Source organism: Vigna unguiculata, chromosome 11, assembly GCF_004118075.2.
Source record: "Vigna unguiculata cultivar IT97K-499-35 chromosome 11, ASM411807v1, whole genome shotgun sequence".
Taxonomy (NCBI): Eukaryota; Viridiplantae; Streptophyta; class Magnoliopsida; order Fabales; family Fabaceae; genus Vigna; species Vigna unguiculata.
Window position 1 is genome coordinate 6,299,642 of NC_040289.1, and position 72,089 is coordinate 6,371,730.

At 32.2% G+C, this 72,089-nt stretch overlaps 1 protein-coding gene and 3 non-coding genes across 6 annotated transcripts; all 4 read right to left on the reverse strand.

The window, feature by feature from the left end:
- Nucleotides 1-28,274: 28,274 nt before the first annotated feature.
- TRNAS-AGA lies at nt 28,275-28,356 on the reverse strand. Its single transcript has one exon. It is a non-coding gene; the product is annotated as a tRNA-Ser (tRNA).
- An 870-nt stretch (nt 28,357-29,226) lies between these two features.
- On the reverse strand, nt 29,227-29,308 carry TRNAS-AGA. The gene has a single exon. It is a non-coding gene; the product is annotated as a tRNA-Ser (tRNA).
- An 892-nt stretch (nt 29,309-30,200) lies between these two features.
- Nucleotides 30,201-30,282, reverse strand: TRNAS-AGA. Its single transcript has one exon. It is a non-coding gene; the product is annotated as a tRNA-Ser (tRNA).
- A 17,696-nt stretch (nt 30,283-47,978) lies between these two features.
- Nucleotides 47,979-59,937, reverse strand: LOC114169486 (probable LRR receptor-like serine/threonine-protein kinase At1g56130). Of its 3 annotated transcripts, XM_028054654.1 has the most exons (25): nt 59,605-59,932; nt 57,741-57,924; nt 57,526-57,600; nt 57,010-57,081; nt 56,845-56,916; nt 56,195-56,266; nt 55,761-55,832; nt 55,614-55,685; nt 55,172-55,243; nt 55,006-55,077; nt 54,849-54,920; nt 54,409-54,480; nt 54,247-54,312; nt 53,712-53,777; nt 53,200-53,247; nt 52,833-52,897; nt 52,393-52,506; nt 52,127-52,293; nt 51,801-51,999; nt 51,501-51,662; nt 50,999-51,117; nt 49,970-50,180; nt 49,633-49,861; nt 49,131-49,281; nt 47,979-48,664 (listed from the first exon to the last, which is right to left on the reverse strand). In XM_028054654.1, exons 1-25 carry the CDS (start codon nt 59,723-59,725, stop codon nt 48,281-48,283), a joined length of 3,009 nt encoding a protein of 1,002 aa, XP_027910455.1. In that variant the 5' UTR covers nt 59,726-59,932; the 3' UTR covers nt 47,979-48,280. The 3 variants fall into 3 exon arrangements, with proteins under 3 accessions (XP_027910455.1, XP_027910454.1, XP_027910456.1); XM_028054653.1 differs by having other exon boundaries at nt 52,127-52,506; XM_028054655.1 differs by lacking the exon at nt 47,979-48,664 and having other exon boundaries at nt 49,605-49,861; nt 52,127-52,506; nt 59,605-59,937.
- Nucleotides 59,938-72,089: the final 12,152 nt, after the last annotated feature.

Genomic DNA, 72,089 nt, shown 5'->3' on the forward strand with positions numbered 1-72,089 from the left:
AACACTCTTACCGAGTTTTTGTGAGCAGGTAAGGGTGGTACTCTTGCTGGGTTTCGGTGAACATGCAAGAGTGGTTGCACGTAAGACCTAAGGAAAAGTAGTATTCTTACTGGGTTTTGGTGAACAGGTAAGGGTTGGGGCTCTTGTCGTGTTTTGTTGAGCAGACAAGAGTTGTTGTTTATAAATCTCAGGGAAGCAATGCTCTTATCGGGTTTTGATGAACAGGTTAGGGTGAGACTTTTGTCGGGTTTTGTTGAACAGACAAGAGTTGTGTTTGTGAGACTCATGGGAGACAACACTTTTACCGGGTTTTGGTGAACAAGTAAGTTGTGGGCTCTTGTCGGGTTTTGATGAGCAGGCAAAGGTTGTTGTTTGTGAGTCTCAGGGTAGGCAACGCTCTTACCGGATTCTGGTGAGCAAGTAAGGGTGATACTCTTGTTGGGTTTTGATGAGCAGGAAAGAGTTGTTGCTTACGAGTCTTAGTAGAAGCAGCGCTCTTACCGGGTTTTGGTGAGCATCTAAGAGTGGTACTCTTGCTGGGTTTTGGCAAGTAGGCAATGGTAGTTGCTTACAAGACCTAAGAAAAGTAATGCTCTTATTGGGTTTTGGCGAGCAGGTAAGTGGTATTACTTGTCTTTCCCGATGTGTTGGTGCGCAGGGGGGGAGGTTCTTTCCAAGAAGCGTTGGGGCGCAGGGAAAGGAAATTGTGAACTGGAAGTATTAAGAACAGAAAATATCTTGGTAGAGTGATGAGGGTGCACACTCATGACTATATCTGAGATAGTTTCCTTTCTTAATTCTAAAGGTTTTGGTAAAAGAGAGAAAAGTGATAGGTTGAGTTTTTCTCCTATATCTTTCTTGTTAAGTTTGTTGACATGAGAAGCCAAGGTGGTTTGCTTCTTGAAGATTTGATGAAGATTGAATGAAGCTCTTCTGAACTATCTTGAAGCCATAACCATTGGAATGAAGCCTACATTGATGAAGGAAAGAAGATTTGATGATATCCATGGTGATCAAGGTTGGAATGTGTGCTCTCCATGTAGTTACATCATTAAGAAAGTGTATTTATAGTTTGTAATTCAGGTTGTAGACCTTAAAGCATTAATTAGATGTAGTTTGGTCTTTGTTGTGTTTTTAATATGTTAAATGGTTTTTCAACAGGTTAAAATGTCTCTTTTAATCTGTTGAATGGTTTTTCAACAGGTTAAAAGGTTGGCTGCAGTAGTCTTAAATTACAACAAATTCAATCAATTGATTTAGTTTTTAATCGACTGATTTCACTTAAGTCAAGTGAAATCAACCGATTGATTTGAAAATCAACCTGTTGAATTTCGTAACAGTTTGACTATAAAAGTTGTGATTTTCGAAAGAGAGGTCTGTTGATCATTTTAGAGTACGATTTGATTCTGGAAACTTGTGGAAACTCTCTCCTTCGTGATCATAGGTGTTGCAGCTGTTGAAGATTGATCTTGGATCAATTCTTGAAGCTTTTGGCTTGGTTTGAAGCTTGGAGAAAGTTGTTTGTGGTAGGCAAGGTTGTGCTACCACTGAGGTTTGATCTTTCTCAAGCTTTGTGTGTGTGCTTGGTGGTTTTCCAGGTCTGCAAGAGGGTTCTTGCTGTGCTGGTGTGATTCTTGTGTGATTCAAGAGTCTTTTGTGGTGTTTTTGCATATTTTGGAAGTGTAAGAGTGGATTCTTTGTAAAACTTTTGAAATAGTGCAAAGTCAAGCTCAGGTTGCCTTGACAAACTAGATGTAGCTCAGGTTTGAGTGAACTAGTATAAAAATTCGTGGTGTCCTCTCTTCTCTAACATTTCTCTCTTGCATTTTCATTTTAAAGTTTCAAGAACTTGTGCTTTAATAATCTTTTTCATGTTCTTGCATGTTTTCATAGCATCTGAAGCATTGAGCATGTTTGTATAATCATTTAGAACTGATCTTGACCATTCTTGAGCATTGTTTTTGGTTTAAAATTCAAATTCACATGTTTGCATTTTTCCCAGTATTTCAGTCGACTGTTTTTCTGTTTCAATCGATTGATTATACCTGAACAGAATCTGTTTAGTAAAATCAATCTATTAACTCTGTTTTTGATCGACTGAATATGTACAGTTCAGTACTGTTTGCATCCTAACTTGGTGATCTATTTGATTCAATTAAAGGAGGTGTTTAGCTTGCAAAAATAGCCTAAAGTTTTAACTAGCCAATTCAACCCCCCCTTCTTGGCTTTTGAACCATTTCAAAACTAACAATTGGTATCAGAACAAGGTACATGAAATTTGATCAAGTAAGGTCCTAAATCTGTTTTGAACTACTTGAAATGGCTGAAAACAAGTTACCTTTTGGTGAAAGTGCCCTCATTCATAGACCCTCTATGTTTAGTGGCATTAATTACCAATTTTGGAAAATTAGGATGAAAATCTTTATTGAGTCAATAGATAAAGGGATATGGGATGCAATCATAAATGGACCATATACTCCTAAACATATTGTTGATGATGTGCAGGTTAATAAGCCATGGACTCAATGGAATGAGGAAGAAAGGAGGAGAGCCCAATATGATTGCAATGCAAAGAATATCCTCACTTCATCTCTCAACATGGATGAGTTTTTTCATGTTTCACAATGCAAGAGTGCCAAGGAAATGTGGGAGGTTCTTGAAGTGACTCATGAAGGAACTAATGATGTTAAGAGAGCTAGAAAGCATGCCTTGATTCAAGAATATGAGCTATTCAAGATGAAACAAGGAGAATCCATAGCGGATGTGCAAAAGAGATTCACTCACATAGTCAACCATCTCATAGGCTTGGGTAAGGAATTTGACAAGGAAGAGTTAAACATCAAGGTGCTAAAGTGTCTTGATAGATCTTGGCAACCAAAGGTCACGACTATCTCAAAAACAAGAGATCTATCCACTTTGACTACAGCCGCATTGTTTGGTAAGCTTAGGGAGCATGAGATTGAGATGCAAAGGCTTAATGAGCTTGAGTCAAGTGAGAAAAAGGTCAAGAACATAGCCTTGAAGACTAGCACCAAGAAAAATGAGGAAATTGAGGATGAGGTGGCTGAATCAAGTGAAAGTGAGAACTTGAATCTCCTTGTCAAGAGGTTTGGTAAGTATCTCAAAAGGAAAGGTATCAAAGGTAATCCCAAGAGGTATACTTCCAAACACAATGAATCAAACTCTTCTAATTTTACATGTTATAACTGTGGAAAACAAGGACATATCAAGATTGAATGTCCAAATGCTAACAAAGAAAAGGAGAAGAGTGCTGATAGGAAAAAGGAGAAGAAGCCAAAGGAGAAACGTGCATACATTGCATGGGAGGACAATGATGATTCAACAACAAGTAGCTCCTGACAAGATGAGAGTGAAGAAGCCAACTTGTGTCTCATGGCTGGTTATGAGTCATCTTCCTCAAGCCAAGTAAGTTCTATAGACTTAAATGACTATAATCAATTGTTGCATGATTTTGAAGAGTTGCATAATGAAGCAAACAAGATTTCTGCATTAAACAATCGGTTGAAAGGCTTAAACAATTGGCTGGAAAAAAAAGTTAGTCAAATGGAAAAAGAAACAGCTGATTTAAAAACTGGTTTTGAACATTTGGAAATTATTTACAGTAATTCAACCGACTGTTTTAGAAATCAGTCAGCTGAAAGATCCTGTGAAAACTGCACAGTTTTGAAAAATCAAGTGAAATACCTTATAAAAACCTGTGCAAGGTTCACAAGAGGAGAAGCAAACTTAGAAGTTGTTCTTGGTTCACAAAATTGTGTGTTTGGCAAAGCTGGACTTGGTTTCAATCCCTTTTTTCAAAAGAAAACCAAGAAGTTCTCTAGTTTCTTTTCTAAAAGCATGCTAAGTGACATGCCATTCATTTCATGCAACTATTGTATGCAAAAAGGTCATGTTATTAAGAACTGTCATGCTAGAAAATATGATGTTCCTAAAAGGATTGTGAAATGGATCCCAAAAGGATCTAGAAAGGCATAACCATGATGGACCCAACCTATCAAAGGGTACCAAATAATCCAAATCTATTTTACAGGTCATGAAAGGTGATAAGAAAGATTTGTGGTACCTTGATAGTGGCTGTTCAAGACATATGACAGGAGATAAAACCAAATTTGCAAAGTTAGAGTTGAAGGAGGAATGGTTTGTAACCTATGGAGACAACAACAAAGGAAGAATCCTTGGAAATGAAGTCATAGTCCATGGATCCTCTTTCAACATCAAGAATGTGCTGCTGGTTGAAGGACTCAAACACAATTTGATAAGTATAAGTCAACTATTTGATAAAGGCTTTAAAGTCATGTTTGAACCAAATAGTTGTTTGATATATGATGCACATGGTAGTATTGTTTTGATAGGAAAGAGAGTCAATAATATATATCTACTTGACTTGCATCATGCATCATTTAGCATCCATTGTTTGCTTACAAAGGAGGATGATACTTGGTTATGGCATATAAGACTTTGTCACATACACATGCATCATTTCAATCGGCTAAATAGAAAATAGCTGGTTGAAGGACTACCAAAACTTAAGTTTGAGAAGGATAGAGTGTGTGAAGCATGTCAAAAAGGAAAACAAACTAAGGTGTCTTTTAAATCTAAAAATGTTGTTTCAACTGAAAGACCTTTAGAGATGCTTCACATGGATCTATTTAGTCCATCTCGAACCATGAGCCTTGGTGGCAATCTTTATGCATTAGTCATTGTTGATGATTTCTCTAGGTACACATGGATTTTGTTCTTAGCTGCCAAAAATGACACTTTTCATGCTTTCAAAAGACTTGCCAAGATGTTTGAAAATGAAAAGAGTTCCAAGATAGTGTCTATTCGAAATGATCATGGTGGGGAATTTCAAAATGAAAAGTTTGAACACTTTTGTGAAAAGCATGGTATCAACCATAATTTTTCTGCACCAAGAACACCACAACAAAATGGTGTTGTTGAGAGGAAAAATAGATCACTTGAGGAGCTAGCTAGAACTATGTTGAATGAAAACTCACTACCTAAGTACTTTTGGGCTGATGCGGTCAACACTGCTTGCTATGTCTTAAATAGAGTGTTGATTAGGCCAATTTTGAAAAAAACCCCTTATGAGCTTTTCAAAGGGAGAAGGCCTGTTTTAAGTCACCTAAAAGTATTTGGATATAAGTGCTTCATCTTAAATAATGGCAAAGAAAGTCTTGGCAAATTTGATGCAAAAGCGAATGAAGGTGTTTTTCTAGGCTATGCTACATAAAGTCATGCATATAGAGTCTATAATAAGAGATTGATGACTGTTAAAGAGTCTATGCATATTGTATTTGATGAAACTAACCTAAAATTGTAAGATTAAGTGTCAAAGAATGCAGATGAGGAAGATATACAGTAGGAGCAAATTTCTGTTGCAGAAAAGTCCACTGCTGCAGGAAATCAGTTGGCTGAAAAGGAAAAACAGGCGACTGAAAAAGCTGCAGACAACAAATTGCCCTAGGATTGGATCCAGCCTAGAGGTTTATCAAAGGACAACATCATAGGTGATATCAAACAGGGAGTATCTACTAGACGTAGGATTGTATTTTGTGAACATGTTGCATTTGTATCTCAAATTGAACCTAAAAATGTGAATGATGCTTTGAATGATAGTAATTGGATTGTGGCTATGCAAGATGAACTCAATCAATTCACAAGAAATGATATATGGTTTCTAGTGCCTAAAACTAATGACATGAATATAATTGGAACCAAATAGGTTTTTAGAAACAAAATGGATGAAGATGGTAATATAGTAAGAAACAAAGCTAGACTAGTTGCTAAAGGTTATAATCAAGAAGAAGGCATTGATTTTGATGAAACTTATGCACATGTAGCTAGGCTAGAAGCTGTGAGATTACTCTTAGCATATGCTTGCATGTGTAACTTTAAATTGCATCAAATGGATGTGAAAAGTGCATTCTTGAATGGTTTCCTAAATGAAGAAGTGTATGTATCAGAACCTCATGGATTTGAGGATCATCTCTATCCTAACCATGTTTTCAAATTGAAAAAGGCCTTATATGGTTTGAAACAAGCACCAAGGTAATGGTATGTTTGGCTAAGCAATTTTCTTTTATCAAAAGGTTATGCTAGAGGTGCAATGGATAAAACACTCTTCATTAGAAAACATGATAATGATGTTATACTTGTTCAAGTGTATGTTGATGATATCATCTTTGGTTCAAATAATAACACATTGTGTGAAGAGTTTGTTGCAGCTATGCAGGGAGAATTTGAGATGTCCATTATGGGAGAGCTTGCCTACTTTCTAGGGCTGCAAGTCAAGCAACTCAAGCATGGAACATTTTTAAATCAATCAAAATACTGTTTTGACTTGTTGAAAAAGTTCAAAATGGAGGATTGCAAGGAAGCTGCCACTCCAATTGCAACAAATTGCCTTATGGATGCAAATGAGGCTGGCCAACCAGTAGATTCAACCAAATATAGAGGGTTGATTGGGTCTTTGCTCTATCTTACAGCAAGTAGGCCAGACATTCAGTTTGGAGTATGCTTATGTGCTAAATTTCAAGCAAATCCTAAGGAATCACACTTTAAGGTTGCAAAAAGGATTCTAAAGTACCTTAAAGGAACAACCAATGTTGGTTTATGGTATCCATGTGATTCTAACATATCTCTTAGTGGCTTTTCAGATTCAGACTATGCAGGGTGTAAATTGGATAGGAAAAGCACAAATGGTACTTGCCATTTGCTTGGATCAAGTCTAATCTCATGGAATAGCAAAAAGCAAGCTTGTATGGCACTTTCCACAGCTGAAGCTGAATATATTGCTGCTGGATATGGCTGTGCATAAATCATATGGTTGAAACATCAACTTTTGGACTATGGTGTAAGGCTAAACAAGGTACCTTTGTATTGTGATAATACTAGTGCAATAAACTTAACCAAGAATCCAATACAACATTCTAAAACCAAGCATATAGAGATTAGGCATCATTTCATTCGTGATCATGTTCAAAAGGGAGATTGTGAAATCAAGTTTGTTAAAACTGAAAATCAATTGGCGGATTTGTTTACAAAACCATTGACTAAAGATAGGTTTAACAAGCTAAGAACTGAACTAGGCATTTTAGACATCAACAATATGGTCTGATGTGTTTGTAGCATGTTAATCTTATGTACTAATGCATTGGTTTCATAAAAATCTGTTGTAGTATGCAAAATTTAAAAATTGTCATAGTCAACCTGTTGATTTTGCATTTCAACGTGTTGATTTCACTTAAATCTGCCACTGTTTGCACAATTCATGATCTGTCAACTTGTTATTTCTGTATTTCAACATGTTTATTTCATTTAAACTGCCACTGGATGATGAAAAATTGATCTGCTATGATTTTTAATCTACTGTTTTTATAATTCAGTATGTTGATTTCATTAAAACTGAATCTGGAAAAATGAAGTTCAATTTCACGATTTTCAATCGATTGATTTTCAAAATCAGTCAGCTGATTTCACTTAACCAGATTCTGTTTTTAATCTCTGATGCTCTGATGCTGTTTTAGTCGACTGATTCTATTTTCAACGTGTTGATTTTACTAAAACTGTGCTTTTACTCACGAATTGAATTGTTAAGATGACTCAATCAAAGCAAGCATCTTTTTGTCAGGTACTATCTGCTCTTAACTGCCCATTTCATTAGCCATGTGTTACTTTTACTGAATTATTTGACCAAAAAGCATTCTAGTGTACAATTCCAATGTGCATGCAGCTCACATGATCTGAACTGATTGATTCTCTCATAAAAACACATTGAAAACATCATGAATGCACGAGATACTGTTTTGGACTGCATTTAATTGATTTGGGTAACATAAAATGAATTAATTAGAAAATTTTGTACCATTTAATCAACTGTTTCTGAAAATCAGTTTGTTGAATTATAAATACTGCACTTGTGTTGCTGCATTTGCATCATACATCTCTTAGAAACAGCCATACCAACACTCATCATGCCTCGTCGTTCCCAAAAAGCTACCCAATCTGATGATGAGCACTCCATTCCTCCTACTCCAAGGTCTCCAAATCATGAAAGCCATGGGAGAATTGAAGCATGGTTTGAGGATCATGAGGACAACATTCAAGCATTCCTCATTGAGATGAACAGGAAACAGATCAACATTCCTAAGGTGCTGAGGTTCTCATGGCTAAGGGCTGAAGGCTTTGAGAGCCTATTCCAACAACTAAAGCATCAAAAGTTGAAGTCCTTCCTTGAACTTTCAGGGAAAATATATCCAGACTTGGTGAAGGTGTTTTTCACCAACTTGGAGTTAAAAAATGATGTCCTACTGTCCAGCATCAAGGGTGTTCAAATGGAGATCAACAAGAGAGCTTGGAAAGATGTGGTGGAACTAAAACCAAGGGGTGTGTAAGTGAGAAAAGATGAAACTAGGGCTGTTCTAGAATTCAACAAGATTCAATACTATGGCAATGCTTGAGAAATCCTATTGCTGAAATCAAACACTTCCATGTTGGTGGTCTCAAGGTGGATCAAAGGTTACTTGGTATGATTGTCACAAAAATCCTTGTTCCACGTGGTAGCAACCACTCAACATTGAATGAGGGAGATTTGATACTCATGTACTGCATTCAACACAACATTCAAGTGGATTGGATCTATGTGTTTCGTGATCACATGCTCAAGGCCAAGAGACTCACGGATTTTAGGCTTCCATATGTGGTTTTGGTGTCTAAATTCATTGAATACTTTGGTATTGATGTAGAGGATGAGCTAGAGGAGTCAACTGGACTATTGAACCATACCTCCAACCAAAATCTGCACAAAATGGGCTTTATCAAGGTGGGAAATGGATGGACAGCTGATGGAGCTGTTGTTGGTGGTGCACATGACCATGAAGCCGGTCCAAGTGGTGCAAATCAAGAGGAAGAACCAACTGCTGGACCCATGGACTTGATTCCCTACAATCCTCCAGGGGATAGAGGCCCTGTGTACTCACATTTTGAGAGGATGGTGTTGAACCAGCTGCATGAGCTTAATGTGTCTCAACATGAACATCACAACTATTGCAATGAGAGGTTCAATGCATTGGATGGCCAAAATCCATGATATCCATGATATGCTCCACTCATTCCAGACCCTTAGGATGACTAAGTGTGGTGGTTGTTTAGGATCATGCATTGCATCCTTGTGTTTGTGATTTTTCAGTTTGAGTTCTGTCAGTTTCAGTTGGTTGTATTAGCTTTATGCATCTGTTTTCTGTTTTCTGTTTTCAGTTTCTGTTGGCTGTATTTCCTTCCAGTATTAATCAAATGATATGCAATGCTTGTTATCTTTATGCATTTTTTCTGTTTGATGAATCCAAAGGGGAAGAAAAATTGGATAATTGGAAAATGCATAATTGATCACATTAAACTAAACATTAAAAATTGGAATCAATAATCAAATCTGAATTTGAACCCATATTATTGATAGGGGGAGCATAATCACAGTTGTATACTTGCTAGCTTATGGGTATTGCTGCTGTAAAATGTGTTTCAGGTTTACAAGCTTCAAGCTAAGGTGTTACTTCATCAATTGGTTTCCAACAAATGGAAGAAGCATTTTGCAATGGAAGATAGAAGAAGATAGATGGAATAGAGGTTGGCTTCATTAAATCAGGGGAAGATTGTTGACATGAGAAGCCAAGGTGGTTTGCTTCTTGAAGATTTGATGAAGATTGAATGAAGCTCTTTTGAACTATCTTGAAGCCATAACCATTGGAATGAAGCCTACATTGATGAAGGAAAGAAGATTTGATGATATCCATGGTGATCAAGGCTGGAATGTGTGTTCTCCATGTAGTTACATCATTAAGAAAGTGTACTTGTAGTTTGTAATTCATGTTGTAGACCTTAAAGCATTAATTAGATGTAGTTTGGTCTTTGTTGTGTTTTTAATCTGTTGAATGGTTTTTCAACAGGTTAAAAGGTTAGTTGCAGTAGTCTTAAACTGCAACAAATTCAATCAGTTGATTTAGTTTTTAATCGACTGATTTCACTTAAGTCAAGTGAAATCAACCGATTGATTTGAAAATCAACCTGTTGAATTTCGTAACAGTTTGACTATAAAAGCTGTGATTTTCGAAAGAGAGGTCTGTTGATCATTTTAGAGCACGATTTGATTCTGGAAACTTGTGGAAACTTTCCTTCGTGATCATAGGTGTTGCAGCTATTGAAGATTGATCTTGGATCAATTCTTGAAGCTTTTGGCTTGGTTTGAAGCTTGGAGAAAGTGGTTTGTGATAGGTAAGGCTGTGCTACCACTGAGGTTTGATCTTTCTCAAGCTTTGTGTGTGTGCCTGGTGGTTTTCCAGGTCTGCAAGAGGGTTCTTGGTGTGCTGGTGTGATTCTTGTGTGATTCAAGAGTCTTTTGTGGTGTTTTTGCATATTTTGAAAGTGTAAGAGTGGATTCTTTGTAAAACTTTTGAAATAGTGCAAAGTCAAGCTCAGGTTGCCTTGACAAACTAGATGTAGCTCAGGTTTGAGTGAACTAGTATAAAAATTCGTGGTGTCCTCTCTTCTCTAACATTTCTCTCTTGCATTTTCATTTTAAAGTTTCAAGAACTTGTGCTTTAATAATCTTTTTCATGTTCTTGCATGTTTTCATAGCATCTAAAACATTGAGCATTTTTGTATAATCATTTGGAACTGATCTTGACCATTCTTGAGCATTGTTTCTGGTTTAAAATTCAAATTCACATTTCTACATTTTTCCCAGTATTTCAGTCGATTGTTTTTCTGTTTCAATCGATTGATTATACTAGAACAGAATCTATTTAGTAAAATCAATATGTTAACTCTGTTTTTGATCGACTGAAAGTGTACAGTTCAGTACTGTTTGCATCCTAACTTGGTGATCTATTTGATTCAATTAAAGGAGGTGTTTAGATTGCAAAAATAGCCTAAAGTTTTAACTAGCCAATTCAACTCCCCCCTTCTTGGCTTTTCAACCATTTCAAAACTAACAAAGTTTGCATTGTTTTGTGATATGTGTGTGTTATCTATAGTGGCTGACTACAGAATCAAGGTCAAACTTGATCTATTGTTTTGCAAGGGTTGGGTAGGACCTTTGAGAAAATCTCTTCATCGAGTACACATAAAGATATCTCGGTGGGCAAGGAAAAATAAGTTGGTTTGTTTGAGCCTAAGAAGTGAAGTCGAAACTCAGGATCAACGCGTTTGGCGAAAGGATTTTCAAGGATAAGTTCTTGGGGCTAACACTACAAGTTTGGTAAAAGGAATTGAATTTAAAAGTTAGAACAAGGAGAGGTGTCAGCTCAGGTGTGTGCCGTAGAATGGAAGAGTTAAATTCATACTACAACTTAATATAGGACTAAGGTCGGAAGGAAAAAGTGGGGAAACATATGAAGTGAAGGTTGAAATAAAAAGGTAAGGACCAGGAAGGGAAAATTTCAAGATAAAGGAAGTTGAGGCAGTTCTATCTGCACTTTTGTTGGGTTAGGTCAATTTTTGAGGACGAAAATTTTATAAGGTGGGGGAATGTAAGACCCGTGAAATTTAACTAATTAATTAATAAATGCGATTAGTGGGAGCCTTTATGACATTTAATTTTGACATGTATAATGTGAAAAAGTACTATCTCAAGTGGTTGAGAGTACTTTATTGTGTGAAAGGACTTGGGTTCAAGTCCCATGTATGCTATTTATGTGTTTATAAATTATTATTATTATTATTTTAATAATGTGTTGGGTCATGGGGAGTGATAGCATAATTATAGAATTATGTGAAGTATCACAAAACATGAATTGGTTAAATGGTTGTGCATTGGTTTGGACATTGGCATGGTTATGGGTTCGAATCTTAGTAGTCCCATTAAACTTTCTTTTTGCTAGAATTATGTTGGCATGAATATGAAAAGCCATAAAACCCTAGTCTCCAAGGGAGGGCTGGAAAAACATCATAAAACAAACATTGAATGACCATTAAGCTAAGTTAAATGCCAATTTTCGTTTTAGAACATTAACATATCTTTAAGGCACCATTAAAAGGACATTTTTAGGTGAGAAGAAGGGTTTTGTAGGTTGTCAATGTTGCTTAGGAAGTAGAGCACGAATTCAGAGAGTGTGTGGTGAGAATTGAGTGCTTGTTTGGAGCTAAATTATGGGAGCACTAAGGGAAGCCAATTTGGGTCAAGAAGAACTATCACATATTCAAATTTAAGCAAAGGAAACCAAGTTAGGGGAGCTACCATTTCCTTTTTACCATTTCCTTTTTGAATGATATTATATGCAATTGTGTTATATATTGAGGCATGAAGGTTTTCTCCTAAATCAAATCCTTGTATCGTTTAACTTCTTGATGTTTGTCATATGTGGTTTTAGAGAGAGTATGTGTGTGTTTGCGGTTTCTGTTGTATTGAGTCATTACTATGATTATCATGATTCTTTTTTTTGGCTTTTGTGACCCAATAATTGCTATGATTATCATGATTTTTCTTTTTGGCTTGATGAGATGTTTCGAGTTTTTCTTCTAAATACAACACACTTAATATTATTCTTATTATTATTATTATTATTATTATTTATTTTATTTTATTTTACCATTATTATTATTATTATTATTATTATTATTATCCTTATTATTATTTATTATTATTATTATTATTATTATTTTATTTTACTATTATTATTTTTATTTTACTATTTTATTATAATTATAATTATGATTATAACAATAATTATTATTATTGTTATTATTATTATTATTTTATTATTATTATTACAACTACTATCATTTTTATTTTTTATTTTTATTATTATTTTTATTTGTATTATGTTTATTTTTGTTATTATTTTAATTATTATTATTAATGTAAGGCCCGGTTTTAATTTTCTACCCAAATGTTTAAGGGTTGGCCTTAATCTGGTGGACCTAAAGGGTGGCCCATTGGGTGCAAAGGCCCTAAAGCTGCTAGGGTTTCTTTTCATCCTGACTTTGCGAATCTGAACCTAAACACTGCCCCCTTTGTTTCAGAGCTCTGCTAGGGTTAGTCGTCATCCTCTCAGCGCGAACTTCGACTTTTCCACTCCATGTAAGTTTTCCTGAACTCGTAGTAGCATTCCACTAACTCTACTGTGGCATTCCCGTGAGACTCATTTCGATAACTCATTCTGCTCTATTTCTTGGTTTCCTTCCAGCCACTTATTTCTTCCTTGAGCTGCTGCGCTCTTGCGTTCTATGTCGATGGTGCGTCGAGAATATCTTAATATCTTATTTCCAAGTAAGGGAAGCTAGAACCCTCCTAACTGTTTGAGATGTTTGTGGTTCTTTGGTGTTGGTTTCGTGATTGATTGAGTTTTAAGTGTTATTATGAATGTATGAAATAGTTGGATCATTGTTTGGTATGCCATTATGCCTGCTGCAAGAGAAAACAGTGGCGAGAACTGATAAACTCACGCAAGCGAGCATGTCTCGCCTAGGCGAGATTAACAGGGGCTCGCTTAAGTTATTTTCCACGAATGGTCGTCCAGGCGACCCGCTGCATTTTTGAGCGAGTGAACGTCTCGCTTAGGCGAGGAGAGTCTCGCTTGAGCAAGAATGCGTGCAAGGCCATTGTACTGGAAGTCGAGCTCTCACCTAGGCGAGGGGAGCTCGCCTGAGCGAGGGTCCTCCTCGCCTGGGCGGGACCCTTCTGCCTGAGCGAGAAGCTGGGCGAGAAGGTGGTTGGCCTTGATGTTTTCCTTGATCTCAAATGTTGATAATATGCTTGTATGGGTATTACCTTTAAGATTATGAATTGAATAACCTTTATGAATGGGATGGTGCATGAGTTGTGATTTGTGAGTTTTAACATGATGTGAGTATGATAATTGTATGAGATGATTCATGGAATTGAAATGATGAGTTTGGTATGAGTTCGACATGAGACATGAAAGAGTTGGTATCAATGTGACATGGTAATGATATGAGACGCAGTTCCATATTCAGGGTTCGAGAATAATGAGTTGGTATGGTTTGGCTGGGAATACGAAATAAGTGAATTATGATAAACTGTATGTGATGTATATGTATATATTTGTGTGTATACATGTTGAATCTGTTTGATTGATTAAGAATATTTGATCCGTGTCAGTGCGTAATTCTTTGGGATCTCTAGGTGAGATTCTCAAGGTCGTGCTTCAGTGGTCGGGACGTAATCTCATGGCCCCTGTTAGTGGGTGTCCATGGTGGTGCCCCATTTGTATAACTAGGTAAGGATTCAAGGTAAGGTTACATCCTGACACTCTAAGGAGTCAATTAGTCTCACCTAGAGCGGACTGACTCTTGTGGTGAGAGTAGCAGGAGGGTTGAAATTCATTAAGGGCTAACCTTGTGGTGAGGGAAAATTGATTCATTGTAACACTTGTAACACATAGCTCGGGGGTGAGCTGAGGTATCCACCACAAGTGCAAGCATCCGCTGAATCCGAATGAGTCGAGTCGAGTCTTAGTGTATTGCTTGGAAGGTCGTAACATGCTTGTGTGATGTATGTATAATGGATTGTGAATATGTATCTGATTTCATTAATGAAATGGTTTTGGCTCTAGCTTACCCTTTGCTTGTTTGATTGTCTTGTGTGTGGTTCTTCTCTTTTGCGATGATCATCAAATCATTGATGTGAGCAGAAGCGAGAGGTTCTCGCGGTCAACAGGGGAATGGTGACTCCGTTGCGTAGCCCGCCTGGGCTGGATCCTGATCCATGATCTTTCTTTTAGGGCCACGACCCATGTAGTATTTGTCCCTTTACATTTCAAGTTGATTTCTGTAGAATATTTCGTAACTGTTTTCTTTTGGCATCGTTACACATTTGGTTGGTTGTATGGAGTTACTTTTAAACTCCGGGACTGCGCTAAGATATTATTCTAGTGTGACGCTTCTTTTAATTACGCTATTAATTAAATGGGATGTTACAATTAATTTCATTTTATTTTATTTTATAATTATATTTATTAATATTTTTATTTTATTTTATTTTATTATTATTGTTTTGTTTTATTGATTATTTTATTATTATTATTTTATTTTATTATGTTAGTGTTTTATTATTATTGCTTCATTTTATTTTATTATTATTTTTATTCTCATTATTAGTTTTATTTATAAAATGTCGTTTTATAATAATTATTATTATTTATATTTATATTATAATTATTTATATTATTATTATTATTTGTATTGCTATTTTTATTTTTATTATTCTTATTATTATTACTATTATTCTCATTTTATTTTATTTTATAATTATTTTTAATATTATTATTATTATCATTTTATTTATTTTATTTTACTATTATTTTATTATTATTATTATCATTGTCTTATTTTATTGATGATTTTTTTATCATTATTATTCTTTTATTATTATTGCTATATTTTATCATTATTATTATTTTATTTTATTAATATTAATATTTTATTATTATTGTTTTATTTTATTTTATTATTATTTTCATTATTATTATTATTATTATTTTTATTTCTAAAATTTCGATTTATTACTACTACTACTATTATTATTATTATTATAATAATAATTATTATTTATATTATTATTATTATTTTGTTATTTATTTTATTATTGATATTATTATTATGATTATTATTAATTTCATTTTATTTTATTTTATAATTATATTTATCCTTATTATTATTATTATTATTATTATTATTATTATTATTGTATTTTACTATTATTTTATTATTATTTTTATTATTATTATTTTATTTATGATTTTATTATCATTATTATTTATTATTTTTGCTTTATTTTACTTTTATTATTTTATTATTATTATTTTATCTTATTAATATTATTGTTTTACTATTGTTGTTTCATTTTATTTTATTTTATTTTTTATTTGTGTTGTTTCGTTTTATTATTATTATTATTATTATTATTATTATTATTATCATTATTGTTATTATTATTTTTTATTATTATCATTATTACTATTTTATTGTCCGTGCGATATTATGGGCAATGGTTATATATTCTTCTTGCTTTTGTATATTGTTTGGTTGTTTAGGATTGTGTTGGACTATGATCCAATCATGTGATTATGACTGGATAATCATATTTTATGTTATGGATTATATGTATAGTGCTTAGGGTTCTTTGGAACTTGCTTCAAAGTGCCAAAAACCAGTAGCAGTGACGTTAGTGGCGTGGCACCTAGCGGCTTTGGGTGTGCTGCGTGGCAGTTTGGGGTGTGCTGCCAGGTCATAAGGGAAAACCAGAGAAGCTTGGAAAGCATATGGCGCCTAGCGGCGTAAGGTGTCTACCAGGCGGCCTGGAAGCCTTTTGCGCCTGGCGACTCGTGTGGAGCGCCATACGATTTTTGATGAAGCATACATTGTGTTTTTCTTGCTTTGGATGCGCGTGGCCTACGTAGATTTGGGCTATATCTCAAGGGTCAGATGCTGGAGTATTCTTGGAGTTGTGGCTCAGGATAGAGGGTAATACGAGCATTTTTTTGAGTTGTGGCTCGGAATAGCGAGTGTTCCCGCATGTATTCTACAAGTGGTGGCTTGTAAGTTGGATAGCATTGATAGCTTGAGATTATCAACCAAAGACGTAGAACATGGATCACATGGTGGTGGCCATGTGTGGTGAGACCAAAGGATGGAGTTCCTTTAATGTGTGTGTTTTGTTGTATAAATTATTGCATATGTTTATATTCCTTTAGCTCACCCTATCTGCTTGTGTTTGGCGATGATCGTGTATGCAAGTGGTTCTGGTGGAGCGTAGAGCCGGAGCGGGGCTAGACTTGGGAGAAGGATTTTCTTAGAGTTTTATATTGTTTTTATGATTTTAAATAAATTGTAAACATGGATATTACTAGACTTTTAAACAATTATAATAGTATTTATTATCATAGAATTTTGGATTATTGTTGAGGTAATAAAAGTTTTAAAATTTTCCACGTTTTGGGGAAATGATATTTCAATAAATGTAGTTTAATTATATTTTCTCTATTTTAATATTTAAATCCATAATATCTAGTCAGGATGTTACATTTGGTATCAGAGCAATGGTTTTCAAAAGATTTTTGGGGTTTATGGGGAGTGAGCTTATCGTGTTCCGCTTACGAGTCAATGTGTTAATTCTTTTGTGTTAAACCTTTTGTTTGCATAGTCATGACTTAAGTTGTGTGGTTTCATCCAGTTCAAATGTGGCGTGCACAAACTTTGGCAAACAGGAGAAGAAGGGCAATCTATCTAGACCCATCCGTATTAGCCACAACCAGCACACTCACACCGGCAACACTCGCCAAACCGAGCCACAACTCAAGAGTTCCACGTGTTCATCCGCTATCCCGAACCACAACTGAAGGGACGTCATTCCGAGCCACAACTCAGAGAATGCCACGTGCTTAACCCATATCCCGAGCCACAACTCAAGGGAACATTTTGAGCCACAACTCAAGGAACACCAGCAAGCCCACCTATGGGACATCCTAGAAGCCTTGTAGACCACGCCTCACTAATCAAACACACACCAAATCCAATCCAGCATAATAGATTGCCTTAAAACATGCAATTGCTCCATCCTTCGCTTAAGCTAGGTTACCTCGCCTGAGCGAGCACCTTACACAAAACAACCTCGAACTCTTTCATCCAAAATAGGCTTCGCGCCTGAGCGAGAGGCCCAAGCACAACCTCCAAACCTTCGCAGATTCTCGCTTAAGCGAGGCACACTCGCCTAAGCGAGATGTCTTGTCGCCCAGGACCAGATTCCTTCGCCTAAGCGAGACGCTCGAGCAGAAATAGTATTCGAGTCTCTGCTAATCTCGCCTATGCAAGCCTGGCTTGGCTGAGCGAGAAATGCAGACTCCTACATTGTTGACGCACGCAACACAACGACCATGCCCAATTCACACTTACAATTCATACCAATTCAGTTTGAAAACATTGTACTAAATATATGAGCATAGTTTAGACATAATATAGGCCCTCAAAGCTAAGTTTGCACAATATAGGCCCTCAAACCCAAGTTTGCACAATAGTCGCATACTCAGTGCAGAAATCCATCATATTCATACAATTAGATAAGAGTTTCAATAAAACAGTACCAAAACACCCAAACCCCTAATTCACCTCATATGCAACACAAAATTAATGGCATAGCATCATCAAAATCATGCAATACTCTCGAAACATAAAATTTACAGGTTTAGCTCCCCTGCCCTGGACTTTCCTTCGCTTATAATTTGAATTATGTGTCTTCCTTGGAGTACCATTGCTCTTTCTTTGGCTTTCTCCTAAACCAGCCCCCAATTGCCCCAAACCTCACTGTTCACTCTAATTTTCGCACACCTTTCCTAGCTCTTAGAAAAACAGCCTCCAAAACCCTTCTATTCAAGGCCATTATTAGTTGTTTTTCAGCCCCTTGACTGCCCCTTTCTGCTAGGGTTTTCTATACCCTTTCATATTCCTGTCACAACCAATTTCTAGCCAAAAAGAGAGTTAGATTTGGGTTCCCCAAAGTTTGAACCCATGACCATACCAAAGTTAACTCAATGTTCAACCATTTAACCAATTCATGTTTCGTGATAATTCACATAACTCTATAATTATGTTTTCACTCAACATGATCATGCATATTATTAAAAATTAATAATAAATCAAACAACACATAATTGGCATGCATAGGACTTGAAACCAAGTCCTCTCACACAATAAAGTACTCTCAACCATTTGAGCTAGTACTTTTCCATATCACATCAATCAAAATTTAAGGCCATAAAGGTTGCTAATACCCGTATTTATTAATTAATTAATTAATTAATTAATTAATTTTCACGGGTCTTACACACGTGATAGATTTAATAAGCTTAGAACTGAATTAGGTATTCTTAAAATGAAGAATATATGTTGATATTTTTTTTGCTTGTTATTATTATTAGATCATGTGTGTGCTGCATTTAAAATGGTAAAATCTGCATAATTTGAAAATTGACAGAATTTCAGTCAGCTAAATTTGCAAATTCAACACATAGATTTCACTTAAATTGTTAAAATCTGCATAATTTATGTTCTGGAATTGTTTCAATCTGTTGATTCTCATAAAATAGCACATATATTTCATTTAAATTGATCTGGTGTGAATTTCATGTAATTTAAAATTTTTAGTCAGCTAAAACTACACATTTAACATATAGATTTCACTTAAAACTGCCACTACACCAAAAATCAGTTTTCTAGTACAGTTTTAGACGACTAACTTTGTATTTTTATGTGTTAAAATCACTTATGTTGATGTGGATTTGTTTGAATTGATTTCAATTGATTGACCCAATCAAAATATCCATCACATGATTGTTTTTGGACTTTAGTAGCAACATGTAACAACTATTACATCAACTAAACTCAACTTTTCATATTGCATTGACCATAAAGTGCTTTAATTACATGATTTCCAATGTGCATGCATTAGATGTGAACTATTTGTGAGTTGATTGTTCATAAAACGCATGGAAAACACATCACTGCATACTCTGATACAGATTCCCTCACATTTAATTGGCTGTGATTTCCTGTACTGCAATTAAACCAGAATATCTGCACAATTTAATTGACTGATTTTGAAAATCAACATGATGATTCTATCAATACATGAATAAGCACCATATATTGGCATTCTCATTTGCTAGTAAGAGTCAAACCTACATTTCACCATGCCTAGAAGACAACGAACAACCCCCTCAAATGATGTAAGTTCTACCCCCACCTACTCCATCCTTTCCAAATGCTATGAATTAAGGAAGGCTTGAAGTATGGTTTGAAGGCCATGAAGACAGAATTCAGACCTTTTTTATTGAGATCACTAGGAAGCAAATCATCCTTCCTAAGGTGATTCGCATGTCATGGCTGAGGGTAGAGAATTTTGGCAACCTTGAGCAACATCTCAAAACCCAAAAATTGAAGACATTCCTTGAACTTTCGGGCAAGATGTATCCAAACTTGGCAAAGGTGTTTTATGCCAACCTCAAGTTCAGCAATGGCATTCTCAAAACAAGTGTCAAAGGTGTGGAGATGGAAATCACTAGGCAAACATGGAAAGATGTGGTTGGCCTAAGGCAAAGAGGTGTGCAAGTTCGCAAGGGTGAAACTAGTGCAGTGGATGAATTCAACAAAGTGCAATACTTCAACCAATGTGTGCGAAATCAAGGAGAGCAAACTAGAAATTTCCATGTGGGAAGACTTCGTGTGGAGGAAAGGTTGCTAGCTATAGTGGTGACCAAGATCATCATGCCTAGGGGGTAATCATGCAACCTTGAATGAAGGTGATATTGTGGTGATGTACTACATTTAAAATGGTGTGATGGTGGGTTAGACATACACCATCCGTGACCATATGATGAAGGTAAAGAGACTCACAAATTTTAAGCTTCCGTATGTGGTGCTCATCTCCAAGTTCATTGAGCATTTTGGTGTGGATGTAGAAGAAGAGCTTAAGGAGTCTAATAGTCTTCTAATTCATGTTTCAACACTCAATATGCATAAGATGGAATTCACCAAGATAGGCAACACTAGCTGGTTGAAGGAGATCACGGTGCAAACATTGAAGTTGGAGCAAATGACCATGAAGCGAGAACTAGTGGAGGAAACCAAGGGGAAGATGAACCACAACCCATGGCAATTGAACTTTATAACCCTCCTGAGAACACTGGACCTACATACTCTTAGTTTGAGACAATGGTTCTCTACCAACTTCTAGATCTTGGCACAAAATGCACACCATGCTTATTGCACAACAAGGTTCCAAGACCTGGATGACCAGCTACATAATGTTCATGGCCTTCTCTCCAATGTCTACAACAGGGACAACCCTAGGAATGAGTGAAGGGGATGGCTCATAGGTCATGTATTGCATTTTCGTGCTGCATTTTATGTGTCTATCTGTCTATTCTAGTTTTTCAATCAGCTAAATTCCGATTTCAATCCACTGATTATATCAGTCCTAGCTTCATGATGTATTTTTCATTTTTGTTTTCTTTGTGCTTCGTTTGTATTACATATCAGTTGCTCTAATACAACCTTATGTTACTATTTTAACGAAAATTTCATCTTTCCAAAATGATCCATGCATTTACTTTCATTTGATTAATCCAAAGGGGGAGAAAATTGTGAAATATGAGTAAAATTGTGATAGATTTGGAAAACCTGAAATAAATCTGCTGGAATCATATAATACTGCAAAATTAAGGATAGGGGAGCATATGCATATGTGATATGTATGTATGCTTGTGTGCTTTTACTTGGATGTATGTTTGGTATATTGGTATCTTGTATGCAAAAGCTTTTTCCGGATTCTCTATGGATCTTAGCTCATCAATTCAAATCAAAGGTGTTGGCTTCATCAATTCAAGAGGAGATTGTTGGCACAAGCAAGCTTGAAGAAAAGAATTGATAAATCTATGTACATGAAGATCATAGGTGTTTGATGAAGATTGATGAAGATCCACTTGAAGATTAAGTTTTAGTTTGTTAAATCTGAAAATAACATGTTAAATGTAATGTTTTAGTGTTATATCTTGTTGGTAGGCTATATGACATAGGTTGATTTCCTGTGTTCCCTAGTGTGTCTCTTTTAATCTGTTAAAATTGATTTTAACAGGTTAAAAGGCTTGCTGAATATAGTTTCTGGTATGAATGCACTCAGTCAGTTGAATTATTTTTCAATCGACTGATTTCACTTAAGTCAAGTGAAATCAACTGACTGTACAAAAAATTCAATCAATTGTTTTCACTTAAACCAAACTATATAAGTTGTGTTTTTGCGAGCAGAGGTGTGAATCTGAGTTTTTGAGCACAAAACTGTGTCATTCTTCTCTGGGAAAAGCTCTCTCTCTACAATACACAGTTGTAACTCGTGGTTTGAAGACCTTGGTTGATCTTGGAGGCATTTTGGCTTGTGAGTAGCTTGAAGAACACATGTATGGTTGGCTAGGGATAACGAACATCAGGTTTGGATGTTCTTGTGCCTCTGGTTGGTTTTCCTGATGTGATTTCAGGTCTATAAGTGTGATTCTTGCAGGCTGTACGTCTATATTTTTGTGTGAGTCAAAAATCTTGTGAGTTTCTTTGTTCAAAAGTGTAATCTTGGTGTGTGATTTGTAAAACTTTTGAATATAGTGGAAAACATGTTCAAGTTGTCTTGGTAAACTGGATGTAGCTCTGTGATTGAGTGAATCAATATAAAAACAATTGTGCAATTCTCTCTCCCTCATCTCACTACCTTTGAATCTCTTTAAAAGTTCAAGAAAACCAAGCAATTCGTTCTTTGGTGTGATTTAATGCATTCTTGTGTAATCTGAGGCTTTATACTTGTTATAAATATTGTTTGGAACAAGTCTTGTATGTAAAAGATTGTTGTTTGAGTTAAATTTGTGAATTCTGCATTCTGCATAAATCTTTAGTATTTTAGCCGACTTATTTGTCTTTATAAATGATTGTTTTATAGCTCCAAGAATAAATTAGTCTGCTGTTTTATATTTTAATCGACTAAAAGTGTGTTGGTCTGCTGCATTTACATCCAAACTTTCCAGTCTATTTGATTCAATTGAAAAGAAGTTTAAGCTTTCAAAAAAAAGTTATAAAGCCAATTCAACCCCCTTTCTTTGTTAAAATCACTATTTCAAAACTAACAGTTGTCAATTCTTGTTTTAACTAATTATTTTGAGAGTTTAGCTTTATTTCAAGTCACGCATTGCATTCATAAATTTAGTTTAGCATTCTAAACTCTTTTGAAGTCTTTCAATAGCATCCTAGTTTCTTCCATCTTAGTCATTTTGTATATGTTCAAATTGTGTTGCATTGGATTCATGACAGTGTCTCACATAAAACCACATTGTGATATGTTGGAGTTTCTTTTTGTCATATTAAATTTTGCACCTCTAGCATTTTAATTCCATTGCATCCCCCATCTTTATTGCACAAATATTTTCAATTGTCTACACTAAATCAAAGTACTTGTGGGTTAAGAATTTTGTCTTTGGCAAGTGAATTACACATGAAAATGAGCTGAATTATCTTGCTGATGCAGTTTGAACCTTAATTATGTCCAGAAAATTTGTACCACACACATTGGTTGTGTATGCTAGAATCTCCAACATGATCATTTGACATTCAAAGTTTATTATCACTTCAATCTGGTTTAGTGCATTGTGACAAGTATGCTTGCAATTGATTCTGTGTACATCTCTTAATTGTGGATACTAGTGGCACGTTTTGAATGTATGAATGGATTTATCTTGCCTTGTCATGCTTTGTTCTGAGTTATCTGTGTCATGGTCAGGTTTATACATGAATTATGTTAATGTGTGAAGCATAATCAAATTGGTTACAATTCTCATTTCATCCTAGTATTTTAGAATTGTGCTAATCATGCTAGAAGCATTTTGCATCAGTTTTCTGTATATGCTTATAAAGTTCATTTCATGTTTGCATTGTGTTAGGCCACATCCAACATCTAAGATTAATTTCAATTCTGCATTCATATTTGTAAAGTGACCATGTTGCTACAGTTTATATCTTTGTTCTAATATCATGCCATGCATACTTTCATTTAACTTTATGCAACGTTCATGATTCCCATCCATTCATCTTCATTGTAAACCACTCTAGATCATCTTTGAATCTTCATATTATTGCATTAAATTTTTTTGTTACAATTTTGTATTGAATATAAATGTCTGATGTGAATCTGGCTAATTATGTTGTTGTTATGAGCTGAATTCTGTCTAGAAAAATCCATATTGCATTTTGAAACATCTGGCATATTGGTCTATGTGAAAAACATGGTTGCATCTGACTTAATTTTCAGCTTGGGAACACATGAGTATCATATTTTAATGTCTTATGTAGACTAGTACATGGTTTAGTTCATCCATTCACATGATCATGGACAACATGCATTGTATCACACCTTTCATTTAGACACTTCTTCATTTCATTTAAATTCAGTTTACCATTCCCGTAGGATTTCATGCATTTTTGCATTTAGCGTTAGACGTATATCTCATAATTTAGTTTCAATCATGCATTTAAATTGGTTTAGTTTAATTAATTCTGCACTTTCTTAGTTTTAATTTATTTTCCCTCTTTTAAGTGTTTTATTTTATATTTAACAAGATTTAAATTATGCCAAGTTGAACATAATACGCAACATTTCCTTGGATTCAATACCTAGGGTTTCCCTATACTACATTAGGGGGATTTCGGATTGGTTTGATAAATTCTAGTGGGACAAAAAAGTTTAACATGCACTCTTTCAAGGATGTGAGGGGATAGAGAGATATATCTTTCTATCTGTCGAGTGAATGTTGTAGCATGAGCCAATCAATGTTTTTGTCTCACATTTTGCAGTGGTACTGAAGTATGTTATTTTTTCTTTTTATTTAGCTTGGTAATATGACTCTAAATGCATACAAGTAAAAGAAACCAACATGTGGGACCCACAATCTATTTGAATATTTTGTTTATCATTATTGCATGAAATTGTGTGGGGTCCATGACCTATATGATAACTTGGACTACCATTCCATTAATGTAGCATGAAACTGTGATGAGGGATGTGATCCTCAATTGCAACCATAGAAAATAAATGCAAACACATGCATGTCACTGATATTTAAAAAAGCATATGGGATTTGTACCTGTATATTTTTTCTCTTAAAAATTATTTGCCATATGATATTGACTAATATAAAAAATTCAAATAATCATTTGTTTTAAGTTTAGTATATGCATTGATTATTAGTTGTATCGTACCGAAAATGCATAAATATTTAGATGACAAAAATGGCATGGTAGCAATTGTTGAAAGGCTGACAATAGAACTACTCAACTTGTGATTGAAAGTGGTCTTGAAGGGTAAAGAAATCCATATGATAGATACTTGAGCTCTTATGACTACTTTGTGGAGGTAGAATAAAGTTTTACCTAAGCCTCACGATGGGTGCCAAATGTTCTTACCAGGATTCAAAACGTAGACCTTTGTATAGTGACAAGATTCAAGTGGGACTTGAATGCTCCTCATGGCTGGAATCAAATTCCTCGTTCTCCAAATAGGGAAGATCCACCTGAAAAAGACTCTCTGACGCTCAAATTAGTAAGAGAGTTTGAATCTTCTGAGTAAAGGAGAGTGAGTATCAGAGAATTGTCACTTCAAGAAAAATCACTATTACCTACTTCAAAAATCCGTAGGTAAAGCAGTTTTACCTACGGAAAAAATTCATAGGAAAATTTGTGATAGTTAACATCACCCGTGGAATTATGTGTAGATAATTACTTATTCGTAGGTAACCTATGAATTTATCTATATAGGTAACCTATTGATTTATCCGTAGATTACCTATGAATAAATCCATAGATAATTACATACAGATTTATCTATAGGTAATTACCTATGGATAAATACGTAGGTAATGTGCTTGTTTGCTTTGATAACAATGGTTTTTCTATAATGCTTATACAATCTTAAACATTGAAGTTCATCATAAAAGTTCATAATATTACTACATTGCAAAGAATTTACATAATACCCAAATATGCCAAATTTTAGACGCCTAACATAGGCAATGCAGGAGAAAAATATCCAAATATCTCAACAAGGCAATGCAAAAGAGGATGATTGTAAGAGTTCACTGCCTCCAATTCCAAGACCCATATGAATTAGAATCAATAAAAACAAATATTAAGAAGCATATTAGATAACACTAGTCTACCAACTAAAGAAAAAAGCTCTAATCATTATAAAATAACTATTTAACCTACTATAAATATGTAAATGCCACAAAAACTAGTTACATTCAAATGCCATAAATGAGAGACGAAGCATTACTTAAAACATAATTTATAATTAAAAATGTCTATGTAAATAGACAATGGGATGCTCAATGGGAAGCTCCACAAGCTGATCAATAATTTGACATATTTTTCCAGAGTTCAACTTTTTATCTTCATTTCTGGATATGTAGAAGTTATTGGATGAAGCAATTGTAAGCAAGCCTGAATCTGCAACAAACTCTACTCTAAATAACAATAAGGTGCATAACACCATTATGAAAAATCAAGCAACAAAGAGAGAAATTTTAATATAAGCACCAAGAAAATAACAAAGCATTTGGAGTTGTGCAACTATTTTTAGAATGTTTGAATAAAGTTAGTCTCCGTCCGAAAATACTTTTCGGACCAAAAAGATTTAACAACCCAGGGTAATTCTTAAAATGTGATCCAAATATTATCAAACGAGAAAAAACTTCATTCACAAGCTCCAAGAGATTAGGGTCCTTACTTGGATATTCCAAGCTCGATTATCTAAGTGGAAATTTTAAACATGTTCTGAGATTCTAAATGCAAAGCATAAAAATGTAGAAATTGGAATGAGATTTCCTAATTCTATTTGCATCAAAAAAAGCATATATAATAAAGCAATTATTTGCCTGCAACATTTCTTAAGTTGTCACAAATAATTGAAGTAGCCAGCACATTCATACACACAAAATTGTCATTAGAGCACACACCTTTTTAAGCCATACTTTGAGCTAGCGCAGATCATCCTTATAGCGCTTTGAATGCCAAAAGGCATACATATTACTCAAAAATCACCAGTAGCCCAAAATTGTCTCCACCGGGAGGAAATGCCTCCTCAACCCACTTGATACACCTTCAACATTAAAATAAATTCAATAAACCTTGGATATCGAATCAACATTCAAGTCTAACACAATGTTAAGGTTTAGTTTGAAAAAATCGAAGACGGAGAAAAAACTAGACTGAAAATGAAAACTTAAATCGAAAAGGGAAAGTGTTACTTATGTGGGTGGACGTTTGTAATTGCATGTAAGCAAGCACACGATCGCTTGCCTCCAGAACCTAAACGTTCAAGAATGAGGTGAATGTGACAAATTAAGGTGTATCTTTATGAAAAGAGTAAAACCTAAAATATTTTGGAAGAATGGAAGGTCGAAAAAGGAAATATTCTAACTTGTCTATCAATTTATACATGCAAATTATTTATTATTAATTAAAATATTATTTTTTTCAAATCGTAGGTAATATATTTATGTAAATTTAATTTATCTATAGCTTTTAATAAGTAACTAATATCCATATGTAAAACTCAATTTACCTACGAATTTATATCTGTAGGTAATAATAAGTAAATAAATCATGATTTTCTTATAGTGTGTGTATTTCGTTATGTAATACCATGTGTATTTATAGAGTTTCTACATCTTGTGAGGATTGTTGTAAAAACTCAAAATATTAAGAGAATATCAAATAATAATAATCAACAAATATAATAACTTACCATATGTATGACAATTAGTGGAATATTAACAATAATGTGATACATTACATGATATACCATATATTTTGTCGATATATGGTATTAAAGAATATCAAAATGTAATCAAATTACTAAGATTAAGTCATATATAATGTTAATATATGAATATTGGCACCATCAAATATATCTCAGAATATCGTCAAACCACGTTAGGTTAGTAAAGTTGAATGGACCTTGTTGGACCACATTACGTTGCATATTTGTTATGTCGAGTATGTACGATTATTATTATTATTATTATTATTATTATTATTATTATTATTATTATTATTATTATTGTTGTTGTTGTTGTTGTTGTTGTTGTTGTTGTTGTTGTTTTTGTCGGTTGTCGTTGTCATTGTCATTGTCGTTATTATAGTTTTAGAAACTAATTTAGAAACTAATTAAAAAATAGTCAAACAACAAATAGTCAATGTCAAACACATAACACAACCCCTATGACATATAAGTGAATTTCCTTGAGCTAAGGATTCAAAAAAAAAGAACATTTACATACCTAGTCATTTCCTCATAAACCCCAAATAAAATTACTCACATTCAAAAGCTTGCAATCACAATAAGGTTAAAAATGTTTCAACAATAACCGAAACAAAGACAGAATTGTAGTTTCAAGTCTAAAGTATCCCCAATTATGATTTACACATAGAGGAAACATAAAAGAAGAGAAGAGGGAACAATAATTAACCCTAAGAATTTGAAGTTTAGTACAAACAGCGGGCCCAAACCGCACACTATTTCGCGTCGAATGTCCGATGAGTCAGCTTGTGTCGAATGTCCAATAAGATATTTAAAAAATTAATATCTTTTCATCTTTTAAAAAAAGCCCATGAGTTGATCCTGAGCTACAGAACTAAAGAAAAAAACCAAAAAGCGTGAACGGCAGGATTTGAACCTACGCGAGCAAAGCCCACATGATTTCTAGTCATGCCCGATAACCACTCCGGCACGTCCACTTGATGACATTAACATATGTATGTATTAGAAAACTTTTGAATGTTTGAAAACAAATACAAGTTTTTTTTAACTATTCTGTATCCATATATGATATTAAAGAATATCAAAATGTAATCAAATTACTGAGATTAACTCATATATAATGTTAATATATGAATAATGGCACCAACAAATATATCTCAGAATATCGTCAAACCACGTTAGGTTAGTAAAGTTGAATGGACCTTGTTGGACCACATCACGTAGCATATTTGTTGTGCCGGGTATGTACGATTATTATTATTATTATTATTATTATTATTATTGTTGTTGTTGTTGTTGTTGTTGTCGTCTTTGTCGATTGTCGTTGTCGTTATTATAGTTTTAGAAATCAATTTAGAAACTAATAAAAAATAGTCAAACAACAAATAGTCAGTGTCAAACACATAACACAACCCCTATGGCATATAAATGAATTTCCTTGAGCTAAGGATTAAAAAGAAACATTTACATACCTAGCCATTTCCTAGTAAACCCCAAATATTAATACTCACATTCAAAAGCTTCCAATCACATCAAGGATAAAAAAGTTTCAACAATAACTGAAACAAAAATAGAACTGAAGTTTCAAGTCTAAAGTATCCCCAATTATGATTTGCACATAGAGGAAACATAAAAGAAGAGAAGAGAGAACAACAATTAACCCTAAGAATTTGAAGTTTAATACAAAAAACGGGCCCAGATCGCAGACTAATTCGCACCGAATGTCCGATGAGAGAGCTTGTGTCGAATGTCTAATAAGATATTTAAAAAATTAATATCTTTTCATCTTTTAAAAAAAGCCCATGAGCTAACTTTAACCTACATAACTGAAGAAAAAAACCAAAAAGCATGAACGGCAGGATTCGAACCTGGGCGGGCAAAGCCCACATGATTTCTAGTCATGCCCGATAACCACTCCAGCACGTCCACTTGATGACATCAACGTATGCATGTAGTGAAAAACTTTTGAATGTTTGAAAACAAATACAAGTTTTTTTTAACTATTCTGTGTCCATATATGGTATTAAAGAATATCAAAATGTAATCAAATTACTGAGATTAAGTCATATATAATGTTAATATATGAATATTGGTACCAATAAATATATCTCATAATATTGTCAAACCACGTTAGGTTAGTAAAATTGAATGGACCTTGTTGGACCACATCACGTAGCATATTTGTTGTGTAGGGTATGTACGATTATTATTATTATTATTATTATTATTATTATTATTATTATTATTGTTGTTGTTGTTGTTGTCGTCGTCATCTTTGTCGATTGTCGTTGTCATTGTCACTGTCATTATTATAGTTTTAGAAACCAATTTAGAAACTAATAAAAAAATAGTCAAAAAACAAATTGTCAGTGTCAAACACATAACACAATCCCTATGGCATATAAGTGAATTTCCTTGAGCTAAGGATTAAAAAAAACATTTACATACCTAGTCATTTCCTAGTAAACCCAGAATAAAAATACTCACATTCAAAAGCTTGCAATCTTCATCAAGGTAAAAAAAGTTTCAACAATAATCGAAACAAAGATAGAATTGTAGTTTCAAGTCTAAAGTATCCCCAATTATGATTTGCAATAGAAGGAACATAAAAGAAGAGAAGATAGAACAATAATTAACCTTAGGAATTTGAAGTTTAGTACAAACAGCGGGCCCAGACCGAAGACTATTTCGCGTTGAATGTCCAATGAGTCAGCTTGTGTCGAATGTCCAATAAGATATTTAAAAAATTAATATCTTTTCATCTTTTAAAAAAAGTCCATTAGTTGATCCTTACCTATAAAACTGAAGAAAAAACCAAAAAAGTGAATGGCAAGATTTGAACCTGCGCAGGCAAAGCCCACATGATTTCTAGTCATGTCCAATAACCACTCTGGCACGTCCACTTAATGACATCAACATATGTATGTACTGGAGAACTTTTGAATGTCTGAAAACAAATACAAGTTTTTTTTTTAATTATTCTTTGGATAGTAAGAAACATACATAGTACAAAAAGATAAGATAATAACTTAAAATATAATGGAAATAATATAAATTATAATTATATTCCCTGTTTTAATGATTTTTCACTAAAATTATATATGTGTAATAATGAAAATCGCGGTTAACATAAATTGAAGATGATCATTTATGCTTTAGTCAAACCATGTAACTTTGTGTGTTGATCTTGTTTTTACATTTACTTTATACTAATCTTTTGCTATGTTTTTCTCTTATTAGCTTGGTGTTTATGTAGTAGATGGTCTTGCATTGAATAATTTTTACAAGTTAATTATTCATATTGATAGCATGCAAAAATTCAATTTCACTAAAATAAAAAAGGTTTGGATTGAGAAATAAAAGAATAGAAAAAGACCCTATGTTAGCCTCATGTTCATTGTTTAAGCTACTCCATATAAATAAGTTTGTCTTATGTCATTATGAACCACTAATGTAACAACAAAATACAAAAAGTAATTCTTAGTTACAACTCAACATGGAGCATGAAATTTTCAATTGCAGTGAGACCATAACCATAACCACAATTATTACTCATAAAACTCTTATTGAATTTAGCAACATAGATTCTTTTCAAGTGAATTTTCCCTTTGTGACTTAGAACTCGACCATATGTCAATCCCCACCTCGGAGATTGTTCTACCAAACCCAGTAAGAATAGCAATGAATGAGAAGCACTTAATTATGTGCAAAATATTTTATCTTAATAGTATAAACAAAAAACTTCTCCATTTAATTTTGTTAACTAGTATGTGATCAATTTTCCATACAAAGCGGATAACTAATACTATCAAATCTGAAATCAATTTTGTAATCTTATTTATAGTAAAGTTTTTCATGAAAGTTATCAAAATAATTTTATTAATCCTTTATGTTAATTAAAAACTTAATAACTTACTTGATTGTCGCATTGTTTTTTTAAACTCCATTTTATATAATTAATTGTATTAAAGGACAAACAATCATATTTATTTAAGTACATTAAGTCTATATTAATACATCACAATGGCATCTTATCAAAAATATATTCATACATCAGAAAAACATTTTATAAAAAAGCAAGTTTTGCAACTTCCAACTTATATTTATTGAAAAATAATTTTACTATCATTCATAACAAAAAAAACAATACTACAGGAATATAACACTACAGTGCCAATCAAAAATAGATAGGACAAGGAAAAAATTGTCAGCGTCTCTATTTTTCAGTATTTTACTCGACTATTTTTCTGATTCAATCGATTGATTATACTAGTACAGTATCTGTCTAGTAAAATCAATCGACTAACTCTGTTTTTAATTGATTGAAAGTATATTGTCCAGAGATTTTTGCATCCAAACTTGGTGATCGAATTGATTTAATTAAAGATAGTTTTTAGACTTTAAAGATTTCCTAATTTTTTAACAAGCCAATTCAACCCACCCACCCACCCCCCCCTCTCCCTTTTTGGCCTTTCAACCATTTCAAAACTTACAAGCAGGACATCCAGATCCTCTGGAAAAATATTTTAGATCATCCTCAGCTTCCTGATATAAAATAAAATAAAATAAACCATCAAGACATTTTATTTGTTAAATCAGGGGATACTATTCATGAATAGTATATAATTTGAACAAATAGAGAACACAAAAAACTGATCAATTGTACCTAAATCATTTTTTTTCTTAAATCAAGAGTTGATATTCCAATTTTATTGTTGTAGTCTGGATCCCACATGACAAAATTGACCAAACCACTTTTATCCATGCAAAAAAAGACAAAAAAAACACAAAAAATAAACAAATTAATCAATTAATATGGCATTTAATCGATTAAGACAGAACCTACAACACATTACAATGCTTCAAGAAGAACAAACGAATGTGAACCAAAATTTAAAGACATGACGAAACAAATGTATCTCTCAACACAAAATAATATATAGATGTGTAAGGAAAATAGTAAACAACACGAAATTGGATCAAGATCACTTATCTCTCGAAGAACCATCACTCTGATACCAAATGATGGAAAGTGACTTCGTGAACTTGAAGTTTCTCCATGTTGAACTACAGAATTGAAGAAGAACAAGATTGATGGAAGTGGAAGCAACATGGATGAAGAATTAGATGTGTTTGAAGAGTGGATTGGAGTGTTTTCTTGAGAGAGGTTCAACAAACTCTCAAGGAAAAGTTATAGGAAGGGAGTCTGGAAGAAAGACTATCAATTTAAGATTGTCTAAAATACAAAGCAAAGAAAATAACATTGGCCCTTGCCATTGGCCCATGTTGCAGCTTCTTGGATGGGTTTCCATCCATTTTCGTGGTCATACATATGCTTGCAATCAAGAGCCATATGCCTAAGCTTCCCACAAATTTGGCACTGAACACAACTAGATAGGCTTGCAATCGATTATTGTTTCTATATGAGCCTCTGAAATTTCTGGTTTGAAAATTCCTGAACCTTTCACCTATGTGATCTATAGAGTTTTCGTGAGGATTTTTTGTTAGTGGCAGCAACATTTGCTAGAATGATTTGTCGTTCTTGAAGCCTGTGTTGTTCAAATTTTTCTTTTTAGTCTAAAAGTAGAGCTTCAACACCTAAATACCTTGTAGGATGAGAAGAGAGAAGGAACTAATTTTCATATTAGGAAAAGAGAAAATAAAACGACTTTTTCTATTTTAATTATAAATAATTTAATCATCTCATATTTGGAGTGCAAAAAGAAAGGACGGTTTCAATTTTCTAGTAATTTTTGTTGTCATTCTTCTACTGATACTACAAGAAAATTTCTAAAGAGTGACCATCTTTAGTGACCAATAATTAGTAGTAACTATAGTGACCAATAATTATTAGTAATTATAGTTACCAATTTAGATACCAACTTATAAAACTAAAAGTTATTGGTTACTAAAATAGTCACTATTATAAATAAAAAATTATAATTGGTCACTAAATTGGTCTTTAAAATTAGTTACCATGGTTTTAGATACCAAAGGAATTTGATCACTAAAAATTAGCTAACTAGAATTTTGTTACCAAAATGAATTAGTTTTTAAATTAGTCTCTAATTAATTAGTGACCAATTTAGTTACTAATTATAACTTTTTATTTATAATAATGACTATTTTAGTAATCGATAATTTTTAATTTTGTAAATTGGTATCTAAATTAGTCAATATAGTTATTAAGTATTTTTGGTTTCTAAAATTGGTTTCTAATTGAGAATTTTCTTGTAGTGTGAACTTCAATTTAGTTCATGGGATTTTAAGATGCATCGCCTTATGTCCACACCAAGCAAATGGGAGCTCTAAATAATTACGTTGAAGTTTTATTTTTTTAACCATGAAAGATTTTTCTATATTTTCTGGAAAGTGAATAACAAATTTAGTTTCTTTCCCTTTTAGAGCTAAAATTAGTGAAACATGTCTTCAAATGGTGTGCCACAAAAGGGTCTTATGGTTATGGTCTTACTTAGAGTTTCATATATAGTACATTGCCAGTAATGGTTATGGTCTAATTGTAGTTGAAATTTTCAAGCTCCATGTTGAGTTGTAACTAAGAATTACTTGTTGTATTAGGTTCTTACATTAGTGGTTTAGTGATGAGTCCATCTTCAAGAGTAAGGAAGCCAAGGAGAAGCCATGCGGAATTGATGGAGCTTCTATGGAGAAGGATGAAGGTGCGAAAGCTAGAAAGGGAGAGGAGAAGTGGTGCGACAATGGTGTTTGGAGAAGCTCTCAAGTGAGGTTGGGCCAACACTCAAGGAAGGAGGCTAGAGGAAACCAAGAAGGAGAACTCTAGCCTAAGTTGATTCAGAAAAAGAGAGGAGTCTGGAGTCATCTCAACAGAATTTCTCTATTATATTCATGAATGAAAATACAAGGGTCCTAAGCTCTCTATTTATAGGCTAAAATGAGATCAAGGAGTCTCCAAAAAGTGGAGGGAAAAAGGAGTCTAGAAATTTGAATTTTGGAGCCAAAAAGGAGCATGTGGGAGGTGTGACTTGCCACCTAAGCAAGTCACACTTGTCTTGCCATGGGAAGCTAACTCTCATCCTTGGAGAGCAAGTTTGAGAAGCTTCTGGGCTTTTCTAGAGTAGATACACTACTCTTGGCCCATTTGGCCCAATTCCCCTTTTTGGTCCAAAATTACTTCTAAAGCCCAATTTCCTCTAAGGCCCAATACATGGCCTAAAGAAAACCCTGTTCTACTAGGCCCAAAATACAAAGCCCAAAAATAAACCGTATTCTAATATTTACAAACAAAGAGTTTTAGGCTAGGTCTTCACATCTTCCTTGGCCCATGTAAAGTTCATCTTGGGCCTTGTATGTGCATTGGAGGCCCATTCCTCTTGTATCCTCCTAGCCATTGCTCTTTTTGTGGGTCCCTTGGTTAGAGGCATCTCATCATCCCCTCCCTCTTGAGAAGGATTTGTCCTTAAATCTGAAATTTCTGCCTCATCATCTGTACCACTCAAATATTGGGTTGATTCTCTTTACACGTTCAACTAGCTTAAGCAAGCTACTGGATACAATGAATCCACACTAAGAACATTAGTAGGCTACTGGCAGATATTGTAGTCTAGGCCCAAATACACTGCATAATAAAGCCCATTTATTAGACTAAAATTAAATCATTCAAAAATATGTATTTATTTAATGACAAAGAAAAAACTAAATTGGCCAGGCCATTGGCCCAAGCTGAAAAGCCCTGTAGGGTGATATTCATCATCCCCTCCCTCTTGAAGAAGATTTGTCCTCAGATCTAGAGGATTCTTTAAGGCCCATAGCTTCGAAAGCTTTATTCCTCCCGGATCAAAAACACATCTACAAAAATCATCAAATAAATTTTCATTAAAATTATGGACATCATGTAGACTATGTTTTCCGAAGACACATGACAATGGGATTTTATGTTTGGAAATATTTTCAATGAAACCCACTTCACTAAAACATTGATTTTCACTTTGACCTAATTGAGTCCAAAAAGGTAATTCTAGGTCAGAGATTGACTCTTGCAAATCTCTTGAGGAATATGGAATGATGCGTGAAGATGGAAAAACAATTTTAGGGAGAGTTAAAACAAAAGTATTAATGATTAATAAAGAAGAGTTGAAAGATGGAATTACTCCCTTGAAGTCTATGCAAGGAGCCGTAGGATGTTGTTCCCTAAGCATTATTTCTTTCCTCTCAATCTCTTCCTCATTTCTTTTAAACTCTGCCTCTTGTCTTACTCTCTTTTCCTCTTCATATTTTATTCTCTTTTCTTCCTCCTTTTGTTTTCTCAACTTTTCCTCTTCTTCTCTCAATTCTTGCTCAAATTTCTCTCTTTCTTTTTGCTCTCTTTTCTGAATTCTTATTTTTTCTTTTTCTTCCAACTCCCTCATCTCTCTTAAGAGTATTGTGAGTTTTTCCTCCTTCCTTCTTGCTATCTCAATTTTGTTTTTCTCTATCTCACGATCAAAATCAAAGGAAGGTGGTATGAATGTTTTTCTCATGCATGCTCTCAACTCACTCCAATTTTGAATGGGAGATTTTCTTCCTTTTTCCACTCTAAACTGCCTATAATCCCACCACTCTCTTGCATGTCCTACAAAACTAGAAATGCACAAAGTAAGAAAGTAGTATTTACTATGTCTAAGATGGAATGATTGCACCAAATCATCTATTTCCCTCTCCCAAGATATGTATGATAATGCACTTATGTCCTCACCAAAGAAAGGGAATGTACTCTCATGTGTATGATGCATTTTATCTTCACTATGACTACCTAAATGTAATCTATTGTACAAACGATAACTCATTTTGGAATACACTTTTGAAACACTTATCTAAACAAATTTTCACAAAGAAACTTTAGGAATTTTAAAGAGAATATAAAGGAAAAGATTTCTAGAGATGTTCCCAGGAAAGGGAGGTGAGTCTCATGGACAGGCTTAGAAACCAAACCTTTCCTAGCCAGAAATCTCTAAATTTCTTTCACAAAAATTCTCAATAAAATTTCCCAACAAGACAGATCTTAATTGTGAAAAACAACTTCCAAAGTGTGTGAAATCTTATGACCAAAGAAAGGTCAACTAAGTGTTTAAAGATTTGCACCTAGATATCACGGTGACCTAAAACATAGAAGCAATCATACAAATTACATAAAACCTGGACATTTAAAACATAAAGGCAAAAAATGTAAAAACTGAAAACATAAACTAGACGAAAATCCTAAGTGAAAATTCAAGTGGCCTTTGGAACCCCTTGAACCTCACACTACACCTTAAACTATTACAATTAAATGCTAAGGATGGGATTGCTCTAAAGCATTTTCCCACCTAAGCCAAATGAAAGGAGAAAACTGAAAGGAAGAAAATTACACAAAATCTGTGACATCAAAACAACAAAAACCAAAATAAAACTATGCTATGCCAAGCTATGTCTCTCAAACTCTTGGTCCAGCCTCCAAAATGTGTCTCCCTCAAGTGTTTGCTTTGAATTTTCTCCTTTGTGAACTTCACTTGTAGCTTGGAGTTCCACTTTGGTTTCCACCTCCTAGGATGCTACCTTGAGTATTTGGTTACCTCCAAAGAAATCTTCCACCAAGAATGTAACACCAAACCAAAGAAGCCAATAAGGAAATACAAGAAAAGCTTAAATGAAAGAAGAGCTAAACTCAAGTGGAATATACATGAAACATACTCAAATATTTAACAAAGAAAGACAAACTAGAAATAAGGCAAAGAAACAAGTTAAGCACTCAAATGAATTACCTAAAGAATGACACTAGAATTGAAGAGAAAATCTGAAAAAGAAGTGCTCAAACATGAAGCTTATAGTACTCATTGCAACAGTGCCAAATGAAGGGAAGAATCCACTTGAAATTAAGGCAACTCAAGGCAATATAGAGCACACACCTAAGCCAAGAATTATATCAACAAAGAGCACTTAAAACACAGTAAAACGCACACAAAACAGCACTGAAAATGAATTTTTCAGAAACTGACAATCCAGAAAACGCTGATTGATGTCTCAACTTCACAGATTTTTCATATTTTTTGTACTCAACATTTTTTAGTGATTATTTTTTTGTTATTTTCGTCTATCTCTCTTCTTTAAGAGGAAAAATCATAAAGTTTTTTTTTTTGAACCATGTGTTCAGGATAAATCACAAACAGTATGTGTGTGTGCAGTAAAAACTGAAAACAGAGACTAGAGCATAGTTGCTCACGGAAATTGAGAAGATGTTCTATGAAATTCAAGTAGAATGAACTTGATTATGATCTAGAATCAAGCATGAATCATAGAAGAACATCTAGAACACACAAAAGCAAGAATCCAATTGGTGAAATGGATCAAAAACAGTGAGAACATGTCTTACACATCCACAAGCATCACTTTGATGTTCATTGCTCTTTTGTGTGGTGTAGGACTTGGTTCTCATCAAGAAAATGCAGAAAATAGCAAATGAAACGAAAATGGAGATGAAACAAAACACTTAAACATGACTTAAGACAAAACACAAGATGATAAATTGAAAATAAATGGAAACAACCGAATGAAAATGAAGAACACTAGGAAGTAAAGAAAATGTTGCTGGAAAAATAAATGGAACTTAAGAACAAATGCGAACCAAAAATCATGGAGATCTACCATTTGAATCCATAGAATTCATGTAGACTCATAGATGTTCGGTTGATTTGAAGGAAACTTGAAGAAAACTCAAAGAAAATGGAAGAACAACACAAAAAATGAAAGAACACAAAGAAAAATGGATGAACAACACGAAAATTGAAAGAAAAACCACAAGGAAGATGAACTTATCTCTTGACATCAAGCTTGATCAACCAAGGCTCTAGATACCACATGATGAGTCCATCTTCAAGAGTAAAGAAGTCAAGGAGAAGCCATGCGGAATTGATAGGGCTTCCATGGAGAAGAATGAAGGTGCGAAAGCTAGAAAAGGAGAGGAGAAGTAGTGCGGCAATGGTGTTTGGAGAAGCTCTCAAATGAGGTTGGGCCAACACTCAAGGAAGGAGGCTAGAGGAAACCAAGAAGGAGAACTCTAGCCTAAGTTGATTCAGAAAAAGAGAGGAGTCTGGAGCCATCTCAACATAATTTCTCTACTATATTCATGAATGAAAATACAAGGGTCCTAAGCTCTCTATTTATAGGCTAAAATGAGATCAAGGAGTCTCCAAAAAGTGGAGGGAAAAAGGAGTCTAGAAATTTGAATTTTGGAGCCAAAAAGGAGCATGTGGGAGGTGTGACTTGCCACCTAAGCAAGTCACACTTGTCTTGCCATGGGAAGCTAACTCTCATCCTTGGAGAGCAAGTTTGAGAAGCTTCTAGGCTTTTCTAGAGTAGATACACTACTCTTGGCCCATTTGGCCCAATTCCCCTTTTTGGTCCAAAATTACTTCTAAAGCCCAATTTCCTCTAAGGCCTAATACATGGCCTAAAGAAAACCCTGTTCTACTAGGCCCAAAATACAAAGCCCAAAAATAAACCGTATTCTAATATTTACAAACAAAGAGTTTTAGGCTAGGTCTTCACATCTTCCTTTGCCCATGTAAAGTTCATCTTGGGCCTTGTATGTGCATTGGAGGCCCATTCCTCTTGTATCCTCCTAGCCATTGCTCTTTTTGTGGGTCCCTTGGTTAGAGGCATCTAATCATCTAGCATATAACACAAATTTATTTATATGGGGTAGCTTAGACAATGAACACGAGGCCAACATAGGGTCATCTTCTATGCTTCTATTTGTGAATCCAAACATTCCTTTATTTTAGTCCAATTGAATTATTGCAAGTTATTATTGATACGATCCTATCCAGGAAAGAGTATGATCGTTTCTGAATTTGAATCCTCAAGAGGCACAACATGAATAAATCATAGAAGAACGCGGAATAAGACAAAGATGGAGGATGCCACAATCTAGTAGATTGATAAGTCAAGTGAAGATTCGCCACAAAGATATTAATCTTTGATAAGAACCAGAGGCCTAAGCCAAGAACAAAGAGAATCCTCTCTTTAATGAAATCAAATTCAATATATGACTAAAAGTGTCTACATTGTTTTTGGTACCTCTATATATAGGCACATAAGTTTAAGAAAACTTGAGAACCCTACAATAAGGCCCAAGCCCAAAACATAAAAACATAAACTAATTTATAAAAGAAAGTTTAAAGCCCAAAAACATAGAACATAACTAATTTCTAAGAGGAAACCCAAAGTCTAAAAACATAAACTAATTTTCCTAAAAAATATTCTTCAAATGTGCTTCAAGTCATGATCTTCATATTCTTTGAATTTCAGATTGCTTGTAGCATCAGGAGCCTTGAATAGTTTTGATCTTTCAATCTCTTGGTCATTGCCCTTGTCATAGGTCATTTAAATTGTAAAGGTTCACCTTCAAGTTCTTTTTGTATGGAATCTTGGGATAGTCCTCTATCATTCTATCCTTTTTTAAGAGAATTTGTCCTCAAATTTGTACCACTCGAAGTTTAGGAGATAGTCCCCTATCATACCCTCCTTCTTAAAATGAATTTGTCCTCAAATTCGTCTCACTTGAAGATTTCTTGTCAATTATTATGGATAAATAACTTTTAAAATTTATTCACTACAAGGCCATGTACTACATAAACACCAAGCTAAAGGGAATATAATTATAATATTGTATTATATGTTATTAGTTTTTTTTTTTACAATGTTCTTACTATCTAAATTTGTTCTAAACTTGAAACATTTTACTACATATATATATGCACATGTCATGAAGTGGACTTGTCGGAGTGGTTATCGGGCATGACTAGAAATCATGTGGGCTTTGCTTGTGTAGGTTCGAATCATGTCGTTCACGTTTTTTGGTTTTTTTCTTCTAAATATGATTAATTAATTCTATAATATATATATATATAGTATTTTTTTGGTTTAATTTCTCATATGTTCTCACTTTGGTATGTGTGTGTCAATTTGGTATTCGCTCTTAAAAAAATGTCAATTTTTATGTCTCAACATTTGAAAAGTGTCTCAATTAGGTTTCTTTTAGAAAAAAATTATTAATGTCATTCGAGTAATTAAACCTTTTTTTATATTTTTAAGACATTCTTCATTACTCTTTTGTAATATATTAAGGAAATTTTGACTGTTTATTTTACAGTAATAGGTATATATAGTTTTCTTTTATTGGTTAAAAAGTTTTATTGCATGCAAAATTAGTTTTTTTTTTCTTTCAAGAAAATGAGACTATACCTTCTAACAAATAACTAATTCAATACAATACAAATCTATATTGGTTTAGGTTTATACAAGCTCAAAGGTTACATCCATATTTGAGGATCGCAAAAAAAATTAATTTATAATTATCTAAATCCATATTACTTTTAAGTTCAATTTATTTAATTGAATTTGAATTGGATATAGACGGGCGAATTTTTTAGATTTTGAAAATCCTAAAATTAAGTTGAGTCTAAGTGAGTTCAAGTTATGAAATGTAGGTCAAGTCATATCAGGAAAGGCAAGATTAAGTTAGATTGGGCCTAACTCATGGAAGTTCAGTTGGGCTAGGCAAAGTCATGCAAAATCGATTGGACCAAGCCCAATACAAATTGGATCATGTCCCACCAAAGTCAAGCTAGGCTAGAAAAATCTAGGTTAGGTTGGGTTAACCAAACACACGTCAAGCTGGATCAGGTTGGGCCTAACTTCAAATTGGGTAAAACATAAGTCAAGTCAAGTCAGACCCAATTAAGTTGGTCTAGGCCATACATAAACTAGTCTTGGTTAGATTGAGCCTAAGTCTAATTAGGTTAGGCAAAATCCATGTTAATTGGTCGAGTTGAACTGAATCCAAGTCAAGTAAAGTTAGCTCGTGTCCAAATTAGGTCAACCATGTTAAGCTGATTTAAGGCTAATCCATATAAGGCTAATTTAGGTCGAGATTTGGTCAAGCCAGGTAAATAAGGCCTTGATCGACTTGATAACAATCCAATTGAGTTGAGCCAAGTCCACGTCGAGCTAAGTATGCCTGGGCCTAATCCACTTAAGATAGAATTGATGCAAAACCATGTTAGGCCAAGTCGGGTCAAACACAAGGAATGAATTTTCCCTACAACATAGAATAAGCCTATAGATATTTGGGAAGTACGATGTTAGCTTAAACTTATGTGCATATCATTTGAGCATATTAATGCTTAGCTAACGTAAAAATAAGACTACATAAAGTTATATTGTTTCACAAACAAAACACTTACACCTTTCATGATCTATTATTTAAACAAAATTTGTGTCTTAAAATGAAGAATGACCATGTCTAATGCTTTCTCGTTTTTAGCATTTAGTAAAAATCATGGGTATTGGTTGACCTATCAATTTGGCTCACCCCATAGGGCATGGCTCTGGCTCACGTGGACTATGGACAAAAGAATCCCTCATTTAAAAAGCTCAAATGGCCAAAATACACACAAAATTCATGTGAGTCAAGACCAACTCATAAGATTTTTTAAAAGATTAAAAAAACATTAATTTTTAAATACCTTATTGGACATTCGGCACGGGCTAACTCGTTCGCAACATTCGACTAGGGACGGCCCGTCTCGACCTTCGGCACGGGCCGACCCGTCTCAACCTTTTGTACAAACTAGCCTGGTACAAACTGGCCCATTTCAATCTTTGGCCTTGAACGACTTCTCTCGACCTTCGGCGTAGGTCGTTCCATCTTAACCTTTCGTGTGTGCTAGCATGTGCTGAAACGTCTTGACCTTTAGCCTTGATCGATCCATCTCAACATTCAACCCAGGTTTTCTAGCTCAAGCTTTGAACCAGGTCAGCTCGTCTCGACCTTCAGGACGTGTTGACCTGTCTCAACCTTAGGCCCGAACTGACCAGTCTCGACCTTCGACACAGGTTGTCATGTCTCTCGACCTATGACTCAGGCCAACACGTCTTAACCTCTAGCCTGTGGCGTATAGTATGGACTTTCAACCAAAATTGGTTCTATCAACCTAGCCTAGATTGTGCTATATTGACCTTCGGCCTGGGTTGACCCATCTTGACTTTCGGCCAAGGTAGCCTCGTCTCTACTTTCGTCCTGATCCAACTGGTCTCAACCATTCAGTTTGGGCCAGGTTGTCTCAACCTTTGGCCTAGGCTTGCTTGTCTCGACTTTCGACTTGTTCCAGCCGGTGTCGACTTTCAGTCTAGTTCGTCCTGTCTCGATCTTCAGGCTGACACGCCTCGATCTTTGGCTTGAGTTGGCATGTCTCAATTTAGCCTGAAAGGGCTTGTCCCATTTTGTCCTAAGATAGCTCATCTCAAATTTTGGCCCGAAACGACCCTTTTGACCTTACCTTGGGTCGCTATGTCTCGAATTTCAGTCTAAGACGGCTCAACTCGACCTTTTACCCATGTTGAAGGTGTTGTTTTAAGAGATAATTAAAGTCTTGTAATGGAGCCAAGCCCACCTTGGCCCTAACCGTAACCCATTTTAATGGGGGCTTTAAGGTTAGGGCTTTCTTTGCCCCCTAATTTAAGGAGCCCCTTAAAGGAGGTCTTATTCAAAGATGAGTCAAGGTTAACCCATGGGCTATGGGTCAAGTTGACAGCTTTATGTATTGGATTTTTCCTTAACACATAGTTCTAAAGGTTTTAGAAAATATATGGTTAAATGATAATGGTAAAGGTAATATTGAGATACCATAAGATCTTTTAGTTGAAAATAAAAAAATCAAAACACCTTTATTGTAATTGGTTGAATTTGTTTATCATGATTTCTTGCATTATATAATGTCTTCTAAGTTTTTTTTTTTATGTTGGAGCAATACTTTGTTCTACAATTGAATACGTAGAGCAAGTGAATGACTTCATTTTATCTTGGTGAAGAAAAAATTTGAGTTCAAACACACCTTTTCAATAAGATGAAAACCCATAAATTCAAGGTGAATATTCATGTCAACATTTTTTAGTGACATTAAATGTCTATGGATTCCCAATCACATAATTAAATTTAAAGTTAGTGCTTCGTGTAATTTTTTTAAACATTGCTCAAATAAGTGGCTTTGTAATAGGACAAGGGTACAAGTGAATAATTAAGACAACACATTGCCTATATTAATGGTATTTAGGTTTGTTTTTGTGTTGTTATTTGTCGAGGTGTTCCAACAGTGTTTTTCTTGGAAGATTGTAATAGACAAGACTAGACATTTTTTTTGGATAGCCAAAAAGTGGGTAAGGTCAAGATCTTCTTGAAGTGGTTCAATAATGGATAGGGTAGAGATCCTCTATGGTATCTAAAGAAATGTTCAGGTTGATATCCTCTAGAGTGTTGTAAATGTTTTATTGCTTTGCACAAACTCATTTGTTATTATGGAACAAATTTTTATTAAGGAAAAAGTTGAGACTAGATGTTAGATTACCGATGATCAGAACTAGAGTCGAAGGACCAACCACAAGAGCAATGATAATTGCATACAAGAAGAGGGCGTTTTGGCTTAAATAGGTAGGCCCAAGCTCTTATTCTCTTGGGTCACTAATTATTGTAAATTTTAGAGTATGTTTCTTTTGGAACTTTTATTTGGGTCTTGGGTTAGTAGTGTATGGATTTTGGGCCTAAGGTTATGGACTAGAGTGTGACGCCTTTAAGGTTGACTTGAGCAAGGTTGGACCACAAGTCAACCCCATATATGCGCATAGCTTGCTCTCGAAGTGTGAGGGCATGATGTTCTTTTGCGCTTAGGTGCATGAGAAGCATGCTCTTGCCTCTTGGCAAACCTTTAGCCCATGACTTTCTCTTGGTCCCCAAGCTAGAGTAAATTAAGGTTTTGTTCCCCTTTTTGTGAGAAACATATAGGGTTTCTTGGGCTATAAGTAAAGGCCCTCTCCTATTGTAAAAAATACTTTTTAAATTAGTAAAGAAACCTTAGATGTGGCTCACAATAAGGAGAGCAAAACCCTAATTTACTCTAGTTTGGGGGGCAAGATAGAGTCATGGGCTAAAGGTGACTTGTTAAGTGGAAAGTGTGACGATAAAAAAAATCTATTTATTTATTTATTACAGTATACTTATAAAAATTTAGAGGCAAAAATTTATACACTAATATATAATTATATTTAAAATATTCACATTTATATATATATTTACAATACTATATACTTCCTATATCCACATTGTTTAGTACATTTTATATTTCCTACACTAGAAGAGGAAGAAGGGTTATTTATTTACAGTTTCCCCCTCATATGCGGTTTATCAAACAGGTGGAGGGAAAAGGTTATGGATAGGATTCACTTGGACTGTTGGGGGTAAATAAAAGGTAACTCCGATTTGTCCTTCGATGACAATCGGTGCATTCGGAGCAGAGAGAAAAGTAATGGTAGAGTTTTCCGTTCCCTGAAATGTTACAGAATTATTCACTACATTGGTTTGCCATGCATTTCCCGGAAAAACAGCTACAATGTCGGCGAAGAAGGGATCAGACGTGTTCGGAGCAGCCATCTATGATAATGTTGTAAAATTTTGTTTTTCGCACACAATCAAAAGAAATAGGGAAGTGAGACAAATATCACAAAAAAAACATATCATAATAAAATAAAATGAAATAAAAATTCTCCCAAGTTCATGAAACTGAATTTTTATTATACTTTTATAAAGATATTGATTAATTTTGTAGTGACTAGTCAGGATAAATGAGCTCATGGCCAACAAAGTAACTCAAGAACATCTCATCTTGAGTAATACTAACTCGTTTAAATCCCCAAGGTCATACCTCCAACTACAATAATCAAATCTTCATTTATCGTAAATTTTATTTCAATATTAACCATTTAATTATTTAATTAAATAAACATGATCGATGCATAATTAAAAAGAAAAATAATATATATAAATAATTGAAGGAGACCAGTATATAACTGGAGATATAAATAAGTAAATGGAAGTAAATATAAATAGGATCAGTGCTCAATTAGAGATGAATATAAATAAATAAATAGGAATGAGAACTAAATATAAACTAGAATGAGGTTAGGGACACCTCACTTAAGGTAAATATAGAGATAAAAATAATTATGAACAGATAAAAAAATAATTAAAGTAAAAATAAAATGATAGATATCTCCTTCCCTTACCTTAATTATTGCGAAAGATATATCCCAAAGCTTTGTGAACGTTTTAACTTCTTCTATTTTCTTCACTGTCGACTTATACTCACAAATTCCTCTTCTCCCTTTTTTTTCTTTGGTCTTAGTGTCTCTATCTCGTTTCACTACCACTACTCCTATTTATACTATGCACCTAATCATTACATTTAGTTTATTTGGTTTGTAACACTGTTCAATTTTGTTTTCTTTTTTCAAATTCTAGTTACCGTGGTTTGTTATGGATTAAGTTTTCATTTCATCTTTCTTTTTTCTTTAACATGTGATTTTACATGCATTTATTAGCTTATGATCTCATCTCATGACGTAGAGTAATTGAACAGATAATAGTGAAGGCTTTTTTTTTCTTTTCTTTTTATTTTTATTTTTATTTTTTTATTATTTTTTTATTATTTTTTTATAACCTAATATGTTCAGTTTACCTAACCATGTTTAATTTCATACTTACGTAACTTAAGATATTAATTTTTACGTTTCTTCTTTTATAAAAGTATTCTTTTTATTAACATTCTAAAATATTTAATATATATATTTGTAATAATAATAATAATAATATATAATAAAATGCTTATAAAGTAATATATTATTTATTGATTTATGGATGTTACAGAAAGAGCATGCTTCTCATGCACCTAGGCGCAAAAGACCATCATGCCCTCACACTTGGAGAGCAAGCTAGACGTATATGTGGGGTTGACTTATGGTCCAAGCTTGCCCAAGTCTACCCTAATGGTGCCACACTCTAGTCCACAACCTTAGGCCCAAAAGCCCTACACTACTAACCCAAGGCCCAAATAAAATCTTTACTACTTGGGATAAAATACAAGGCCCAAAAGAAACCTACTATAATATTTACAATAATCACTAGCCCAAGAGAATAAGAGCTTGGGCCCAACTATCTTAATTGAGGCCCATTATTCTTATATGCGCTTAGCCCAGACTCTTGTGGTTCGTCCCTTGACACGTCCCTTACACGGAGTTTGCCATCAGCTACAGTGTGAAATTCTGGTTTCAACACCAGCATCATGATAGGTCACGACCAATATATTTTGTGTTGGATGTCCAATTTTAGTTGCAGGACATTGCGTTATTTTCCAAGGTTGATTTGAGATTGGGTTATCATTAGATTTTGGTAAAGCCAAAAGATATGTAGAAGACAACATTCAACTCTTGTTATGGACATTATGAGTTTGTGGTGATGTTGTTTGGAGTGACTAATGCTTCAGTGATATTTATGAACTACATGAACACAAATTTTTTTCCTTATTTGGATAAGTTTTTTCGTTGTCTTCATCGACGATATTCTTATTTACTCTAAAAATCGTGAGGAGCATGAATAGCATATAGAGGATAGATTTAGGCGTACTTAGAGAGCATAAGTTATATAGCAAGCAATCTAAGTTTGAATTTTGGTTGAACAAAGTGCAATTCTTAGGCCTGTTATTTCATCTCAAGGAATTTTCGTGGATCCGACGAGGGTAGAAGCTATATTGAAATGAGAGTGTCTCAAGACAATCGTTGAGGTAAACTTTATGGGATTGACAAACAGGTGGTTAGTCGATGGGTTTTCCAAGATAGTAGACCCTTTGACTCAACCATTCACGTGTATAGAAAAAATGTGAAGAAAATTTTGAAGAGATGAAGAGAAGATTAACCAGTGTACTAGTTATTCTAGACACAGATAAATGTTTTGAGGTTTATTGTGATGCTTCTAATCAGGGCCTCATGTGAGTTCTAATGCAGGAAAAGCAATCAGTGACCTATGCATCTAGACAGTTAAAGGTGTATGAGAAGAATTATCTCACTCATGATTTAGAGTTGGCTATCGTAGTCTTTGCATTGAAAACTTGGCGACATTATTGATCACAAGAATTTGAAATACTTCGTTTACTAGAAGAAGTTACAAACAAGACGAATGTGGTTTCTTAAGAATTATGATTTTGAACTATTATATCATCCCGGGAAAGTCAATGTGGTAGGAGATACTTGAGGAGGAAAATAATGCAAACAACTTAACTTTCTATTTTCTTTCTGCCGGAATCCATGCCATTTCATTTCGTCAAAGTCATCCTCATTTTGGTGACGTGTTATAGTTATTATTATTAATAGAAATAATAAGTTTGATGAAGAGAAATAACTAGAGAGACGAACAACAACAAAAAGAATTAAAAAGGACAAAAGCAAACAAATAAAATAAAATAAAATAAGAACCAAAATTAAAAGCACCTTTTATTAAGGAGACTATAAATTTAATCAAGTTTCTAATGTTTATTTTTTGGTTTAAACTTTTCGTGCTTGTTCTTCCTTTCCTTTCCTTTCAATTCTAGAATTTGGTGTTACAATTTTAAGTCTTAAGGAATATAGTTTCCCAAAATCATGAAAATTTTAACACGTTTAAAGGCTAATCTCCATAATGGATTAAATACATCTACATTCTAAGTTACAGAACATCCATCAATTACAACGAATAATTTACTCTATAATTAAATTTATAGAAAAGGTGTTCTAAAACCAAAATTTCAACAACGAAGAAAATAGTGTGTATACAAAAAAATACCCTATAAACATTCCCGGTAGAGGCCTATATCACCACACATTCTTCCGCATTCCATTGTAACTCAGGGCTATTTACACCACAAATTAAGTGAAAAATACAAGAAATGGCTAAAGCAAATGCAAAACAAAGAAAAAGGAAACAATTTTTGGAGCACAGTGACATGACCATTGTTCTACACTTGGTCTGAAACAATACACCAATTCTTACCTACCCTCATCAAGAGTATCCTCAAGGATCGGTTTAGAAACACTTATTGGTGAATAGTCTGCACCACCCACCATGCTGGTACTTCCTGATGAAGACTGGTAACTTGTATTCAATCCTTTGATTGCATTGTCAGTCATGAAGCTGCTCACATCGTCAAATTTCCAGTCAGTAAGGTATCCAGGCTTTGAAGTCACAGTGCTCACTTCAATATCTCCTGAAAGCATTGCCACCACTCGTGACATTGATGGTCTTAATGATGGTGATGTTTGAGTGCACAGAAGTGCTATTCCCACAATACGTTTTACTTCTTCCTCGTTGAATTCTGAGAGTCTAGGGTCCACTAGATCCATTATGAGGTTGCTTTCATGAAGTTGCCAAGCCTAAGAAACAGAAAACCAATGACAGTAAGGTAAAACGATATATATGTTTTTGAATGTTGTTCAACGCACAAATTGTTTGTCAAAGAGGAGGGGGTCGTAAATTCAATTCACTAGCATTATGTAGTTTATCACATGACATATATTTGGTAAAAAGAAAAGCAAACTAAGCACTTGAAGAATTAGTAATCATGTGTGAAGAGACTCGTTTATTGTGCTATTAAATGAAATATCAATATTAGTTATAAAAGTTGCCCTGTAAACCAGATGGTATTTTCCTTGGTTAACAGTTAATGAGATTAGATTTTAACTCGGATGCAATACCAAAATCGAGATGAAAAGGTATTAATCAGTGGATTATAATTCTTCACAAATACTATAGGTATAATTAAGACAAAAACCACAGATTTAACATTAACCAATTTTTAGGAAGATTAACATTCATAGGAAACAGAGGCAGCGTGCATACCCATTCAAGAAGATACACCTTTTCTCCTTCCAAACTTGAATCAGAATTTGGTCTCCCACTAACTAACTCAAGAGCAACAACACCAAATGAAAATATATCTGCTTTCTCTGTAAGGTGTCCACGCATGGCATACTCCGGTGCAAGATATCCACTTTATCACAAGAATTAAGAATATGAACAGTTTAGAATTATTTAGAACAAAATGAACTCCAACATAAAAGGTTAAATATCTTTTCATGGAATCAATGAAAGATGATTAAGGATTTATTTGGACGAACATCTCCATAAGGGCTTTTAAAAAAAGCATGAAACAAAAATGAAATTGACTTCTCCACAAATTCATCTTGGCTTATGCATAATTTAAAAGTAAAAGTTCAGAGACACTGAGATTTTTATCAAATTATCTTGTAATTTTAACTTATGATTATGAACAAGTCAATTTCATTTTCTTTTTCTTTCAAGAGAAGTTTGTACCAATATGTCTGAAGTATTGATGACTCACATTGTCCCAGCTACACGGGTGCTTATGTGGGTCTTTTTATCATCGTACAATTTGGCCAACCCAAAATCAGATATTTTGGGTACAAGCTCATAGTCAAGCAAAATATTACTGGCCTTCACGTCACGGTGTACAATACGGAGACGGGACTCTTCATGCAAATAAGCTAAACCTCTGGCAATACCCACGCAGATATCATAGCGTGTGGACCAATCGAGGGTTAAAGAATTTCCTGCCCAAACAAACCACATTTGTCCTTAGTACACGTGAAAATGAGAAAACAATAAACGTTCATAAGTTTACATGCAGATAGACAAAACTTATATATTCGTTTTCATACCAAATAATCCTTGATCAAGACTCTTATTCTCTAGATATTCGTACACAAGAAGTTTCTTATTTCCCTCAATGCAACATCCATACAGTTTAACCAGATTACGATGTTGTACAGCTGATATAGTAGCAATCTCAGTTATGAACTGGCTCTTTCCTTGATGGGATGCCACTGACAGTTGTTTCACAGCAATAACTCTTCCATCACTAAGTGTCCCCTACAAGAGCAAAAAAGAAAAATGATATTCTCTTGAAGAAAACATAAAGAACCTGTTTGGTACAACTTTTTCTTTCAGAAAATTCGCTTTTAGATTTTCATGCATTTGTTTCATGTTTTAAAAGTAATCAGAAACTTTAAAGAATCTAAATTGGAAGCTATTTTTGAATAACTTTCCATGGAACAATCTACTACTTTTAGAAAAAGAGTGATTTTATGAATGCAAATACACATAAATTAGCTTCTGTTTTATAAAATATCTAAAAAATAATCGCCAAAATATTTTACACTAGAATAACTTCTTTTTCAATTTGTAACAAACTACCCTTTACTTCTAATATTTTCTAAAAAAAATATATATTTTCTAAAAAAAAAAGAATATTAGGATACAAATTTACTTTCATATTAAACGTATGGCTGAGTTATACTGTGCCTAGGGGAAGCACAACAAAATCTCCGTTTGTCTTTTGAAAACTAAAACGTAATTATCAACTAAGTAAATAGTTATATAAACAAGCCAAAGGCATATCCAAAGATATGAAGAACCACAAGCACTAAAGTCATATAAAGTCTTACTGATATTAAATGCACAAATACACAATTGAAGTGGGTAACATTTATGGAGGCATAAAGGCCTATTAGTTTTAATTAAATGCATTCTGGTTAAATAAAATAATCAAAGGAGAGTTTAAGCTCCTCTAGAATGATTGTGGTCTCAACATTGACTACCAGTTGCCAAGAGAATTATTAGAACCAGTATTGACAATGATAACTTTTCATGTAGAATATAACCTTCATCTAAAAGGGACAGAATATTACCTTATAAACAGGTCCAAAACCTCCCTCTCCAAGCTTATTTTCGAGATTAAAGTCATTTGTAGCATTCTTCAACTCAGAATAACTGAAAGTGTATGGCTTTGTATCAATTCCTGAAAGCTCTGCAAAATCATACATGAATAGGGTTAAAGTAAGGCAACCACAGACTTATTTTGATGAAAGTTGGATGATGCAGGCTTTTCTTGCTTTTCAAGTTCAGAAACATCCTTTCTCTAAATTGGATCTGATTGGACAAATTCTCTATAAAAAATTTTAAAACAGAAAAATGAGAACAAAAAGAAAGTAAGCTTCTCCATTAAGTTAAAATTAACTTATATGTTAAAATATAAAAACTTAGAGAAGCTATACAAAAAAGTTTCGAGAAATTAATTTTAATATGTGAAGAAACTTATTTTATGTTTTCTTCTTAATTTTCTCTCGTAGAAGTTGTTACAGCTTAAATATCATGCGAGCATTACTATGCAAATATCTGCAGTGTATTTACCTTCATCCTCATGCTGACGTTGTTTTCTTCTCCTAATGATCCAGAAAATCAAAAAAACTGATAGGAAGCTTACAACTCCAACTCCAACAACAATTCCAACAATAAGGCCTGTTCTATTACTTTTATTGCTTGGAGGTTCATTACTGACAGTAGGTATAAAATCTGTACAATAAAGGCACATTCAATCAAAATCAAAAACTAAAAATTTTGAATACTTTACTGGTAAGAGACTATACATTGTTAAAGGTTAGTAGTTAAACAACTGAATTGCCTACATTTTTTTTTCTTTTATAGTTTTACCTGGAATAGCATGGATGGCTTGAATCAAGGGCCCATAAGTACCTTGGGCTGGTATGCAACAAGTCCCCTTTCCAGCCCAAAAGAGATGGATGTCAATATAGTTTTCCGTCACTTCAAACCTAAATTGCCTTTGGACAGCTCTGAACGAGATGCCCCCAGCTTCCTTTTTTATGTCGAAATCTTTCAAAACAAGATTCCCCTACAATATTCAAATGGAAAAATAAAATGAAAGTAGAATAAAAAGCGAGAAAAGATTCCCCTAGAATATTCATTATTGTTGCACTATCATCTATGATTTCCAAGCATTTTGATAAGTACAAAAGTACCTGAATATATATATCAAAGACTCGTCTCCCAAGACTTTGCCATGATGTAGTAGAATCCTGAATAGCTGTTTCAGCAAATTGAAGGGTGATGTTGTAAAAGCCATTTTCCAGCCCTAAGCCATAATATCTTAATGATGAAGGAGAAATTCGTGCTGTTTGGAAGAGCTCTGGATTCAAAGTGTTAGTGAATTGATTAGACACAAATCTTGTGTATACTGGATTATTACTGCCCGTAAATAATCCAACATTACTAACAGCCCATTTACTTGTATCAGTAACAAAGTATGTAGCAGAACCAAGTGTCTCATTCTCCCTTTCATATGTGATTCCTTCTGTGGACATAATTTGGGTTCCTCCACACTTGATTGCAAAGTCAGAATCTGCAAAACACAATGGATAGAACCAACTAAAATTTTTATGCTGCGGATAAAAATAATAAAATAGTTAGATTTTAGGGAAGGTGAAAACTTGAAGGAAACAAGATAATTTTCAATGGAAATGTTGCCAAATGTTACCATTAGTAGATACATGTGATGGTCAATTAACTCTGAAACATCAAAATTTGCCTTATTTGAGTTCAAAATTTGGTTTATAATGGACCTATAATGGTAAACAATTTGTTTCTACAAAATACTCTCTTATCAGTTTTAGTGCCTCGCACAACTTACAAATCACATGAAAAAAATTAGAATAAAGTCAAACTTACATCTTCCAGCACCTCGATTGCAAGGAAAATTTTTCTGGAGACAGTTGAGCCCAAATGGCAAGCCACTACAAAGGAAAAGTTACCAAATAAAAAGATTGGTCCACAATTGAATTTTCCAAGTCATATAAATAGAAATCAAAGACTTTTAATCTCTTTGAGATCTGAATGCTAATGCTTTTTGCTTAGATCCCCAATACAAATGAGAACTGCAACTTCAGGATTCTTGTGAAAAGATCTTCCAAGTTTAGGAAAATCAACCATCATTAAAAGATCATAATTCATATTATAGCCAAAAATAGGTGATACGCGGTATGGTTTAAAAGAACTATTAAAACAATCATCATTAAAGAAATTGTATAATAATCACCTGGTATCTGAACCATCATCTATCGACAAGTTGTTAGCAACTAAATTCCTGCATGTCAAACCCAAAAAATGAGTTTCAGAATATATAATCCCTCTCCCTCACACATATAAATAAGGTTCAAGTTACTCCAAGATCATCACCTTTTATTTTCTTGAAATCTAATAATTTAAAAATAGTTACTCATTAACACCAAATGATGAAAAGAAACTCTTAGAAAACACACAAGTGTACGCACACACATGTACTTCAATTATAATGTTAAAATTTGAACTAAAATTTAGTTAAACATTTAAAGGTGAGAGGAGACAATTTTACTATTTTAGCAAACTGTAGGAAGAGAATGATTTATTAAAAACTCCTTTATCTTTGGACTCATGTATGTATGTGATACAATAACAAAATGAATTCAAGAATGAAATGTTCAACTTCTTCTGTCTGTTTTCTAAAATACTTAATTACTTATCTAACAAATTGATATGTAAAAGGGGAGAAAAAAGAATCACACTACTTACAGTTGTAAATTTGCTTCGTTTACCCAAGAGGGGAGGCTGCCTGATAGATCATTGTATGACAGGTCTCTGCAACCATGTTAAGTTGTACTAAAACAATTACGACATGTGGACACATACTTAAAATAAATACAAATAGAAAATTGACAAGTAACGACATGGAAAAGCACACGCTCTTTCCTCTCAGTATGATAATACATTTTTCTTCATTTTAATTTTTAAACTTACAGGACAAAGTTCCAATTAATCTCTTTTATATTCAGATGGTGAAATTTTTCAAAATTTAAAATAGCAATTAAGTTTAAAGCTAAAATTTTGGGCAGAACACTAGGAATCCCATCGAGCTATGGGTCATATGTAAGCAAAAAGACCTTATTGATCAATAACCGGAGTTTGGAGAGTTTAAGGAATCGTGTTTGTGAGATTCAAAGCGTATGCAACGGATAGTTTAGGGGCACCTTGGATTTTGCCCTAGTATTTTGAATCGTAAAGTAATGAATTTCACTCTCCATAATTCAAATAAGTCAATCTTACTCACATATTCTGAAGTGATGAACGTATCTGCGTCGGAAGGGTGCCATTTAGTTTATTATTTCCAAGAAACCTGCAATTTGATGAAATCAACCAAAACATCCTTTAAAATATGTACCATAAGCGTATCAACAAATGAATTTACAATTTCTTAGAAATGCATTATTACAAGGTAGTGAGCGAGCTCAAATTGAAAATTGAACCCGGAATTTGTCCTTCGATGTTATTGAAACTTAAATCCCTGCAATAACCAACATAAATATATAACTCTCTTGATTTGGAAAAGGATAAAACTTTAAGACAAGATACATGTATTCTCTTTATGAAATAAAGGAAAGAACTATGTTATCCGTATGATAAATTAGTGGAAAAGTCGTATCTTTCTACCACAACAATGAAAATACGAAGTAAAAAAAATAAGTGAACACAAGTCAGTAACGAACATATTGAGTACTACTTATTTTAAGATATCCCTCGTATAACCAGCCAGTAATCAGATTGGACACATTTGGAATCTCAACAAAGAATTAACTAATTTGTTGCTTCGTAGTCAACAAGTTTTACATAATTTCATTTGAATATAGTTTAACACAAACAGGTGATACTCACAGTTGGGTCAAATTGTGTAACTCTCCAATGAAGGATGGAATCGAACCAGAAATATTGTTGTTCCTCAATTCTCTGCAAGAATTGTAAGAAATAAGTAAAAAAATTAAGTCTGAAAAGCAGAGTGAGTCATGGACATTAGCAAAGCTGGGGGCCTTACAAGATAGTCAAAGATTTCATATCCTGTACAAATTCCAGTGAGGAGCTCCCATTAGATAAACCACTTATTCGCCTACATTTATATCATACTTAATATATTAGGTTCCGTCAATCAATAATTATAATACCAATAAAAAAAAAAAAAACCAACTAGTGGTGGTACTCACAATTCTGTTAAAGAAGTCAAGTTGGAAAATGATGAGGGTATTGAGCCATTAAAAGAATTGCCTTGAAACCTCCTACCAAAGCATACAGTAATTCACCAAAACTGTCAGCACACTTTTGGAATAGAATACGAAAGTAACCATAGAAAGAAAATTTTCTGGTAGCAGAATACTCAGAAGGATAATAAATCACAAGAATTGTTAGTAAACACTTCTGTATAAGAAAATGAAAGTGGCTATAAAAAGAAATATTTCTGGAACAGAATACCAAAACAGAACCATTCACGAAAAATTTCAGTACGCCCTTTTGAAATAGAACATGAAAGTAACCATAAAAGGAAAATTTTAATTCCACACACAATATAATGGATTTTACCAAAAAGTGTTGCACCTACTAAATTAAAATTAAGGACGAAAACAGAGTTGACTGGTAATGTTGTCTTACAAGACTTGAAGCCCAGTCCAATTCCCTATGAAGCTTGGTATATTGCCTGTGAATTCCACGTCTGAAGCCCATCTGAAATGAAAAGAAAAATCTTTAGTGCTGCAGAAGTTTTCTTTCTTTAGGCATATCAAAGTAAGAATTTCTTACACTGTCACCAAACTCCTAAGGTCTGCAAATGAGGATGGAATTGGACCACTAATTCCGGCACTATCAATGTAGCTGCAAGGAAATATTGTGAAATTAATATTCTCTTGTGCTGGCAACAAGGGTAAGCAATTGCGTAAATATATGTAAATGATGGGTTATTTCTCTCATGGGTTGTCACTGAAAGATTGTGATTTTATATATGTGACATTAGTTTTTACACACACAAGGCATTTGACGCCACTTTTAACCAAAAACCTTGAGACAATAGCTTCATGGGTCTTTCATCTTATATAGTGTTTAATTTTGTCTTTTCTACCCAACGTCAAACTTTGACTCAGGATTATTCCCAACAGTTAAATAAGAACTCCATATGAGCCAAGCTTGATTAGAAAATTAGTAAAACAAATAGAAGCTAAGACTGCTGAAATACTTACAGTTGTTGTAAACTTGTGAGTTTCCCAAGTTCGGATGGGAGAGATCCTGAGAAATTGTTTGACGAAATACTCCTGCAAATTTAACAAATAACAAATCTCACTAGTGCCATCAAGAGAAATTTCACATGCACACCATCATGTATCCACAACAGAACAATATTGGATTATTTAAGGAGAACAATCCTTTCATGCGAGCAAATTCTTATAAAAAACATTGAATTTTGCTTTTGTCCATTAGGTACTCATAACATATATTGTGTGTCTAAAGGAAAAAATATTTTCAAACCAAAATTTTCCATGTGGGTTTCTATGAATTCATTACTCAAATTTTGTACAATATCCAGATCACTTTCACACCATTAATTAAATTTTTAACTAGCATCCAAGACTCTGAAAAGTGAGAGTTATTCAAAGTACTTCCAACTTAGATGTGTATTATGGATCAGCATTACAAGAGACTATAGTGTGACTTAGGGACAAGGAGGGAGCTTAACCCAATACACTAATTCATTATGTGGGATAACCCCATCGTATGAAATGTAAGACTCATAACCGACACTAAACATTTTTGGTGACTACTTGATCCTGAAAAAACAACTCAATGGCAATTTCATAACAAGAAGAAGAAAAGTTCAAAGTAAGCAACATACAGTACTATTAAGTCCGTAAGATTTCCCAATTCCTTTGGAAGCTCCCCTGATAAATTATTGATTCCAAGGCTCCTAAAAAAGGGAAAACTTAACTATTAGAAGATATGTTTCACAGCATTAAATTCATAGAATATTATGAACTGAAATCGGGTCGAATTGTCTTACAAGTATTGCATACGAGTTAGATTTCCAATAGCTGGAGGTAGAGAACCCGTCAAGTAATTTTGCCCAAGATTTCTGCTTGCAAATTGATGGAACTTAGTACATCAAAACATGTAATTCTTGCTAGAGAACAGCAAATCAAAAGTTAAAAATGCATGAAAATAATTTTACATCCTCACTCAATCATAACTTTGATAAATTTGTTAACTTTCATAACAACTACCCAAAAAGTCATAAATGATATTATTTTAAATTGGTCGCAGATGCATTGATAGTGCACAAAAATTAAATTTATACTAATCTATATCAACATACCAAGTTTTATATGCAGATTTTTTTTTCACAATTTTACTCTTATCATCATAACAGTCTTTTTATTGTTTTAAGTGTTATTAATGTAGTAACCCTTCATTATGAACAAAATGTGAACTCCCAATGAATGAATGAATGTCTGAGTATCCTCTGGTAATAATAATAATAAAGCATGTGCTGAACTCATGAATGAGGAAGAAAGCTTACAAATTGGTGAGATATGTGAGAGTCCATAGCTCTTCTGGAATGTCACCAATCACGTTGTCCAGTGCATAGACCCTCCTGTGCCATTCAAAACATAAAAAGCCGAAAAAAGTGAAAATGATATTGCTTAGAGTAATAGTAAGCTTCAAAATTCAATGTACAGCAACACAGAAATTGAGTGAAAATTGAAAAAGTAAATTTGAGAGAGAGATATATACAGTGCTGTGATGCGGCAAATAGTTCCACTGTCAAAGGAACAGTCACATCTGATAAATGGATTGTAACTTTCAGGGGTGGAGGTACTATCGATGGCACTTCCACTGCACAGTTCACCGCTTATATTCCACACACTTGTGTCTGCAGAGATACCCCATCTGCTGAAGATCGAATTTAAAGCTCTTGCTGCATTCAGAAGTTCACTTTTTCAGGGAAATGCACTCACTTTAAAATTAGAAACAAACCAACTCAAAAAAAAAAAATTGATAGATTTATATATAATAGGAAACAAATCAAAATATAGAAGTGAGGTGCAAAATCCAGCTTAAAGTTAAGTTCAAAATCCATTTTCTAAAATCTGTTTTACAAATTCAGTTTGATAGATTTTAGGGTTTCGGATTTAGTTCATATCAGCAAATTAAAGAAAAAACAAATAAAACTATTTAAAGTTGATAAATTTTTCATTTTTCTTAAATTACTGTTTTGGTATATTAACTCTTCCGTTAATATACGGCTTTTGTTGACCGGGTCAAAAAAAAAAAAGTTTAACATTGTTCCAGGACATTGGATTTGTCTCAATTTCGTTCCGTTTTTCTTTATAACTTTTTAATTAGATTTTTTTTTCATTTTTAAAATTCGTGACCTTAAAAAATGTAAATGTAAATAATTACTATTATTATTAAATAATGATAAAATTAATTTATTGTTAATATTTTAATGAAATTAATTTTTTTTATTAACTATAAATAATTAAACGAACTAATATTCTCAAAATTGGGAATGAAATTTTAGAAATTTTTTTTAACAAGATATATTATCTCTTTGTATTTGAATTTGATATATTATGTCAAAATTTAAATAAAATAATAATAATACGAGCTTAAGAAAAATATGAAAAAGAAAGGAGAGAGCTATTTTAAAATAGGCAAAATTAAGTTACGTGACTCGTTGAACAAAGTAAACTTATAAAAAAATCTCCAAAATATCCTATTAAAATTCTGAGTGTGAATTATAAAATGAAGAGTGAAAAGTCAAATATATATATATAAAAAATCAGGTTTGAGAATAAGATAGAGACAGAGACAGAGACTCTATCTGGTTTTTGGAAGGTACAAGTACAACTACCAATTAAAAAGTTGATAAATAAAAAACATACAAATATTAAATACCAGATCATAGAGCAATACTGCAAATTGCTTAACAGAAACAGAATAAGTGTTGCAGAACATGCAAACATACTGATATGTACTGTACCCAATAATTTCCTTTTTCTCTGTTATCTTACCCATTAAACAAAAGAATTTGCACCACACAAATTCTTCACTAATAAATTCTCTTTTCACCCTTTTCTAAGTTTTTCTTTGATAAGGAGTTAACTTTGTTTCAAAAACCCAGGTTATAAGCTGTTCAGAGTCAGAGATCAGTGAAATGAGCTTTGAAATTCCAATAAAGGTTTTACACAGAGGAAAAAAACTATGTGTGCTCCATTTCTTTTTAGTGAATTGGAGCTAAATAAAAGAAAAATAAGAAAATATTTGATAAAAATGAAACAAAATAGATGTATATCAATGGCATGGGTTATGTTCATACCATAGCTGTATCAGTAATGTGTTAGTTCAAGTGATATGAACTGAAAAACATAATTAGAAGTAAAGATTCTATTAAATACCATCAACCTCGTCTTTCCAAAGAGATTATTAACCTTTGACAACATCTTAATTCGATACTATTGATGGATCGTGAACATGTTTAAATACAAAGTTAAGAGTTTTTCTTTTCTGAGAATTTCTCTGCTGAAGAACACCATGACAGTCTGCAGTAGAAAAAGCTTGTCCCAGAAAAGAAAAAAAGAAAGCAGTTAATTACCTTCAGAAGGGTCAGTGGTGGCGTTCGAAGATTGAGCTTGCGCAAAGCTAACGAAGCAACTGAAGAGACAGAACAACACAGCAACAAGTGCAAAAGCCAAACCATGTGACATCCATCCCATGATACGAGGAACACGATCACCCCAGAACAACACAATCTTTGAAAAAATTTATGAAGTGGTTGCAAACTTGGTCGATCGACCTCGCAGATTAATGAGAACGCTGGTAATGGGGAGCAATCGCAGTGTTAGGGAGAAAGAAAAATTGGAACTTTGCTTTATTTTATAAGACTTTATGTGCAAAAGAGAGGCAAAAATGGCGTCTCTGACCACAATTTTTAACGTGTGTAACTATGAAGTTCGCTTGAGTTGAGCTATGTCAAAGCTTATGTCATGTTCTATCATGGCACACCAGATGGCCCACGTGTAGCTCAAAGGTCAACATGATCAACTAGGCTATATACCAATAAATAATTTTACTGGACCATATCTTATTGTTTAGTTAACATGCAAATTGTGGACACACCATGTAGTGTTCCACTACCATTCTTTTTTATTTTAATCCTAAAAAAAACTCTATACAATTTCTCATGTTTGTTATGCATTATATATATATATATATATATATATATATATATATATATATATATATATATATATATATATATATATATGTGTGTGCGCGCGCGCGTGGTAGATTTCACCATGAATGGAAGTAGCTTTATTTTGAACACTACTATAAATTCTTATATTACATAGAATTTTTTTTTCAAATTTGTTAAAAAAAATTGTAAGAAAAAACTTTTTTCTATCATTTTTTTAAGAATCTTAATTGGCATATAATTATTTTGTAGATAATTATTTTCTACAAAATTATAAAATTTACAAGTATTTCTTACAAAATTTATTTTGAAAAGTATTTTATACACAATATTTTGCAAAAAAATTGATAGCAATTTCTTGCAAATTTTTTTTTACAATAAAATGTGTAAGTATTTCCTCCGAAAAAAATTTCAAAACAAAATTGATAAGAAATATGAATTTTTTTAGTAGTGAAAATCTCGTTGTTGGATTCATAACTTTTTACACATTATTAAAAAAATATATATTTTCTGTCAATTTTGTTTTGAATTTCTTTTTTTAGAAAATCCTAGTAAATTTTGTTATGAAAAAATATTGTAGGAAATTGTTACCAATTTTTTTACAAAATATTTTGTATAAAACATTTTTTACAACAAATTTTGTAGAAAATATTTATGAATTTTATAATTTTGTAAGAAATAATTATTCATGAAGGAATTATCTGCTAATTAAAATTCTTAGATAAAATAGTAGAAAAATGTCTTATTTTGTAAATTTTTTTAACAAATTAAAAAAAAAAAACTCTTATAATATAAGAATTTTTAGTAGTAACATTTCTTTATTCCTACTGTTATATTAAGAAGGATACAATTTATTTTTCCTTTATTGGTTCTGTATCATTTGATTACATGTGAGATGGGCTTGTTATAAGAATTTGGATTTTTTTCTGATTTTTTTGTTTTGTCCTCTGTTTTTAAAATATTCTAATTTTTATATTTTAAAATATGTTAAAAATCTTGTTAATATATAAGAAGTGTGTATTTTGAAAGTATAACAAAAAATAATAATAATAAAAATCAACAGAGAAACTAGAGTCGTGTGAAAGTGTAAAAGGAAGGAAAAATTGGAATTCTAGTAATTTTGTGCGGACGGAGATTACACATTAAACTTATGTTTAGTTTAAAAATATTATTTTGATCCTTGAAGTTATTAATGAAGATATACGTTGTTATGTGTGTTTAAATTATGAATATATCACTTTCCATATCTTTATTTTGACTATAATTATGATTAGAAAGAAAATGACATTAAAAGTGTAATATACAAATTAAATTCGTTACTAATGTATTATAATTAGTAGTTGATATTTATATTTAGAACTCTAATAATACAAACAAAGAATTGGAGCACTCAATCCATATTCATTTAAGAGAAATGTTAAATTTATCGAGAGGTTTCTTTACTCTCTTTTTTTATACATTTATTACTTTTTAATAAGATCTCAACAAACATGTATTAATGTCTTATGACTTGTAGATAGTTCTTTTTTAAAACATGTGATAACTTTTTGTTAATGAAAATAATTTATTTTAAATATGTTTTTAATCTATAAACTTGGATGTAAAATTAGAATTTGTTCATGTTTTCAATTTTGCCAAAATTAAATAGATATAATTATTTTAACTCAAGACGTTTTAGGTTGACTCATGAACTATTTAGACTATTTGATACATTTCAACTCAAATGTTAACCCAAGACACGGTTTAACTCGTAAAGAATAAGTTCATGTCGTTGAGTTAAAATGACTATATTCATTTATTTTTTAAGTTTGGATACCAAAATGTATCAAAGTTTGAGACAAACAAATTATAATTTCTTATTTAAATTTAAGAACTAAAAACATATTTACCAAAATAATTTTTATACTAAACAAAAATTTGTCTATCACATTATTATAAATTTCAAATATTTTTCCAAAGATAAAAACAAAAGAGTGTAAATATAATATATAATAGGTAAGTTTGCTTGTGTTTATTTAAATTTCAAAGTTTGTTATTTTAAAATTAGTATTTTTTTTTAATTGCTAAATTTGTTGTATAATCACAATTCATTCTCTACATTATGTGTATTAGTTCAAATAATTGTAGATTTGTGTTATGTATGTTTAAGATGATTTACACTTCGATTAGAAATTAATTTTAGATATAAAAAATAGTTAGTCACTAGTGACCAATTTACAAAATTAGAAATTATTTGTTACCAAAATAGTCGCTATTATAAATAAAAAATTATAATTGGTCACTAAATTGACAACTAATTAATTAGAGACCAATTTAGTAACTAATTCATTTTGGTAGTCAAAATCTAGGTAGCTAATTTTTAGTAACAAATTTCCTTTGGTAGCTAAAATTATGGTAGCTAAATTTAAAAACCAATTTAGTGACCAATTATAGTTTTTGATTCATAATCATGGTGCCAGAAGGGTTTTTCTCCTCCATAAAGGAGTTTCTTCGATAGTAACACCTAGAGTGTACAATGTGGGTCAAAACCCGTGGGCTAACTCGACCCACCACGGGTTTGGGCTGGGTTGGGATGCAATTTTTTTACAAATTTCAGTACGAGTTAATTATTTACTCGACCCACCAAGAACTCGACTCACCCCGGGTTGAACTCGAGGTGAGCCGAGTTGGCTCACCAACCCACCCGTAGATAAAGGGTCACACAATTTCTTTTGTATTTGGTTTGGGTTGGGATGTTTTTTTTCAGCCAACATATTGGGTTGGCAAATGCAAACCTAATATTTTTGTGATTTTTGTTTGCATTTGGGGTTGAACATTATTTTGGATTGTATTAAAGTTTATTTAAATTTTAATCACAATTATAATTTAGTTTTTTTTTACTGAAGAAAAAAATTGTATTTTTTTAATTAAGTGGGTCAGTAAGCCAACCCATTTAACCCACCAACCTGAGATAGGTCGGGCCTATTTTAATTTTTCTTGACTCGTTAATAAGTGAGTCGGATTAGGTTGGTTCACTAAATGGTCAACCCATAATGAATTGGGTCGGATTATCCGTTTTGAAATTTCTAGTAACATTGATAAGGGTGGAGGAAAAGTATGATCCCACAAATTCACTCTTAACAGAAAAAGAGTTTTTGTGGCTCTTAGGTGTAGAGTCTTGATCAATGATAATAATGTTTTTTATAAAAGAACTTTCAAAACTTATCTTTACAATATTTGTTAAACTTATTAGACCATCCACAAATATCTAATTTCACATATAAAATATGTGTCTTATTATTAAAGACGTGTGTTGAAGATCAATTTACATTTATAAGTTAATTCTCGGTACAAACTAGATTTATAAAAAAGAATTAAGCTTAAACTCAATTCATAATAACTATCAAAATACATTATAAAAAGTTATATTTAAATGCCAGAAAAAGAGATGAAAAAAAAATTGTAAAATGAACCCAAAAGTTTAAATATCGAAAACACAAATCATCTTATTCATTTAACAATTTAATTTCCTTGGAGAAGGAAATAACAATTGTCTTAACTATGTATCGTTTTAGGTTTTATGAAAACCTCTCGTTGAAAACATTAATAGTATCTTTTGCAACGATTATATGTCCATAAATGAGTAGTAAATAGTTGGTCCTTAACGTAGATAGAGAAACAAAGAAAATAGTTAGTCATACATATTTTTCAATAAAATATAATATAATTAAATTTAAAGTATTTACATTATTATCGTTGTCCAATCAATTACCAAAAAGAGGTTCTTCTATGCATAGTTGGGGTGTTCTCCTATCTTGTCACCCGAATTTGCCTTTGTTGATTTTTAGTGGTCCTTTCGTATGATCATTTAACTCATTTTTTTTATCTATTTTTATCTTATTTATTTAATTAGATCATCACATTACATTATTAAAAAAATAAAAATAAATCATTTAATAGTAATTAAAATAATAAATTAAAAGTGAATAAAAAAATGGATTAAAATATCATTTTCCTTCATAAAACTATACTCATTATACACGTATACAATTACTTCATTCATTCATAAATAAATAAATTAACTAAATTGATAATAATTATAATTTGACTGACAAAGAAAGAAAGAAAGTTATTGATATTATCATTTCAATGCAACAACGGGTGCTTTTTAATCCGATACATCTAGGATTAGGATTAAATTAAATATATTTTTAAGTACGCAAAATTAAATTTCCTTCTTATTCAAAATTTTGATAATGATTATCATTAAATTTTAAAAATAAACTAATATAGTAATTGATTAAACTGTATATAATATATCAGAGAGATGGATGAAAATTAAATTAAATATATTTTTATTTCTTTTGTAAAGTACACAATTTAATATTAATAAAAAACATAAAATTAAATATAATAAAGAATAAAAAAAATATTAAAATATTTTTTTTCAAATTCTTTTGAATTTCTTAAATATTGTACTCATATCTCATTGTCACATATATTTTTTTTGTTTTTAACAAAACAATTGTTCTCTTCCATTGTTAAAGAAAGAAAATAATTTTATTTTGTCTCATTTGATAATAAAATATTAGTTTAATAGTTAGTATTATTTTTTATCTCATAAGATTTTTGTATATTAATTTTTTATGAATATAGAAGGAAACATTATATATTATGTGTTTTTTCGTATCTAATTTTTTATTGTGACTTAGTTATCATAAATTTTTCTTTTAGTTATTGTATCTCTTATTTTTTTTATTAGATTATGGTAAATTATTTTTTAGTCTTATTTTTTTAAAAAGTATATTCATGAAGAATAAAAGAATATCATTTTTTAGTCTTATTTCAAATGTGATCCCTTTTAAATGCAAATTCAAAACTATCATTTTTTATTAGGAGAAACATACAAGGAAATTTCAATCTAATGGGTTTAAAATGCTTCTTTCTTGGCTATGACTAGATTATTCTTCAACTAGTGATGAAACTTATTGTTGATATGTTATCTATTATGTACTCATTTTTATTGTATTGGTTATAATAATAAAATATGTAAATTTTTAGCGGCTTATTTTTTGTTCTTTCAAAATTATTAGTCGAAATTCACCGATAGATATGATTAACGGCGTTATAACATATGTGTTTCCATGTTGATATGTGTGTGTTCACATAAACATGTAGACACACACACATGACAACACCATGTGCCACATCAGTCAAATTTTAAAAGGTCTGAAATCATTTATTGTAGGTTTTTTATTTGAATTAATCAATTCTTGAGAATAAAATCAGAAAATAAAATTTTAATTAAACTAAACTATTATCTTTTGAGTAATAATATTATTTATTTTTTAAATTTAAATAAATTATTATTAATTAAAAAACAGTAAATTTTTAGAAATACATATAATTTTATTTATTTATTTTATTATTATTATTATTAGAAATACATATAATTTTATTATTATTATGAAAAACAGTATACATTATTTTGTAATATATATATATATATATATATATATATATATATATATATATATTCAGAAGTTGATTGGGCAAATGCTCGAATCTAGGATTCCCAAAGTGGTGACTGATGCTCGAAATTGTTCACCATGCTCACATTGTCCCTCTCGAAATCAACCGATTCGCTAGGTACAGTCCCTACTAACCTTGCACCACTTGTCACGACGATCTTGGTGTGTCAGCGACGGTGAGGTGGTTGTCGTGGATTCAACCTACAACGAAAAAGGGGCATAGCAGTGGTTGTTGTCGACGTTGGGATTAAGAGAATGTGGAGAGAAATCGGCGAACTAAAGAATATAAGGAATGAAAAGTAATGAGTGAAGAAAACTATGATAAAGTTAATCTGAGAAAAAAATTGATAATTAAAACGAAGAAAGACAATGAAAGATGAGGAGTTAATCAATAAACTTAAAATAATACAAACAATTTGTAGCGGTCAAGAAAAAATTAACAGAAATGAAAATAATTTTAGCGGTCTATTTAACCGTTAGAAAATAATGGCTACTAAAAAATGGTTTTTTCGTAGTGTTAGTCGTGTTGCTGTCGACAAAGTTAGTTTGGGTGGGTCGAGTTCCTGCATGCGGGATGAAGGCGAAGTTGCTGCGACGGAGGCACGGTCCGACGTCAATGTAGGTTTGGAGTAAGTGCGGAGGTTTCAAGTGACTTCAACGAAGGTTTAAGTTATTGAGTCGTAAAAAAAAATTGTCTAAAACAAAATTAGTTATAGCATCTTTAACTTAAAAGACATTATATATTTAATAAAAAAAATATAATTTTTACATACGAACTATTTTCGTGTGTAGTTTTTTTTAAATATATTTTAAATATTTTTTTATGATATTTGTTATCTATAGTGAAAGAACAAAGAAACTAAAGACTGGAGAATGGGTCAATGACAAGACTCATGACCTTGCAGTATGTTTAACATTTAATGTTATAATTTAGTGATTGTTGTGTGTTTCCTTCTTTAGAATAGTTTATGTTATTATTTTCAGGAAAAATATAAGCAGCGCTGAGAAGAAGTCCAACAACAACACATGCATGAAGGCTCATCTTCACAAAACTCTCATGTTCCCTCTATTGATGACAATGAAATATACTTTAGTGTTGTTGGAGGTGAAAGTAAGAAAGGGAATGTGTATGGACTTGGTACATTAAGCAAAAAGTTTTATAGTTTTGCAGGTGCTCACTCTTCTACTAGCCAAGCTCCAGTAGTACATCAAATAGAAGAAATGTGTGACACTATTCAAAAGTTGAATATTGAACTTATGGCAAATAATGCCAAGGAGAAGACACTTGAAGAAAAGGTTGAACACTTGCTGAAAAATCATGTTGAGCAGAGTGAACGTATGCATGAACAAAATGAACGTATGCGCCAACAAGATGAACAAATGAAACTTATTTTGCAACATATTCATTTGAAGAATGTTGTGTCAGGTCCTACTGATCCTCCTAATATTGGAGAGGATAGAGTAGACCATATCAATGATAGTAGACCAGACGATCATTAGTTTCATGTTTAGTTATTTGGTGTGTTTCAATGTTGCACACTTTCAAACTTTTTTTGTTCTGTTCTTTTGGATCATGTTATATATTTACCACTTGTGATGTATGTACTACACTTTACTATATTATGTAATGTAGTTTGTTATTACTTAGCTAGATCAAATTTTATCATTCATAAACAGGTAAAAATATTGTTTTTAACTAGGTAAAAATTGTAAATAATATAAAAAAAAAATCATTTTTTTGCTAATCAACGACCGATTTTATGGGTCGTTGTTAGTCTCCGAACTTTGCCACCAATTTAGCAACCGACAAATATTAGTCCCTGTTCACAAAACTTTTTGTCACCATTTCAGCGACCAAAAAAATTGTATATTACTAAAACAATCATACTTTAACGACCGATTTAATTGTCGATGTTTGTCTCATAACTTTGCCACCAATTTAGCGACAAAAAAAATGTACATAAATATAATAATCATACTTTAGCGATCGAAATAGTTGGTCGCTAACTACCTACATTCTGCGACCAAACTAGCAACCAAATTTAATATCATTTATGGTTGCTAAATTGGTCTCTTATGCTTAGGAAAGTGACCAACTTTTAGGGACCAAATAGCGACCGATATTTCAGTAGCTATTTAGCGACTAAAAAAAATTGGTCCCTATTGTTTTTGCCACCAAGGTTTTTGTTACCCCATAAATTCGGTCGCTAATTCAGTCGCAGATGATTTTAGCGAGTGATTTATGTTATTTAGCGACAAAATTCAGTGGTCGCTAAAATACATTTTTTTTTGTAGTGAAAACCTACACTATTTTATAGAGGTTTAACACTAAACCTTTGGAATTTAACGGAGATTTTAAAAACCTCAGTTAAGTTAATCCATTGCTAAGGTTATATTAACCTTTGCTAAACAACTCCCGTTAAATACAATTTTTTTTTAGATCAATTTACATTTATAAGTTAATTCTCGGTACAAACTAGATTTATAAAAAAGAATTAAGCTTAAACTCAATTCATAATAACTATCAAAATACATTATAAAAAGTTATATTTAAATGCCAGAAAAGAGATGAAAAAAAATTGTAAAATGAACCCCAAAAGTTTATATATCGAAAACCCAAATCATCTTGTTCATACCCTATTTTTAACCTCATATTCATTTAACAATTTAATTTCCTTGGAGAAGGAAATAACAATTGTCTTAACCATGTGTCGTTTTAGGTTTTATGAAAACCTCTCGTTGAAAACATTAATAGTATCTTTTGCAACGATTATATGTCCATAAATGAGTAGTAAATAGTTGGTCCTTAACGTAGATAGAGAAACAAAGAAAATAGTTAGTCATACATATTTTTCAATAAAATATAATATAATTAAATTTAAAGCATTTACATTATTATCGTTGTCCAATCAATCACCAAGAAGAGGTTCTTTTACGCGTAGTTAGGGTGTTGTCCTATCTTGTCACCCGGACCTGGCCTTTGTTACTCTTTAGTGGTCCTTTCGTATTATGCGAACAATAATATTTTAACCTATTTTTTTATTGACTTTTAATTCATTATTTTAATCATTATTAAATTATCACATCACATTATTAAAAAGAATCAAAATAAATAATCTAATAATATATGAAATAATAGATTAAAAGTGAGTTATAAAAAATAGATTAAAATATCATTTTCCATCATAAAATTATACTCATTCTACACGTATACAGTTACTTCATTCATTCATAAATAAAGAAATTAACTAAATTGATAATAATTATAATTTGACTGACAAAGAAAGAAAGAAAGTTATTGATATTATCATTTCAATGCAACAACGGGTGTTTTTTAATCCGATACATCTAGGATTAGGATTAAATTAAATATATTTTTAAGTACGCAAAATTAAATTTTCTTCTTATTCAAAATTTTGATAATGATTATCATCAAATTTTAAAAATAAACTAATATAGTAATTGATTAAACTGTATATAATATATGAAAATTAAATTAAATATATTTTTATTTCTTTTGTAAAGTACACAATTTAATATTAATAAAAAACATAAAATTAAATATAATAAAGAATAAAAAAATATTAAAATATTTTTTTTTCAAATTCTTTTGAATTTCTTAAATATTGTACTCATATCTCACTGTCATATTTTTTTTTTAACAAAACAATTGTTCTCTTCCATTGTCGAAGAAAGAAAATAATATTATTTTGTCTCATTTGATATTAAAATATTAGTTTAATAGTTAGTATTATTTTTTATCTCATGAGATTTTTGTATATTAATTTTTTATGAATATAGAAGGAAACATTATGTACTATGTGTTTTTTCGTATCTAATTTTTTATTGTGACTTAGTTATCATAAATTTTTCTTTTAGTTATTGTATCTCTTATTTTTTTTATTAGATTATGGTAAATTATTTTTTAGTCTTATTTTTTTAAAAAGTATATTCATGAAGAATAAAAGAATATATTCAGTTTCTAAAAGTGATAGAAGGGAAACTACTGTGAATATAAAAATAAGACAAAATCAACTTCTTCCATACTTTGTGATGCATGCCATTAATTAGAGGAGTCATTTCTTAAGATTCAAAAAATTATAGGTGAACATTTTTATATTAATTATTATTTAGAACGAGATCCGAGAAAACGTACTCAAATACGAAAATATCTAATGAGTCGAAGAGATGAAGTTAGAAGAGCTTATTTCAAATGTGATCCCTTTTAAATGCAAATTCAAAACTATCATTTTTTATTAGGAGAAACATACAAGGAAATTTCAATCTAATGGGTTTAAAACGCTTCTTTCTTGGCTATGACTAGATTATTCTTCAACTAGTGATGAAACTTATTGTTGATATGTTATCTATTATGTACTCATTTTTATTGTATTGGTTACAATAATAAAATATGTAAATTTTTAGCGGCTTATTTTTGGTTCTTTCAAAATTATTAGTCGAAATTTACCGATAGATATAATTAACGGTGTTATCACATGTGTGTCACGTGTTGATATGCACCTCAACACATAGACACACATACATGACAACACCAGGTGTCACATCGGTCAATCTTTAACACTATTTTACTATTCGATCATAAGGACTACATATATTCATTAATAAAGTTTAGATATAAAAATAATTAAAAATTTGAAATGAAAATGAAATCCAATTTTATTTAAGAGACTAAAAATATTTTTAACTCTAAAAAATAATATTAAATGTTATAATTGTATTCAGTAAAATTTTAAATATTATTACTCAAAAGATAATAGTTTAGTTTAATTAAAATTTTATTTTCTGATTTATTCTCAAGAATTGATTAATTCAAATAAAAAAACCTACAATGATTTCAGACCTTTTTAATTTTGACTATAAGACCGTTTCTTGCAGACTATTCAAATGAAAATAAATAATCTCAAAATTGGGTGCTTTTAATCTTAGTGTGTACATAAGAATATATTTCCATTATTTTTCATCTAAATATTATTTCATACGATTTATTATAGGAATACTAAAGTCGTTTTTACAATTCATTAATCGAATGATTTATTATTTGTACTAATTATATTTATTTTATTTTATTTTAAAATCATGGTCAACTATTCATAATTTGAACATACAACTTTTTATGAACACTGTAGTAGATATTCAATATATCTTTTAGACTTAAATAGGTTAGTTTTTAGACTTAAATAGGTTAGTTTTCATAAAATGAATGTATATGATTTTGTTTTATGTAAATTTCTTTCTTAGTTTGATCTCTTCAAAATTGAAAAAAAAAAAAAACTTTTTTTAAGTGTCTCTTTCTCATGGATATTATTGGTGCTTGTTTTCTTAACCTTGGAAAATCAAAACCAGTTCCACTTCTGAAAGAAAGGTTAGAAATCAATCAGGCATCTTTATAAGAAAAATGAGAATGTACTATTTGTTGGGATTTTTAGGACTATTAAAAATACGAGAGATATGAAATATATGAGAGATATATGTATATATTATACGGAGGAACATGTTTTTGTATTTTATTGATATACTCTATATATATAAAACAAAATATAACAAAATATCAAGTATAAAATATTTAAAATATCTCACTTCTAATCTAAAATAATAACTAATTTTCTAAAATTGAAATATATATCTAAAACTAAAATATTTTTTAAAAACTAATTTAAATAAAAAAGATATTAAATAATATTCTCAACACTGTTCATTACCATAACCCAAATCACCAATAATATTCAAGAAAATGGTGTTTGTTTCATGGAAAAAGAAAGAGATAAGAATATAAATAAAGAAAGAGATAAAGTGAGGGAGAGATTGGTCACAACAAAAAGATAATGATGGTATTGATATAAATTATTTCTAATAAAATATAATAATTAACATGGTCGGAGATTTTGATATAATCCAATAATTAAAAGTACACAGTTACTTTTAAATTATTAACACAACAAATGGTATTATTGTATTTCTTGTAATAACTATTTTAAGAAATGCATCTAAGTTGTTGTAAACAAAATATCTACAACTTAATTCCTAATTGGTTAATATTTTTGAAAACTATGTTTCATTTATCATTCATAATGTAAAATATATACTTTTCAATCGTATTATTTTTTTCTTTCATCAATTTTATATCATAGTTAAAATGATTCTGAATGAGGTACCACTGTGTATATACCCTGTAACTCACGGAATTTTTTAATAAATCTAAATTTAATTTATTTCATTTTCATTTTTTTAAACAGTTGAGTATGAATTTATAATTTTATTAATATATATATATATATATATATATTATTTTTTAATTTTACTTTTTAACAAATAATATTTTTTTAAATAAAATAATCATCATATTAATTTTATTGT

Bases quoted from the DNA above. Each gene is read 5' to 3' on its own strand.
- LOC114169486 (XM_028054653.1), bottom strand. From the start codon at position 59,725: ATGGGATGGATGTCACATGGTTTGGCTTTTGCACTTGTTGCTGTGTTG. The intron at 57,601-57,740 runs GTATATATCTCT...TGAATGGCACAG, and splicing joins ATTTGCCGCATCACAGCACT to GAGGGTCTATGCACTGGACA. The intron at 52,507-52,832 runs GTAAGTTTGACT...TGTGTTTTGCAG, and splicing joins CAATCGAGGTGCTGGAAGAT to ATTCTGACTTTGCAATCAAG.